The following is a 67,051-nucleotide window of genomic DNA, read 5'->3' as shown; positions in this document are numbered from 1 at the left end:
TTTCAACTGGGATACATATATATCACATGCAAGTAATAATTGTATATATGTATAAGCATAGTTGACTATAAATAAGATGAACTCATCACATTTATCAATGAGTATAATATAGTTTTCAGTTTGCCATCAACGAATTTCTATAGTAAAGCATCAAAACATGAAGCAGATGGACAAAAGGGGCGAACTTTTATCATATAAACACTGCCATGACAGGAACTGAATACTTTTTATCATTAAAATCTTACTGTGACAAGACCGACAAATTGTCATGCACATACAACCAATTGACAAGAGGGACGATTTTGTCGAGCAAACAATTACCATAGCAAGAGAGTTTGAACGTCTATCGTGCCAACTCTGCCGTGACAGGAAAGAGGCACTGAAATTCCCTTTGTGAAAAAAGCTACACATCTTTATCATGCGAGCACAACCATGCAAACATTACCTAACAATAGAGATGAACTTCTATAAAACAAATCCCAACTTTTATATGTATCATGCAAATCATACCCTGACGAGAGCTACGCACCTTTATAATGCTTATGACTTGGATGACAAAATTTACACACCTTGATTATATAAACTCTATGTACAATGAAAAAAGAGGGGCGAATTTTTATCATGCAAACACTACCTTGAAAAGAGCGAAGAAATTTACCATGTAAACCCAACTGTGTTTAAAGCATCACACTATTATCATACAAACCTTACCGGACAAAATGACGACCTTTAATTCTGCAATAACTGTTAAAAGAGGAAAGCTCCTTTATCATCATTTATCATGCAAATGCCACCATGGCAAAAGGTTTTTAACTTTATCCTGCAAACTTCACCGGACAAGAACGACGAACTTCTACCATGCAAACATTACCGTTACAACAGGACCGAACTTCTAATATACAAAAGTCTGTCTGATAAGAGTTATGTATCTTTATTACCCTACCGTGACAAGATTGACGCGTCTTTATCCTGCGAACTCAGAATCCAATTCGTCCTAAATGTATTAGAAAGCAAAAAGCGTACTCGAGCTCCATGGAAATGTTAAAGTAATTAATATATCGATGATATCATCATTTTCTTGAAAACATACTTAATTTAAGACACAAACCAATCTCAGTACTATTTAGTTTCCATCTGTCAGTGCATGTAGTAGTATATCACATGTACATACATCGATTCATAGCATGTTATTCTCCAATTATCATCACCGAAAAACCACGTGGTTTTATTCTGCCCCCAGTCAAAAGAGGGAGTACGTTTTAACCCGTGGCATGTGTCCATGTTAACTATTGTGAAAGTATGAGTGGGCTTTAGCGTGATTGTGACAAAAAATGTTCATTTTCTCTCTTTCACCCGAATAAACATGATAAATGCGTTATCTACAAAATTAACGAGAACAAAAATTGCTTACGTCATTAAAAACTGTCATTCATTTGATCCAACGGACCGGATGATGTTGCTAATATGTTTTCTCATACAACTATCTGAAAATGCCGGTTCTGATTTATCACCACTCACTGTTATTAATTCTTGATTTCAATGGTATCTTCTTACATTTGTGGTTTATATGAAAACTGTTAACATTGATTTCTACCATAATGATCAAACTGGCAGATGTACAACATAAAGTAGGGACGCTTTTATTGATAAATTGATACTTTGTGGACAATTTATACAGCTGTCATTCAACCTTTACATGACAATTCTTGATTACTCAACGTTCAATAACACACTGTGTACAATTTTGCATATTAACATTACCAAAGTTGTTAATCCATATGTTGATAATGAACGTACATTATACTTCAGTGTGTCGATATAAAGAAGCCTTGGTAAAAATACAAGCAGAAAGTTGACTGAATAGAAATTGTTAGAATAAAAAAAATTGCTATAGCTAAATACAAAATTTTCAATCCGTCAAGATAACTAATCTTGTGTATAATTTTGTTCTACGAAATAATGGTTTGGAAATCATAAATCTCAACACATGATGTATAACATAAATACTATTTTTGTTTCATACGATGATATAATATATGCATTGAACCGGTTAAATACTATTTTTACTTCATACGATGATGTAATATATGTATTGAACTGGTTATGGCAAGCCTAAATCCCTTTTTGGCCGTTTATAGAATAAAGTTTTTTCCATCTGTTTGGAATCGATAAAATTGAGGAATGACATTAAATATAATTTTACGGATTTCATTTATCTGTTCGGCGAAACTAAATATAAATAATATCCTTTGTGTCCACATCTCTTAAACTGATTTTTTGACAGAAATACGCGTTCACTCAGGCTTGAGAGGAAAGCAAGCACATGTTTGCCAACTGGCAGAACCTATTCAATCTAACCGAAAAATATATTCTTGCACTGTTTCGTTTCAAAGTTAAGGTAGAAAATAATTAAACATGTTTTAGGTTTTCTCAAGAATTTGAAAAACACATGTTAGTCATTTTAAGCTTCGATTTAAGGTTATCTTCATTGAAATTACTTTGATACTTTTTGATACTTTGATAGTTACATGATATTCGAATCTTTACGGATTTATGTCACGCTATCTCCGAAAGAAGTTTGAATATTTCATCAGTTTTATTGGACGTAATGGGGCATTCTTACATTTTTTCCCCCTTGTTATTGCATAGGAAATAATCATCATAAATTTATTATTGTTTACAGGCCCCGGGATCATGAAACATCTTAAGCTTAAGTCAAAATCTTTATGTTGTACCTGAATATTGTAGAAGTCAAGCAAACCAAAACTGAAATATTTTTCAATATTGTTTTACAAAAGTCTCGTTATCTCAAAATTTAGAAATTAATTCAATGATTAATAAAAATTTACAGGAGATTGCAAATTTGACTTAAGTCTAAGTCTGTTTCATGATCCTGGGGCCAGGTCGCGGAAAAAGGACTGCAATACGTGGACCATAGGCATGTGTTTCTAACAGAAATGTGTTGTAGAAAAAATCCTTTGTCTTAAAACATGTAAAAAAAATTTTATTATACCTTAACTTTATAGTCTATTTACTAAAATTGTTATGTCTAAAACTGGATATCAATTATATATGATCAAAGCATGTAATATATTCTTTATTTTAACGTTGAAAATGTTGCAATTAAATAGGGGTCATCCATGTTTCACGTAACACTATATGTAAATTATTTGCTCAAGTTCAGAGTTAAAAATATTGTCCACCTTTATGTGTTGATCTCGTTGACAGGGAATAAATCTGTGTTGAAGAAGACATCGCTGTTGAAAACAGCACATTATAAAAGCCCCAGAGAAACGGGGGGGGGGATAATTTTGCTAGTATATATACTTTACTACCGAGAAGAAAGCTAGAATTTACAGTTGTGCCCTCATAAAATTTATACAATAGAAATGTAAGCTAATTTACTGCCGTACCCCCCCCCCCAAAAAAAAAAAAAAAAAAACGTCGGATGACCTCATATTTGCTTGTCAAGAATTTCTGTCAATTTCTTCCCCCTCCCCCCTCTTTTTTTGACTGAGATTGCTTGGATGTACAAAACTGATAACGGACGTATGTCCTTTCTTTTTAAGCCTAATTCGAGTTGTAAAGCCACCTGATCTTCCTCCTTTTTAAAATGCTTGTACCATAGATATATACAATTGTACAGAATTTAAGTGAGTTTTTAATGATGGGCGAGTTCCTTTTCGAGGAGAAGTGTCCTAAGGGCAAGTTGTCCTAGGAACGAACTGTCTAGCATTCTGGAGCATGCGTGATCTTACTATTCCCCATAGCATCCGGTTTAACCTCACTTATCTATTTTCTGAGTAGACCCCAGGGTCCACGCAATTAGCATGTACATGTACTCTACCCGTATTGTGATAAAGACGATTAATTTTCATTTTCAGAACTACATGATCTAACGATTTTCCTTTAAATGTCACATCCTAGAATTTCATTTTAAATTTTAATTAAAATTTTAAAGATCTACAGTTGCATTTGTTTGCAATGAATTCATTCGGGTTGGATTATACTGCTTGCATTATCATGAAATTAGAAATGATATGACAAAGATATCCTATACTAGTATCGATATCTTCATGAAATATGACGATAACAAACAGTTATCAAGCTCGAGACTATTACCAGAATACAAATTGGGAGCGGAGCAAATACGGACCTCTAAAAACATCAGAGGTGGGATCAGGTGCCAGGAAGGAGTAAGCATCCCCTGTCTACCGGTCCAACCGGCTATGTGCTCCTTGTCATGATCGAGAAAACAGAAATCGGTGTGAAAATAATGGCCTTGGCAATATGTACGAAAAACGTCATTCGACTTGACAATCAATTGTATTTGATAACAATGTCATTGTATTGACCATATAATTCACCAAATGTTGACTTTAAACGAGACCGTTGATATCCTTATATTTTCAACTTATTCGTCAATAGCTTCCTTTAATTTTTTTTAAACTCTTGAGTATCGAATCAAATGGGAGACAAGAACTCTATACTCGATATGCAAGTGATAATGGTATGTTGTTACACAAATAAGGGAATTTGACGATAGAAAAGTTGACGTCATCACATTTATCATGAAGTTTTTATGTTAGTTTGCCTTTAATGTCTTTCTCTAGTAAAATATCCAAATATGAAAGAGATGTGTCAGACTCCCTGGTTTTCTTTTATTTTGAGTTCAAAGGGATATATATCGAATCAAGGTAGGAATGAAAATAGATATTATTCGTCGAATATAACTAAATGTGGGACTTGAGGCCAGAGCAAGAAACTTCTTCTTTTCAAGAGGAAGTTTTTGAATAAATTCTGCTTCATATTAATAGAAAAATTGGTCTGTTAAGAATGGGGCGCAACTTGTATCCATAGGAATTCCAAAATTTTTTTAGAACACAATCTCCAAATCCAACAAAGATATTGACAATCAGAATCTAAAGCATCTTTTAAATTAAACTTCGGAGTACTTGTCTGTACAATTAGAACGTTTTTTAACTAAATAATTTTGCAGATGACCAATAACAAGTTATGCCTTAAGAGTTCCATTGTTATTGAAAACGTAGTTGTTTATGAGGTAAAAAAGCTTAGACTTAAATTTTTCGTGGGGCATGTAGCCTTATAAATTTAATGTTTATTGTTAATAATACCGTTTTTAAAGGTTCTTGCAGATTGAATAAACTGATAACAGTATAAATCAATAATAACAAACAAACGTGACAAAAAAGAGAAAAGTCCGGGAGGCATCTGTTGATATGTATAGTGGGCGATTAGTGTACAGCTGTCATAAAGCTGTCCCTAAGCGCTCCGCTATTTACTTATACCATCTACAAATTTGTACATATAAATCCTTCAGTTGCCCGCGTGGATCAGTGGTAAGGCGTTTGCTCTAGAGCCGCGAAGTAAGAAGTTGATCCTTACGTCGCGGGTTCAAGTCCCATTACAGGACGTGGAGACCGGTACGTATAAATCAAGGTCCCGTGTCTAGTAGGTGCTAGCACGAAAAAAGATTCCCTAATTGTTAAAAGGCCGTGAGTATCGAGTACCGGTCTAAATTTGAAGCCCTTCACCCGGAAGTGTTGGAGTCTCAGTTTGAATGAAAAGTTCTCGAATGGACGTTAAACATACAAACAAACAGACAACGCTTATAGAAATCTCTATCATGATGGTATAAATTTTATAAATCTTTATACTTACACCATCATGATTAGTCAAGTATTACAAGTTTTATAAGTAATGTGTAATGCTATCAATATCTACAAGTCGGAAACAAAGAATTCTCTTACTCTACTAGAAATGAAAATGACTCGTCGAACATTTGAGTATGATATACATAGTATAATCATAAAGTTTATATAACAATCAAATGATTCAGTAGTAATTAAGCGTAAGCTCTGTAAATATATTATCTTTAAAAACACGTTGTTTTCAGATAAACGAAGGTCTTACTATTTTGATTGTCTGTATATATTTACTAGAATAATAAGAATAGATCTTCATTTCACTAACTATATGATCCATTGTCTTTCATCTAAATGATGACTTTAGGAAGTGAATTTTGAATTGGAATTTGAATTCTAAAATTGAAATTGTGCTTTAAGTTACATGCATTCACAATTCTTGAATGATATTTCATTTGACTTTGGTTCTGCTTCTTGCATAATCATCACCAGAAAATTATATGACAAAGGTTTTGCGTTATATATGTTATATAATTATCGATATTGAAATGTATTACTGATATTACCTTTACAAAGCTGCTAGCAGATTGATTATACTGCTAAGGTTTTAAATTAATTATATCCTAAACACCTGAGGTAAAAAATAAAGCATGCTTACATTGATTGATGTGTCATGGACAAACTGTGATGAAGATGTTAACTGAATGTCCTTGCTTGCTCCAATTCCCGCTTATATTTCATACGATGTTGTGGTTGTAAATATTTCAAGCTTTTATAAATGTATAATATGATCTTACACGCCCCATTTGAATGCAGAAAACGTATTATCTATATATAGAATAATACATGGCAAAATCTGTATCACACCCCATATCAACCCGAGACTCCAATATCAGCCCGAGGGCCGAAGGCCAGAGGGCTGGTATTGGTCGAGGGTTGATATGGGGTGTGATACAGATATTGTCATGTATTGTTGTTTTTATTATATATTTGAAAATAGTGTCTTAAAATCATTTATAAACTTGTAAATTAATTACTGAATTTTTAATCATTTGAATGGGTTCTGTTTTTGTTGAATTTCCATTTCTCATTTTTTTCCCCCAAAGGCATTACATTCAGTGATAAGAAATGAAATAATTACAAATTTAAAAAATAATTATTTTGAACAACATTAAATACCCGATGAAATAAGATTACAATTTAAATAAACTTCATTAACAATTAAATTAATAGAAAAAGATCCGAGGTACTCCGAATGAAAAATACAGAGATGTTCCGGATAGGTGTAATAAAGGGTGTGATAAAGGGTAAAATAAAGGGTGCCGATACAGGGTGTGTAATACAGGGCGCGTGCCTGTGTTCATATCAGGGATGCAAAAACCCTGTATTATATTACAAATATATAATAAAACTAGTTATTGCATTGAAGGTCTGACTCCGAGAAAACAACAGTTTCGTATGATGTATAAAGTGTACTAGTAATTAAGTCACTCAGAAGAAAAAAGTTAAAGACTTATAGATGTCATACATTTTATATCTTTATAACACGCTGTATTTAGATAAATGAAGGTTGATCTACTTTAAGTGTCTATTAACATTTTTACCATCTATGTTTAGAGATAAAAAAATCTTTGTGTACCTTTACCTATATAACTTACAACATTTGTCAACTTTATTTGAGTGTCCATATAGTAATATCCACTAAAATTCTAGCAACAGCTCACTAAAATGTCAAGCATTACTTGCCAACATTGTTTCGTTATGTTTGCATCGAATAAAAAAGTTTTTCCACATTGACATTGTTTTTGTTTCCTTTTCTAAAATATTTTTCGCAATTTTTATTATTCAAAATTAATTTTTTTTTTTAAATCCACACTGCGTGTAACTAGAAAGTTGGTGAATTTCTTTGTGCAATGCAGATGGCGTTTTAATTGTTAGCAATTATATAATTCTTTTGCTATACAATCATTCAATATCTGAAGATAATGTTATTATGTTATGGCGCAGTATAATTATCAAGTTTTCCGCGTTTCAAAAATTTGTAAGGTCGACTTGTTAAGTCTGGCACGAAAGGAAATGAAAGTATTTTCTTTATAAGAAGGTTACCAAACCGTGATTTCGTTCTTTTTCACATTTTATCTTACGTGTATCAGATATCTCTGTGTCTAGAAATAAATGATACATGTATACTGATAAGTTTTATATTATTTAACGACAGGAGCTTTTGACATATAAAGTATGCAATAGTATTTACTTCATACTGTAGTTTATAGCATGTTACACCTCAACAAACACAAAAAAATCCTTCATAAGGCTTAAATGATTTATTCATCTCCATATAAGAAAACTATTACCAAAAAACAAAAAATCCCCTTTTTTGGTGAGGTTCTTTGCAATTGATTGTAATAAATCAAATAACCTTATTTTCGTTCTTAATCCTTTCAAGCTAAATATCAGACTAATGCAATTATTTTGTAATAATACATTGTACTGCGAACTGTGAAGATGTCTGTTTTATATTGTTTCATACCTTTTCAATAATATTTACGTAAAGTGTTTTTAGGGTAAAGCTTATTATTCAGTTGAATTCTTGTTTGTTATTATCGGTTTATTTATCCTATAAAAGGTCATGGTAAGGCATTGGTCAAATTAACTCACAGTTCACATGAAAATGAAAGGATAGTCGTGTTTTCCATCAATTGTTATGCCATTATTATTGTTTAAGATTTGACTGTGTTTTACTCCTTTTTCCTAATCAATAGACATGATACAGAGTGCTCACGGCCAGTGTGACCTGTCGACAGGGGAAGGTTTCTCCTCCTTGGCACCTGACTCCACCTCTATAATTTTCAGGGGTCCGAGTTTTTGCCCTGTTCACAGATTTTTATTGTTTGAAGGATTACTGAAATTGATCACTATTCGTTATCTTCAACTTTGCCGTGTTTAATGATTAATAAAAGAAAAATATAGAGCACAAGAAATTCTACGATGAGATGTTTATTAGAAAGACATTTGTCAGATGGGAGAGTTAAAAAAACAACTTTGAAATAAAAATATTATTTTAAAATCGTGAAAGCAGAATTCCTCAACTTCAATTGACTTTCTTGTAAAATAATCACTTTAAATCATTCATAATTTCAAATTAAAGAAACGTGGATTGTAAGAGGTGACTGGATATGAAATAAAAATCCTCCAGAAATGGGACAAAAAGAGCTCGTAACGTATCACCCAAAAAATTACTTCATAATCGATGATAAAACCTTTTGCATCAAACGATATTTATAGATTATAGTTAGCAGGGAAAATGACAGATGATACAAAGAGATTATTTAGCGCTTGACATGGCATTTGATATCTTAAACATGTCATGTTGTATTATTCATTAAGGATACATTATTTAGCTTTAGTATTGATGTTACATTGATAAAAAGCTGTTGATTTCGATTTGCGAAATATTTGTCCGCGACAAATAAAAAGTAGTTTATATCACACCGCATCTAAGATGACACATCTGCAGAATTTCCTGACAAATTTTATCTTGGGTTTTAATAATCATTGAATAAATACATTCCATAAAATTAAATACATGTCTTTAAATGTAAACAATATGAACAGAGTGAATTTACAGTAATTTACTGATTCTCAAAATACTCTTTTTTCTTTTGCCTTTAACCGTGGAATAATCTGCAAACATATGAAAATGAGGACTTTAAAAGTCTGGATTGCTAAAAGAAAAATCGCGAAAATTCGGTTTCTGTATTAATTACAATTTACGGTTGAGTTTCATGGTTTTAGATGATTAATATATCTAGCTTTTATTTTTTTCTTATATATTACTCATCAATTGTTAGGCCATTAATTTTTTTGTATATTACTCATCAATTGTCAGGCCATTGTTTTCATACTAATTTGACCAAAAAATAATCCGTTTACCTGATCAATACAGAGGACCAACGGCAGGTGTGATCAGTCGACATGGGGGGGGGGGTATGATCAGTCGACATGGGGATGGGGGGTTACCTCCTGAAAGATGCTGTTCTCCTATTATTATAGGGTTCGTGAGGTTGATCAGGCTGTTAGTTATCTCCTAATACTGAATAATAAGGTGATATCATTGACATTCACTTATATCACTTAAGTAGTTTTGTATAGCATATCACATATTTATATAAAATAAAAAGTTGTTCGCATTATTTATACAGTACTTAAGACGCACAGGCTATATAATCTTGTAACATACACTGCACAACGCCTTTAAATTATTTAAATTCAATATAAACACACAATGTGACAATTTATGATTCAAAAGTAGCCACATAGGGTTAATAATGAATAAGAAAATGTATTATAATGCTACAATACCACAGACTATATACATTTGTACATACCTGAATATTTCTGCTGTTTATCCTCCCTCAGACTTCCGGCTAATGAGAGAGAACTGTTGACATATTATGCAATCCGTATCTAACGTCGGAATTCACAGTCTGTCAAGTCTAATTCCGCTTTGCGACGTCACAATACAAACACTCCCACGTGTTTCATTCATAAATCACGCCTGGATTATATACATACTAGACTGTTCAGGTAAAAAAGAGATAACTAACATAGATGTTATTGGACACCTATTAACATTCCGCCCAGTGTATAGTATCACCGTGAAACAGGTTATCACATATTCTTTAATTTATTTGTCAAGACATTGGATGATATTTAAAATTCATGAATTTAATTCTATCTGGCTTTTAAATATTTTGAAAAGCTTTCTTTTCATAAAGTTTAATTGTCTTCTCGGAAATTGGTTCTTAGTCTAATGCCAGGTGTGTGCATGTTTATCGATATTAAGAATATTTACTCTGAAATAGTGAATTTCTTTAGAATTTACAACTTATGATATCAGTGATGGGTTGAAGGGGGTGGGGCACACTCCCCCTTAAAATAATCAAATTCAAGGAAAATCATGGTTACATCTTTGAAAATAAATGAATTATCAGATAAAGGGGTATAAACATTTATTCCTATTTTCTTTCGTTGGGGGGAGGATGGGGGGCAAAGATGATCACAAGTAATAGTAAAAATATTTACTTAGTCTTTTTTTTACGCATGAACTCTCTAAAAGCCAAGAGTTTCCGGGAGATTCGCCCCTTGGACCCCCACCAAGACTTCACCCTGAAACCACTAGGGACCTCAAGGCGGCCCCAAACCCATTTCATAATCACCTTGCGCCCCTAACTTCAAATCCTACATCCGCCCTTGACTGCTGCGTGAAAATTTATCACCTACTGGTATTTATTGATGCATGTATAGACTGGTATACCATTTCAACTATTCCCCATAATGTAACTTAAGGTCGGATTTTTTTTTTTTTTTTTCAAATTTCAGATTTGTCACGTAAATCAAGATTTTCTTTTCCCCAGTGGCCATGAATGCATGACACATTCTCAAGGTGACAAAAAGTTATTGTTTTGGAAAATTTTTTAGTTTCACCTACAATGACATGGAGTCATGTTGTTGGTAAACATTGTGGTCAAAAGCAATATTTGAATGAATGTGGTCTTTGTAAAAATAACTTAGCTGACAGGCATGCTTAGAAAAAGTAAGCGATACAGACATTACATAATAAAGAATGAAATCTCTAAATGCTTCATTTATGGAGATTTGTAAATTCAAGCAATAGACCACCCCAATAAATTTTCCAAAATATGATACATGTATAACAGTGAAGAATTCAGAAAATCTCGAATATTTCAATCAAAAGTATGAAAAGGGCGATCTTTTTCAAAATATTTTTTTGAATTCTGAACATTATATTTCATTCCAAAAATGTTTTATTAAGAAAAAATTAAATTATTCTCAATGTAGATGCACATTATCTCTAAACTTCTGAAAACTTTTTGTGATTTATTTTCAGAATAAAAGGGAAAATTAGTGCACACACTCGCTATAATTGAAAGACGGCCGGGGTGTGATTTAAAATGTGCGCAAACAGACGTGATTATTTATACAATCGTTTAATTATCGAAGATATTTAATCATTTTTTTCTGCGAAAACAAACAGTGTATTAGTTATATCGTCATTTCTATATTTACATTACGATTAATCAGATATCTCTAGGCATGAAAATCCGTCAATTAAATTACTCAAAATGTAAATTTGATTTCTGACGCATTTTTAAACTCAAAATATAGAGTCGAACAAGTAACAAACAGTAAGAAATGATGTGTAAGTATGTAGTATTTGATCTTGGACGTCGGTTTATTCGGTCTCACCGACCTCCATGTCTCACAGTGGATTCGAACCAACAACTTAAAGATCGACTCCTTACTCGCGACACTAGCGCAAACGCTCTAATCATTGAGACACGCGGGAGACTGTATCCTTTGAAAGAAGACTATGAGTATAAATCGGATAATCATCTGTGGTTCAAGTTTGTTACACAAAATTTGATTAATAGTCTATGTTTAATATCATTTTAAAGCACCACAATCTGCTTTCTGACATCAACAGCACACGGTTGTGGAAACAAATTTAAATTTCACCTACGTGAAACTTTTAAAGAAGATTGTTTCGCACAAAATTTGTTCTATGGTCGACACCTTTTCTTCCTTTAAACGCATTTGCAAATTTCTCATACTCAGAAAGTAGCATTTGAAGTCGACTTATACTTTATATGCATATCTAAAAGAAATGATAAAAAATAGACTTAAGCAAAAACGCTCCATAACTTACTTGCACAAGGGATTTCCAAAAACCCGTAAAACAAACAAAAGTCATTCCAATATTCTTTAATTTTTGTTTTTTTTTTTTAATTATCTGCTTTGAAATTCAAATATTTCTCTACCGTTCCGAAAAAGAAGAGAATGTCATTGAAAAATATATAAATAAGATGGAATTTCAGCAAATTCTACATTTAGAGAAAATATCAACTGATGGTAACTTGACATACCATATCAACAGTTATAAAATAAAACATAAAATATCAACAGTTATAAAACATAACATATCAACAGTCATAAAATAAAACATAACATATCAACTGTTATAAAATAAAACATAATATATTAACGGTAATAAAATATAAAGATAACATATTAACAGTTATAACATAAAAAATAACATAATTATCAACAATTATAACAAAATGTAAAGATAACGGACAGTGATCGATCTTAAAAAAATCCATAAACAATACAAATATGTGAAGAGGGCATAAAACATGGACACCTGAATTCCGGACGTGGGATCATGTGCCTAGGAGGAGTGAGTATCCTCTGTTAACCGGTCACACCCGCCGTGAGCCCTATGGATTGATCAGGTAGACGGAACTATCCGTAGTCAATTCAGTACAAAAACGAAGGCCTCGTATGAAACAAGTGAGCCAAAATACGACCCATACCAGTCAACCAAGGTGGGTTCGATCTATCCTACCTGTACTGGATTTCTAAACTTCATAAACATCCTTACAAACAACGATACCTTTCTGGATCCAGTGCTCTACCAAGCCCATTTCCTTCTCCTTACAAATATATTGTCTGCAGTAAAGGATAAACTTCAGACGTAATGTGCTACAACTTATTCTAGAAGTGGTGTTAATCAGATGTGGATCCTCAAAGACTCGAAAGAATTTTTATAAACTTTAAAATCACCAAATTTTTCAAAAGTCTATAACATCAAAACGTACGACTTTTCTACACTTTATACAACAATTCCTCACGTCTAACGATGAATTAAAATCTAGACTTTTTGATATCATTAACAACTGTTTCTTAAATAAAAATGGAACTCGGAAATTTTCAAAAACCGCTCTGATTGTACACACAAGTACTCTGAAGTTTATATTAAAAGGATGCCGGAGTTCCTCATTGACAACATTTATAAAGTCTTCAGAGACCAAGTTTTCCAACAAACTGTTGGAATTTCGATGGGCACGAATTGTGCTCCTTTATCAGCTGACCTGTTTTTATATTCTCATGAAACAGGATTTATTCAAAAACTTCTACACGAGAAAAAGAAAACGCTAGCTGTGACCTTCAATTGGACATTCAGATATATCAACGATGTTTTATCAATTAACAACAGTTATTTTCATTCGTATGTAAACTTGAAATAAAAGACACTACAGAGTCTGCCACATCTGTTTCATATTTAGATTTTACTAACTATAGACGATAAAGGCCAATTGACAACTAATTTGTATGACAAACGAGATGACTTTTATAATTAGCTTTTCCACCGCCAACTTTCCTTATTAAAATAGTAATATTCCACTATCACCTGCTTATGGTGTTTATGTCTCCCAACATATTCGCAACTGAAGAGTTTGCTCTGGGTGCCATCAATTTTTAAAGCGAGGCAGGCTACTCACTGATAATTTGATGTTACAGGGATTTCAACAGCCTCGTTTAAAGTCAGCATTTCGTAAATTTTATTGTCGTTATGATGACCTTGTTAGCAAATATAACCTATCATTTTAAAAGTTTTAAACACTGAAATATGATTTTGAAGAATTTCTGCTTTGGAAAATGAACTGTGAGTATATGCTGGATTTTCAGACGTACAATTAAAAACAAGTTCTGTCAAAATAAAATTATAATAATGAACTTTAAAAACAAATTTAAAGCGATATTGTTACCAGCCTTGTCTGTGGGAACCATAACATTTTTTTTTGTAGTCGCTCTAACTCTAAAAAATAACAAATCAACAGTTATAAAATAAAATAATAGCATGTCAACAGTTATGAGAGAAAACATAAGTTAAAGGTTTAAACAAGAATAACTCCCTAGAATAAATTTAAATAGAAAGCATTTAATTCATTCTTAAAATGGTCTTAAGATGTTATGATAAGATTATGATATCTTATAAGCTATTTGTATTAAAGGTATTCACAAGTTAAATGGTTAATTGTCTTGGATTAAATTTAAAATGGAACCCTGTCAGACAAACAAAAAAGTCAGACCTATACTTCAATGTTTTTTTAAAATCATTTGCTCATCATGTATGTATACATTTTACGAAATCAACTTTTTTCTTGATGTCTTTAAAGCTAAGAAAAAAATGAGGATTTGTCAAAAATTTCGTGGACTTGAACGATAAAATTAATACTATGTAGACTGTGGTTACAAAGAACTTAAAAAAAACTTTAAGAAGTGATGAAAATTTTATCTTGATACTCTTTTCTTGACAAGATACCTTAGTATTATATGCTGACTAATAGCCATATACGAATTTAAAATTTCATGAATAGTCGATTTCAAACCACAATATTATAAATAGAGCTACACAAAAAATAAAGATTCTTACTTGACTTTGGCTGCTTTTCCTTTCATCTGAGTTCAATTATTACCGCATACCGCATAATTTCTACCTGGACCGCGAATCGGAATTAAATGTGTCTCTCCTCTCTGAATCATTTGCGCTATTCGAATATATATATATGTTTTTTTTTTAAATTAGATTGTAAATTGCGACAAAAAAAACAATCGCTCTCCCATTTTCCTGCGTCATTTTCCATAAAACTGACAAAATGAAGTAATAATTGTAATTTTGGGGTAGCAATTGTGTCACAAGACATGAGTGCCTCAACGTGAAAGACCAAAAAGAATAATAATGATAAAATAAAACAAATTGATTAAGAAGAAAAAACACATTGACTTTTTTTTTTTTAATTTTGATAAAAAGATAAATGAATGTTCTGTTAACATTTTCTTTACATGTTTGAAGAAGATATTCATCACATTGAGTTTTCTGCAATTTTCATAATAAAAAAAAGTAAAATAAAACATTTAACTAAATCAGAAAAAATATTTTAAAATCATCTAAAATACTTCATGTTTCGTTACTTGAAATCCAGATGATAAGTGGTTCTGTAAAGAAATTATGAAAAAAGACTCTGAGTGTAATGAACCACTTTAAGCGATTTTAGTTTGATTAGTCCACAAGAGATTTGATAACCGCTAGAACGTTTTAAAAAGCAATAGAAATTTAAGTACTGTTGTTGTAAAAAGAAAATTAATAGAAATTGAAAAAAGAGATGTATATTCAATATACAAATTGAGTTAAGACACAAAAGCAAGGCATTTGAATGCTGATTATTTTGTACTCTTAAGAAGAGAGAATACTTGCCACTTCAAAACCTAGATAAATACACTTTTCAAAATTCTATCAATGAAATTATCTCTCATGCAATAACATATCCGTGTATGGAAACATTTGAATTTCATTTTACCCCTTTGATAATAAATAGAACAAATGCTTAAAGCTTTATTCCATTTAACAAAATGCAATTTTCTCTGAATTACGAAAATCTACGTCATTACAATAAAAAAAAACACTCCTTGCAGTACTTTCCATTTATAAATTATCCATTATCAGTTACAATATGTGATGAAATATCAATATTTCTCATTGCGATTGCAATCCTTATATTCATTGGAGCTGAGATAATATAACATATCTCAGAATATTTAAGTATTCTGCACGATGCATTTTTTTCCCAGATCCAATTATATGATATTTCCTTAATTCTTCACGTAATTAAAATCCTCTACTCACTTTTAATTAGTAAATACTATGTTTGCAAACAGCGTGGTTTGTTGACACAATTTTACAAAAATGACAAGAACATTTTTCACTAACCAGACCATTAAAACAATTCAGATAAAAAAAAAAACGTAATTTGTTTTCAGCTGCAAACTAACTTAAGTACAATTAAGTTTTTTTTATGGTAACTGCGCTGTGTGAGATAATTAAGCTTTTTTCGTACACGCAAGCTAGTATATTTAAATACATAAGACTAAATTAATTTCATATTAATTTTTGGTAATTATAAAGTTATTAAGTCTTCTCCCCAGTTTTTCTAGAACATACTCTTTCCTTGTATCTGTCAAATGTCTCCATGTACATGTAGTTACATATATTCAACATTTAATAGTTGCTTCGAAAACTCCATAAAAGATCGATGATGTCTTTTCTCGACTTGTTGTACGCGGTTAGTTGTGTATAAATGACTTTATCGAGATGCATAATACGTGTTTCTCTATTATTATAGTGGGTAATGAGTGCTTACGTCAAACTTGAACTCATCCGACGGATTGCTCAACACAACAAATAACAAAGTCATAAAATACCAGTATTCATTCAAATTAGCTATCATAAATTGCTATCTTTGCAGTTGGGTGTCATGAAATTAAAAAAAAAAGATTATAATACACACACGATGTAAAATTTCTTGTAAAATTAAAAGAATTTTTTTCATTTTTTTTTTTCATTTGGTAGAAGAGGATTTTTGCGGATGTCATTTTGACAAGCTTGCTTAAAGGTCAAGGTTAAATGGAGGCTTTCAATGTCAAAATCGCTATTTACACGTTTGAATGAAATTAGAGAAAATTTGGAACTGTGATGTTTCTCTAACACAGTTTATCTGTAACCAATAGATAGACAATATTTCAATAATTATTAGCTGTAGTTTTTTAACCCTTTTTTGAGAAATCGCTAATTGATTTATGTTATATCAATATGCTATATATTTTTTAACTAAAAACTTTAAAATATATGCAACTTTCGATGACAAACGGCCTTTTTTAAATTCATATGCTATTAAACGTGAATCTATACATCAAGTTCTACTTTCTCGTGAACTTTTAAATTAACTACTTATTGATTTTATACTATGAATGCCTACCATAAAGAGTTGTGTTTTTAGATTCTCCATTCACATTAGTTTCCGTTTTTAAGGTTATTATTTCCGTTGTTCAAAATATAAGTGATTTAAATTGTCGAGTCACCTATCTAATCAGAACGTTAATAGACATTTGACCAACTGAAATTTAACCTTAAAATCTTAATTTATGGCATAAAAATACTTCTCTAGCTTGACTAGACTCTAAAATGTAAAAAGGACAATCTGTCAATGTATGGATACAAGATAGTTTTCTCTGTGGTTGCAATATGATAAACCATGAAATTTAAACGCAAAATTATTTTTCTATTCCTTTTCTTTTATAGTAGGTAATTTATCTTAAATATTTATTAGTTGGAGAATGTCACTATAAAATACATGTAAATGTATTGTGTCATTTAATACTATTTCTCTCAGAACTAAGTGACTATTAAAGATACTTAGTACTTCAAGAATACGATATTATTTAGATCATTAAAACCATGTCTTATCTACCTTACTTCGGTAGGGGTTTTAGATAAATGTTCGATGGGCATACAGATGGTCTGAGGAGTTGAAAGTAATCATAATCGTTTTCCAAATCATGTGGACAATAGCTTGGGATTCTTTGCCTTTGCTCTTCTGGTTCCGTTTTGTTCTTTGTCAACATGAAAGTGTCCATGTGCATTCAAATGCAGGAAATATAGTTGGATTCGCAAACACCACATCATTTGAATCTGTGAGGTATAATGTTAATACTTTTCTCGGAATTCCATTTGCTGAGCCACCATTAGGAGTCCTTCGATTTGCAAAACCTATCAAAAAAGCACGTTTTACACATGCATTCTCTGCAACAAAGTATGGTCCAGCTTGTCCACAAAAGGCTGAATTCTCCCAGCAATGGATTCCAGGCAAGCCCATGATATCAGAGGACTGCTTAACATTAAACGTTTTTGCTCCAGCCCATGCGCATAATTTAGCTGTTATGGTTTGGTTCCATGGAGGGGCATTTGTAATTGGACAATCTAGTATATACGATGCAAGTACTCTTTCCGGATTTGGGAACGTTGTGGTTGTTACAGCTAACTACAGACTTGGTCCAATAGGGTTTTTAGCCACCGATGATGACACGGCTAAGGGTAATTACGGACTATGGGATCAGCACATGGCTCTCCAGTGGGTCCATGATAATATTGCATCTTTTGGGGGTGATCCTAACCTTGTCACAGTATTTGGAGAATCTGCAGGTGGTGCCAGCTCTTTCTTCCAGGCCATTTATCCATCTAATAAAGGACTTATGAAAAGAATAATCTCTGAAAGTGGAACTGCAATTTGTCCTTGGGCTTATAGTGAAAGAGCAACGGTTGGCAGATATTCTAAATTACTAGGAATGAAATTAAACTGCTCAGTGGCTACAAACGTTAAGCTTGTGAACTGCCTAAGAACAAAACCGTTTGAAGACTTGATCGCAAATGCACAAGTTGGAACTAAAGAAGACGAAATATACCGTCCTGAGTGGACCCCTGTTGTAGATGGAGAATTCGTCAAACAACTTCCGCCAGATGCTTTTCTTTATCCAGAAACTATGTTCTCTGAGGGAAGAGATACTCTCGCTGATCTAGACCTTTTGATAGGAATAAATGATGGAGATGGTGGATTTATAACCATGGTCTCACTTCTTCCATTCGTACAAAGTAAAATTACTCCAAAAAGCCCCGGACTTGACATTGTTAACAACTATGTTACAAATTCTATTCTAACAGATCGTTTTGGTGCGACAGTTGCTTTGCTTGCAGACACAATGTCATTTGTATACACTAAATGGTCAAAGACCACTACAAACAATACCTACTTACAAAAGATGCTTGATATGTCATCCGATTATCAATTTTTCATGCCCGCCAAAATTTCTGCCCGTGCGCATACAAAAGTACAGACATCAGGACGGCATACATACATGTACCTTTTTACACATCGCTCTTCCTACGCACACACTATTCCGTGGGCACCTGGAGCAGGTCACGGAGATGAGCTACCTTACGTTTTTGGTTTTCCAACTAGTATGCAAAAGGGACTTAATTTTAAAGACACTCTTCAATCAGCTGAAGTTTTACTTTCTGAGAAAATCATGACTTACTGGACTAATTTTGCCAAAACAGGGTATGAAGCTTTTCTTGTACGACAATAGAAGAAAGTCTCTAGAGCAAATTTGTCTACTTTGAAAGTTCATGTACATTCCTATTCAAAGAATGCAAGATAAAAATGTGTCATTACCTTCCTCTGTCCACTATGTAAAACCAACAACAACAAAGTTTAAATACTGCTTATCTGTTTCAACAGTGCAAATGATGGTGAATAACGTAGAAATAATTTCGTTTGGTTAAAATTTTGCAATTCCTAAATAACGAAGGAAGAGTCATCTTTCTGTTAAATAGACGCCTCATGTAAAATATTAACCGTTTTATTGTTATTTTTGCGCTTTACTATTATTATTTTTATTATTATACAATTCACAATTCGAAAATAAACAAAATGAAAAAAAATAGTGAAGGTAACCACTTTTTAAGTGTATAATCATAGTGATGGAAAATCGTAGTCGTTGGGATAACCGCGGTTTTCTAAAGTTTATAAATGACATATCTTATGCATATGCATGTAATTATAAAATGAATCTTAAGCGAATACGTCGACATTTTGTAATCAAACTATATTTTTTTCAGGGATCCTAACAAACCTGTTGCTGTTCCATTGATATGGCCAGAATTCGATTTAAATTCAGAATTCTACATGGATCTTAATACCACACTATCAATAAAATCTAAAATGGATGCAACTCGCACAGCATTTTGGACACAGTTTGCACCAAAGGCTCTCAAAGGCATTCATAATTTTTATAGACCAGTCTCTAACTCTCAACAAAGTACAAATACGTTTGATCTCAGCTCTGTAATTGGTTAATTGTTGGATTTTTGTGTTAACTTTGTTTATTGTGCTTCCATGATGTACCACAATTGATTCAAATTTTATTTTAGAACTTGGATGCATTGACATGTTATATTACAAACGTTAAAATCGTATTAAACAAACCATTTGAATGTTGATCCGTATATTTTGTAATAAAAATAAGATACTAATATTTTTATTGATAAAGACTCAGAGAACTCTGTATTATACATTTCATGAATTTTAATGTTTTAATTGCAACGAACAAAGAATGTTACATAAACTACTAAATCTTCTTGTTACAGACTGAGATTATATTTGCAACAAGATATACAAAAAATTATTTCCAGCCTTCAAGGTCATGAAATCCATTGAAATAAAATTTACAAAAAATTCAAGCAAGTTATTTTAAACAACTATCTAATGAAAGGTTTGAAAAGCTATGTTGTGTAATTCTTGTCTCCTTACATATGCAGTATTTACAGGTGTACAAAAGTTGGTATGTACAACAATGTATTAAGAAATCAGAATAGAACAGAAAACTAATTTTACGCCATACCTTCGAGATACGTTTCAAACAAAGTAAGTGGTATACTGGGGTGTCATTTATTTTCGAGGGAATCAAATTTTGAAAAGGATGATGTGCCATGCGGCCCCCGGTAAATTGAGGAAAAATAAAATATCTAAATTTTACTCTAATTTTTGCATCCACTTAATCACTGATATGTGTACCGTCATGGAATACTACTTTACCGAAAATACAAACATAATTTGGAAGATATTTTTCTTTATTTTGAGTAGGGGTACTATCATCCAATTCCCATTGAATTTTGGCCCCGCCCCACTCTTTGAAGCCCTTAAAGTATACGAGCGCAAGTAGGTACATTTTTCTCCTGTGTATGGTCGCTGTATTTCATTGAAATCTACCTATATGTGAAAGGAGAGAATTGTACCTAATTGCGCTCGAATGTTGTGTTTAAAACATTGTAAAATCTGGCTGGTTTTCCCCATTACGAACAGATCTTTCTCTGACGTAAGAATAAATTCATATGCTAATCGAGGCACCGGCATGATTTTCTAACCGACCAATCAGCTAAATGAGTTGTATTACGAGTGAGTACTACAAAAATTCTAAGGAAATTTAAATCTTGGAAAAAAGGCATAAATTTTTTCTTGTTTTCCGATAAACATTTTTTTTTATTCATTTGAGACACAGATTAGACACTAATCTACAATTTCCCTGCTCATAATTACAAACAATATATATATATTTTTTTTTATAAATATACATTGTATAATTTCATAGGTTGTAAAGCGTCGTTGGGCAATTGGCTACACTTATTCCCGAGAATCAGTGAATACAAGTTTCATTGTGAATTTCTCGACCCAAAACGGTAAACACTGAGGTTCCATACGTATTATCATGTGTAAAAAGCCTTTGCTGACCATTAAAGTTTGAAATGTAGTCACTGTAGAGATAATGTGTAAATTGACCTAAACCACGTGTCTGTGATAAAATGTAAACATGTAGTAAACGACAGCATGTTTTGTCGTTCAGTCATCGGATTGGACAATTGTTCTCGGTAAGCAAATATGTGGGAAATAATAACAATAGCCATATAAGGTAGATTCCACGGACATGCATACCCCTCTATTGTACTAAGACCCGCCTATTCTCTTTTCGTAAAAGATCCTCACAAACCAGGCCGAATTTTGCTCTCATGGGGCCTAAAAAATCATAGATAATGAAGTAATCCTCATAATTAAAATATGTTTTAACTAATGAAAATATTCAAAAGGCGTCGTATTTATTCACTTTTGTTTGAAAACTATCAAAATCGTTGTGGAATAAATATAATTCGTCGTAGAAAAAGGGCTGCAGAAAGTAGTTTTGGCACATCATTCTTTGACAAAAACAAACGATTTCGTTGATATGTACATGTGCATCGGACAGCTATCTCGTCCTCTTCTAAGATAAATGTTTGGCACCGTATAAGATTTACATGTAATAATGAAATTGGTCGATCAAGTAATTTTGTGGTCTGGCCTAAGTAAAAGCAACGAACATGTACCGTGGTTTCACCACATCTCGTTGAACACCAATAAGCCAGACCACAAAAATAGGCGACGAACAAACAACAGTTTTAAATCTTGTTGATAAAATGTAGCCGCCCTCGTTACATAATCAACAAAGTTACTATTTTTGCTAAAACCACGAAATTTGGATTTGATCTCCGTGAAAATAAATAAAACCACAGATATTCCTTAGAAATTATATTTCTTAAATTCTTAAAGTTGCAGAATATCCTATCAAATTTATAGTATTAATAGAAAATGTATAAGGTTTTCTACTGAATATTTTTTTTCAATAATAAGTCGAAAATATTTTTGACATGATAATGTGTGAGTAAAAATAAGATTTTTTAATGTTCAACATTTTTTCATAATTTGATTCTAGAATTAGATATTTCTATAGAGTTCATTTAAACCTATGTAGTCCTTTGAGACCAGGGGGGTCGTACCATAAAGGGTATACTTAAGTCTAAGGCCATACTTAAGTAGGATTTAAGTACAGTCTTAAACTTAAGACCGTAACTAGAAACGAGCTAAGATTTGACAATCTTAGCAAAACTTAGGCGGTCGGTAGAGGTGACTTAAGTATGTCTTAACTTTCTTCAACATATATTTAGAGCTATTTAAGGTCGACTTTTTATGTTAAAACATACCTCTATTTATATTATGCATTAAAAAATAATTTTCTTTATTTAATATACTGGTGTAAGAATTTTAGTTTTTCGTCTAGGAAGGGGGGAAGGGGGGTATTCATCACTGATTCCAATATCACTCCCTAAATGACATACATGTAAATGCAAAATATTATTTTTGGGATACGTTTGAAATATAAGTGGGACTTACGTTATAAACACTGTTCATTATAAGTAAATTGTATACAGTAATCATGGATTTGTCTGTTCATTGTGAAAAAATGAGATCTAATAGATTTTAAAAATCGTCGGTGAATTAAAGAATGATGACTAGAAAACTAATAAAGAATGTCAGTAAATTAGATTGATTGAATGTAGAACGCAACAAGCGAGGATTCAAACAGGGTTAACTACCGTACGAGAGAGAGAGAGAGAGAGAGAGAGAGAGAGAGAGAGAGAGAGAGAGAGAGAGTTGTTGATAAATTGGAGATATACGAAAAAATGTTTTCTGAAAACAATTCTTTTCCATCCTTCATTGAATTGTAAATAAGTATACCATAAAACGTCTGCAGTCTCTGCTTGTGATTTTGGGAAGAAAAACTTCAAAATGCCCCTCTTGTTTTGTACTTTTTTAATTAGAGTTTCAATTTCAAGTACATAGACGTTCGGTTATCGTGCCATGTCTGTGAGAATGACAATTTGAAAGCAAGTGAACATTTGTCAAAACGAAAGAATAACAACAAACAGTAAACTGAAAACATCGCAGTCTCGAGAGATAAACAATATTAACGCATTTACAATGAACCACTAGTAACACGTTGTGACCGTGCAATATTTGTTCTCAAATATTCAGAATAATTTAAACAGAATGATACTTTAAATACGAAATCTAATCTAACCTAGATAAAACCTATAGGTGAGGACGTCAACTTTAATATATGTGTAATTAAAAACGTAACTAAATCATTTTTACATATATATAAGATAAGATAATTTTATTTTCCAAATTTGGGCCCAGAAGGTATACAAACTTTTTACAATGAAAAGATAGAAAGTTCTGAATGAAAGGATACATATGCACCTAAAACATACTTATGACCCTACTTAAGTCAAATTCTTAGCAAGCTTTATTTTACGACCCCCAGGTCTTCCAAAAATCCGTTCAGATTTCAATCAGCATAAATTGCGCTCCTTTATTAGTCTAATCTGTTTTTGAATTTGAATGATGCAGAATTTTTTTTAAAAACATATCAAGAAGAAAAAAAAACCCCTTTGTTGTGGCTTCCATTCGGCATTTTGGTATATATCGACAGACGACGTTTAATCAATAAACAATTTCATTTCTCTTCAAATGTCGACTCGATATATCCTACAAAATTTTAAATACGGAATCTGCCACATCCTTTTTCATACTAATCCTTGAGCATTGTTCTGAATATAGAGTTCATACAAACTATGTGATAAACTGGATAACTTCAGCCTTTTCATCTGTCAGCTTTTCATTTTTATTAATATTCCATTATCATAAGCGTTTGTCTCTCAAACGATTCGGTACGCAAGAGCAAATTCTGTACGCGATTAAATATATCTAATTAAAACGTAACTGGATTATTTTTTTTCCCAGTATATGTAAATAAAGTAATAAAAAAAACCTAGGGTTATTCATCATAAATATGGTGAACATAAGTTTGACTTAGTTAAGACCTCGCTTGGTTCATTTTATGTTACATTTTAAGACATACGTAAGTTGTGCTTAGACAGATCCTAAGAGTGCACCTAAAACATACTTATGACCCTACTTAGGTCAAAAACTTAACAAGCTTTATGTTATGAGCCCCTGTTCTCTATTGTTTTGTTTTCTCCTGGTTCCGATTTGTATTGTTTATATGGTTTATGAACATTGTTTGCAATCTTTACATTTTCCTTTCGTGTAATCTCATTAATGAAATAAGGTACGAGCTGATAAGTATTTTTGTAATCTTTCTATAATGAATTTGATATAAGTCTTCACGAGAGCATCTATATTTACATCATTCATTGAAGCAAACAATATCAATGCTAACAAGTCCAAAGCTTTGCATGATCTTCCTACGCAAGCGTCTGAGCGCCATGTAGTGTTTTTTGCCAACTTTAAAGTTGGTCTTCCAAACATTAAAGTGGGCTTTTTCAACTTTAATCTTGGCTTTTCCAACTTTGATTTGAGCTTTTCTAACCTTTTCCTTAACCTTTTTTCTTTATTTTATATTACTATCAACTTCATTAAGGGAAAATCAGTACAGGGAAACAAATTAGTAAGCAATTAAACTGTTCAATTATTTTTTTTACTTTGGCCCTATGACCTTACATACAACTTTAAAAACCTTTATATTTCTCTTGGTTTATCTTATATAGTTTTATTGAGGATAACTTAATACAACTCCGTAAATATGTGATTCATATTCGTAAACTTGTGATTCATATTTGTAATCTTGTGAATTATATGCGAAATCTGGTTTATATGTGAAACGTTGATATTTATAATTTAAAAAATGTTATTTTTCTGCACAAAGTGGTGGTACACATTTGATAATCTTCTGATTTATATACGATTTATGGCAAAAAATTGTTATTCATATTCGAAAACTTAATATTTATGTGTATCAAAAAGTGATTTACATCCGATAACTTCCGATTTATATACGAAAAGTTGATATTCATATCCAAAAATTCATTATGGATATGCAAAATCTTGTGATTCATTTTGTATTAGCATTATGATTTATATGCGATGATCTTTTGATTTACCGGTATATACGACATCTTGTCATTTATATTCGAAATTATTTGAAACTTGTTCATTTAAGTACGAACATAATGATTCATATTTGGTAATTTAGTAATATATATGCAATAATCTTATGGTTTCTATGTGATACCTTTTTTTTATGCGATATAACATCATTAGGTTATCGAATATTAATCACAAGTTTTGCATAGAAATAACATTCTTTCGAAATACGAATATCAACTCTTTGCATATAAATCACAATATTATCGTATATAATTCACAGGAATATGAAATGTGAATTAAAAAATCACTGAATATGAATCACAAGCTTGTGTGCATACTTACGAAATATAAATTTTTCGTATATTAATCGCAAGTATTCGCATATAAATTGCAAGTTTACGAAAATGAATAGCAATTATCAAATATAGATCAATATTTAGAATATGAATCACAAGTTTACGATTATGAATAACAAGTTTTCCAAAATGAATAACAAGAGTTTACATATAAAAGAAAGTAATCTAAAACAGAGGCGGGTGTTCGGCAGGGGATGCTCACTCCTCCATGGCACCTGATCCAACCTCTGATGTTTTAGAGGTCCGTGTTTGCTCTGCTCGTAAATTTGTATTATTTAATGGACTTTTAAGCTTGAATACTGTCCTTACATTTCATTATTTGGGTATCATAAAATACATAAAATAGTATAGAGGAAGTGCCTGTGTAAGATATCTCATTATATTCCATACATTGACATGTACTTTAAGTATATATTATAACAGATAGAAATATTATCTATATCATCAATTTAAGATGAAGGGTTTGAAAACTTGCATTAATTATTATATAAAATGTTATATAAATTGTAAAGGTATGGTTTAAATGAATATTTTATGTGTTTAAATTGTGATTACTTAGAGTTATAAATGAATGGATTTGCCCATATATTATTTGTATTTTAGGATTTGAAATTAAAAATATCTCATATATAAATTTGAAATGGAAATTTTGTTACAAATCAATTTCATCTCTATGGAAATGAAAAGAGCCTAACCCTATACTACCTTGAATAATACTGCAAGGGTTGGTCACAAGGGTTGGAGGATTGTGCTTAATGAAATCTTTATATAAGTCGTTCTGCTGAAACAATTTCATTGTCAATTAAAATAAAAAGAAATCATTTAGATTATTTCAAATGTGTGTGTGTGTGTGTGTGTGTGTGTGTGTGTGTGTGTGTTTATTGGGGGGGGGGGTCATCTGCCATGGAGTGGACCCAATATTCCGACAAAAGAGTCAAATATACATTGTACATTTGAAAACAAAGTTGTAAGCTAAAATTAAAGATGGAATTGCCACGCTGTAAATTTTAAAATTACCACATTGCTGTAAACTTCGTATTTACTGCCACCAGGTAAATTCAAAATTTACATGACAAAATGTTGTCCATTAAATATACCAAGATAAATGTGGGAGAGTGTCAGAATTGATTAACCACGTCCATATTAGACCTTCCTTCATTCTATGTAATCTTAAGTTTGTCGAAGTGGGACATACATACCTAGATTAAAGATGGTACAAAATATCGTCAATATACGGTGATTCTTATCATTGTTAGGAGCTTTTGATATTTGATTTGTCACGCTGTGTCCTCGGATACAAACTTAGACTCTCGCTATCTTCTACTGGACTACAAGAAAGATGGCAGGTTTTTTGATAGTTCTTTTGGCCCTTGTGACTGGATCTCTTGCTTCGCACCCCTTTTCGTACAGGGACTGTAGTAAGTTACTGTATACATATATTCTTTTTATTTAGTGCATATTTCCTTGTTGCATTGAGAGCATTCCACAAACTTGTGAACTGAACAGTCAAAGTAATGTTTATTTCTGACCGCCTTTATTTCTAAATTTTGTCTGACAAATGAGAACAATAAGGTCGCGCCCATTCCCTAACAGAGATAAAAATACAAACAATGCCATTTTCCCAAAATTCATAAATAACACTTTAATCTAGACTGTTCACGTTGTTCGTGGTATATTTTGTATTTCTTCAAATTGTAAGAGTTCCTTGCTTGTAAAGCATATATTTTTTAAGGAAATGAGCAGATTTAATTTACGGAAAGAAAAACAAGATTCTGTTGAAGTTAATACAGTTGATGTCCTAAATAAGCTAACTTTTCAAAAGAGATGTAAGTTTAAAATCCGTAATCTAGAGAATTCTAGATGTGATTCTACATAATAAATTACGCAGATTCCTTTCTTTACTAGATAAAAGGCATATTATCCTTGATTTAATATTTCCATTATTTGTTTTTATCTCAGGTCACTGTTATTAAAAGTAGTGTTGTTTTGTTTTTATTAGAAATAAGACAAACATGACAAAGACCAGATGATTAAGAATTTTCATTTAAAGTTCCATATTAACATTTGGAATTTTGTATATGCAGAGTAAATCTGAAACTCGGGAAAGAATTCCCGATAAGAAGTCTTTGAAAATAAACTTTCCCCATGCATTGAATTAAAATCTCATTTAATATGAATAAACGAAGTGAAAAAATCTTCATATCGTATAGAAATATTGTATTCATGGCGAGATTGAGTAAATCTTAGCTAGAACGTCCTATACTAAATAATATTGAACACTTTTTCAATACCGTTTATTTCATCCTTCGTAAGCCTCCCATCATATATATACAGGGTTCTCCATCAACTGAAATTTAACTGTGTTGCAGACTTTTCGTGAACCACTAATATTCGCGGCATTTTCGCGATCAAATTCGCAACTGAACCACTGATCATTATAATTACAAAAACATATATGCAATTTTTTAATCACTTATTCGTTACACAAATGATATGGTCATGCATATTAATCAAAACAATAAATTAATGGATATCTAAAACTATTAGAATGTTTCCATATAATAATGTACATTCAGTGTACTACAGGTATAAGACAAACCAACTGTAACCCCCCCCCCCCTCCCCAACACACATACCACAACTTAAAAAATATACGTACGATTTTTTGAAATAAACAAGCATTCTGAGATTATTGCATTAGCAATACTAGTTCCCTTACCGGCAAGTGTAATCTGGTTCCCGTTAAGAATTGAAAATGCCATAATTCCGTCAAAAATCAATGAAGCGGAACGAAATGCAAACTTGATCTATAAATCATCAAGCAAAAAACACATACCAAAAATCAGCTCAATATCTTCAAGCGTCTAGAAAAAAATCGGAAAACCCTAAAAAATTGAAAAGGTCTTAATTCCGTCAAAAATCATTGAAGCGGAACAAAATGCAAACTTGATCTGTAACTCATCAAGATACACTCACATACCAAAAATCAGCTCAATATCTGCAAGCGTTTAGAAGAAGAGTGTTGAAAACCAAGTGGGACAGACTGACAGACAGACAAGGTGACAGACGGACAGACTCAGAGGAAACCTAGGGTCCCCTCCGGTTTCACCGGTAGGGGACTAAAAAAAACTTGCATAATATACTTGTATCACTATCTACAAGTTGTACGAATATATTAAACCTTGATATTTTTGTGTATATAACTTCATGTTTTACACATGCTCTGGAGAGCAGAAAAAATTCTGGTCGATACAATCGATCTACAGTAAATCTGCCGTGATTTTTTTCAGTTGATCGAATTACAGAGTTAAAAAAAAACTTATATTATAGTAAAATACTTCTAGGGGGTGCCTTTTAATTCTTCAACAATACATTTACATCAATGAAATGATTACGGTATGATGTGTGACTCACAGTGCCAACATGATTCTAGAGACGTGGTTCTGAAGCTTAAAGACATATATTTATAATATTTTTTTAAATTTTGAAATCATATTTAAAAATGCAACTAGCAATTATACGGTTTGGAAGTGTGAAAACAAATTATTTGTCTTTGTTCCTTCATGCGTAAAGTCCAGCGAGGGTTCAGGCCTACGAGATAATTGATTATGCAAGTTGAAGCAAGACAAAGTGCCATAAAAAGGAGATAATTAAGTGCTCTGTCTTAAAAAATGATAGACGGTAGATTTGCTTGATCAAAGTTTAAGTCAGAGAGAATTTATGTTCTGATTTTCTTATTTTCACACGAAAATTTGAATCGTTACTGTGTCGGGGAAAATTTTTACTGAACTGCACTGAATTTATTTTAATCTCTTCACAGTTTTACAATTGTATACAGAGATAAAAATGTAAACAATGATGACAAATAAAAACAAATTTTATGCGTGAATATGAGGATAGACAAATGGTGCAATTAAAGATATAAGATCTTTACTAATTCGGGGAGCACGTTTTAGTAATTAGTCCCCTACCGGTGAAACCGGTGGGGACTATAGGTTTCCTCCGAGTCTGTCTTTCTGGCTGTCTGTCCGTCCGTCTAGCTGTCCCTCTGTCTGTCTGTCAATCTGTCTCACTTGGTTTTCCGCACTTTTTTCCTAAAAGCTTGCAGATATTGAGCTGATTTTTGGTATGTGAGTGTAGTTACAGCTCAAGTTTGCATTTCGTTCCGCTTCAATGATATTTGACGGAATTACGACCTTTTCAATTTTTCAGGGTTTTCTGCATTGTTTTTCTAAACGCTTGCAGATTTTGTGGTGATTTTTGAGTATGTGACTTTACCTTGATTAGTTATATATCAAGTTTGCATTTCGTTTCGGTTCAATGATTTTTGACGGAATTATGGCATATTCAATTTTTAAGGGGAAGCATGCTTGTTTTTGTAATAAATGTACAAGGTTTTCTTAATAAAGGATTGTTTTTCTGAATTCAGTATTTCTCTGAATGTATATGTATTTTTAAATCGTAATTGTTTTTGCGATAAACATTTATTTCTCTCGTGTATCACTGACGTACAGTTTAAAATGTAATGGAATTCATCGCCTATTTCATTTAAATGACAATTTTTTAGTCCCCTACCGGTGAAACCGGAGGGGGCTATAGGTTTCCTCTGAGTCTGTCCGTCCGTCCGTCCGTCCGTCCGTCTAGCTGTCTGTCTGTCCGTCTGTCTAGTTGTCCCTCTGTCTGTCTGTCTGTCAGTCTGTCCCACTTGATTTTCCGCACTTTTTTCCTAAACGCTTGCAGATATTTAGCTGATTTTTGGTATGTGAGTGTAGTTACAGCTCAAGTTTGCATTTCGTTCCGCTTCAATGATTTTTGACGGAATTACGACCTTTTCAGTTTTTCAGGGATTTCTACATTGTTTTTCTAAACGCTTGCAGATTTTTGTGGTGATTTTTGAGTATGTGACTTTACCTTGATTAGTTATATATCAAGTTTGTATTTCGTTTCGCTTCAATGATTTTTGACGGAATTATGGCATTTTCAATTTTTAACGGGAAGCATGCTTGTTTTTGTAATAAATGTACAAAGTTTTCTTAAAAAGGATTGTTTTTCTGAATTCAGTATTTCTCTGAATGTATATGTATTTTTAAATCGTAATTGTTTTTGCGATAAACATTTATTTCTCTCGTGTATCACTGACGTACAGTTTAATATGAAATGGAATTCATCGCCTATTTCATTTAAATGACAATTTTTTAGTCCCCTACCGGTGAAACCGGGGGGGACTATAGGTTTCCTCTGAGTCTGTCCGTCCGTCCGTCCATCCGTCTAGCTGTCTGTCTGTCCGTCTGTCTAGTTGTCCCTCTGTCTGTCTGTCTGTCAGTCTGTCCCACTTGATTTTCCGCAATTTTTTTTCTAAACGCTTGCAGATATTTGAGCTGATTTTTGAGTATGTGACTTTACCTTCATGAGTTACAGATCAAGTTTGCATTTTGTTCTGCTTCATTGATTTTTGGCGGAATAATGGCATTTTCAATTTTTTACGGGAACCAGATTACACTTGCCGGTAGGGGACTAGTATTGCTAATGCAATACTCTCAGAATGCTTGTTTTACATAGTCTCTTTTCTCTTGGTTCTTTTGGCCAGCGTCCACTTTCAATCGGTAAATAATGATTACAAGTAAGAAATTTGCAGAAATTAATTGTATCTTTTCGGGATAGAATATCCAAGTATTTTCAAATTTTAGTTCGATCGTCTTTGTTCGTCTTTTCGGGGCCGACACAGTAAAACAGCTCATGGGGAACCCTGACATAATTTTTAATCATAAAGAAATTACTCAATAACGTTAACTGTATGCTTTAAAAATAACATAAATATTATAGATAAAACAAGTCCCCCTCCATTGTAAGCTCATTGGACACTTCTTTAAAAGAATGCTGAATTATTATACACAATGTCTGCCGAAAAAAATCTGATCTATTACCAACAGTACTACCAATATTAATATATATTCATCAGTAGTTTTTGACTGGAAATTTTAGAATGTACATATTCTAGATCTTCTCTCTATATTTTTTTAGACCATAGTCCAAATAAGATCATTCATGTGACCTCTGCCCATTTGAATCCATTCCCTGTTGTCGTTCCCGGGGACTTAACCGGAGACATCGTTATCCAGGCTCCTCGGCTGGTGCAGGGTAACCATTACAAGCTTGACGTCCATATACAGAAACACGCCCTGTTCTGGATTACTGTTCCATGTCTCTCAGGCGTCGGAAGCTGGTACGTAGTTGAAGTGTTGTATATTGTCACTGAATTGTAGAAATATATTTATTTGAGAAGTACGATGCCATAATCATTATCAATGACGAATTTGATATCTGACCTAAACGTAAGCATTGGTCTTAATTTGAGATAAAACTCTGACATTGACCCTCACATTTGTCAAAAATAATATCGCCCCCTTGTGCAAGTTCAAAATGTTAGGCGTATAATAAATGTATGAAATAATATCATTTTTGCGTTTAATTCATTGTAGCTCGTATGATCTCTGTAATCTGTTGTCAACGTTTAATGCTACACAATGTCCTCCACAACTAAGAGCACAGAATCTTCCTTGTCATTGTCCATTTCAACCTGGAACCTACACTATGACTCCAGCTGTCTTCAAAATACCAGAAATGAGTGGATTGTGGTCATGGTTAGCTTCTGTAAGTTCTGATAGATAGAAACATTTACATACATATTTGTATAATAAGAAGTTGCGCATATCATATAGCCACATGCTTAATCATGACGTTAAGTATGAATATATATATAACCCCTGTACAAAAATTTAAAAAATCAATATGTCATTAATCAAAGTAACAGATACCTTAGAGATTAATTTGCAAAGTTTAGGCTGTCAGTTGAAATTTAGGTATAAAATACATGAATCAAATGTAATCATTTGATGTAAAGTTTGTTATAAATATGATATTTTAAAATGATTTTGTTAGTTATATAGACCTCAGTCTTATGCATGTGTTTTACATATTGTTAATAATACATTCTAAACTTTATGAAAGATAAGGCCCCAAGACCATAAACTGAGAACAGACTTAAGTCAAAATTTCAAATCAATATAACTTCTGAAATAATTTTGATGATGAAACAAAAGTTTCATCATATGTTTGAATTTGAATATATTACAAACCAGCAAATGTTTAAGCTCATATGTTAAATAAAACTCAAGATATTCAAAATCAAAATTTTGATTTAAGTCTGTTCTCAGTTTATTTTACACGGAGAAAATGGGTATTTAAAGTATTTAAAGTATTCAACCTTTCATACTGAAAATAAAATGAGAACTCTTTATTCGGATATGTTTGTTCCAGGGAGACTATAGAGTGGACGCTAAGATTACAGACACACAGACAGGGGAGGAGGTAGCCTGTTATCACGTGGAGGTCTCGGCCACCCAGCCTCCTTGCAGTGGATTTCTCTGCAGCATCTTTGGTTAGGGCAATGGAAATTTAAAAAAAAAAATAGATAAAATACTGATTGATTGTTTTTGTTGTTGTTCGTGTGAGGGTGTGTATTATAAAAATATGACTTATTCTTTCACTTGTTATTTCTTAATCTTTTGGAACCCATTCTAAGAAGCACTGAAAGTCCGTTTAACAGAGTGACATACAAAGAACATTATTCGTTAATAACGAAATAAAAAAACTGGATCTTTATTTACACCTGCTTTCATTAGTTAAACAATTTTGAGACTTCAGGCTCGTTAACTTTGAAGATTTTCACAAATGCAGTAAACGTGGAAATGTTTGCTTGGGGAAAATTACTGCAAATTTTGCGAAGAGTAAATTTTCACAAAAATTATCACTACGCGAACGGTTTCAAGGCATCATACTAAACAAAGTTTGAAAATTCTTTAATTTCCCCGAAAATAACCCTTGCGCGAACACTTTACCCCGTAAAAATATCAACGTTTACAGTATTTATTTTTAAAAACTTATAAATGCACATGCCAATTCTATTTGCAATGATGCTGTAATTTATGGTAGTGCGTGGTTCATCTGTTAAAAAGAATAAGATGCGAAAATTTCCACTAAACCGTTGTCTACTGTTTCCATTCGACGAACTATGAACTTTATAACAATTGTTTTCATGATTGAATTAACAGATTTTGTTCAAGTATCATGACTCTGTTCATTTAATATCAGGTCAAATATTTATGTGGTATTCTGGAGTGTACCAAAGGAAATATGACACCTTGCTATGAATAATTACCTAGATAAAATATGACGATAAAAACAGTGATCATTCTCAAAGTCCATTAAAACAATACATTTTATAGGTAGAGACAACACGGCGACCTCTGAAAACAGAGGTGATATCAGGTACTATGGAGGAGTAAGCATCCCCTGTCTGCTGGTCACATCCCTCAGACTCTGTGGTGTCCTTGATTTTGAGTTCAATGACATATACTGAATCAACGTAGGAATGAAAATGAATATTGTAAATTGATAGAATGTCGTCGATATATCCGATTGTCGAATTGAAAGCCACATCAAGAATCTTCTTCTTTTCATGTAGAAGTTTTTAAATAAATATACTTCATATGAATACAAAAACAGGTGCGCTAATAACGGGGCAGAGTAATAAATCCATGAAATTCCAATACAATGTTGGAAGACCTGGTCTCTGAAAACTACATGGTATTGTGAATGAGAAAGTCAAGCATCTTTTTAATATCAACATTGGAGTATTTGTGAGTAGAATCCGAATATTGTTATAGCAAATTAAGTTTACAGATGATCAATGACAAGGTATGCAAGTTTATGATTTCCATTATTAATTCCATGTCTATGATGTCAAAATGTCTAGGCTTTAATTCAACTACTTCTCGAATATGTCGTTGTACTGTAATCATGATGTTTCTCCTTCACTGTTGATAATATTTTCTTGGAGAATAAGGAAACAGGCTTGGAAGAACATTTACTAGAACCCGCTATAACTTCAAAAATGTTTTTCTTATCAAAACTTATGTATATGCAGCATTTATACACTGGATAAAAAAAGAAAAGACTTTTGTTTTTGAAAAAAAAGGTTACTTCATACGAAGATTATCCATGTACAGTATTACCAAATAACGCTGCGTTAATACAATATTTACAATTAATAAAACGGTGGCAAAAAAATCTTAATTTATTTCTGATGTTGTGATTTGATAGACAACTTTTTTATCATACAAATCTTGTATTGCATTGCCGTAAGTACATGCTTCATCTGATGGCGTCATGATGATGTTAGTTCCTGAGGAGTTTAGATGAACGTTACCAATTATTGTCTTCAAATGAATTCATCTCGTGAATTTCATCCACTAACACTGCATATGAATATAGTTACACTTCACTGCACATGACACCAGTGATAGTGTATAATATATTAGAGTACTTGATTTGTCAGTTCACTTACTTATGTAACAGCTAAGTTTATAGCTTTCACAAAATAAAAATAATTTTATGGCCATTAATTACGCGTGTATTTGGATATATAGCTTGGATAAATAAACACTTTATTTACTGCATAATATACCGGTAAGCTAGCGTAAAAGTTTTTATTGTTGTTTGGATGGAAGGACACTACAACACTACTTAACTGGGACTCAACATAATTAATCTGGGATGCATCAAATTTATCTGCGATTCAACCATCTCAAAAACCTTGTGTCCTAGGACTCAAGTAAACAAGTTAGTGAAAACCCTGCTTCATGAACGATATACGTATCTAAAATTTTGAACTTGTGTATATTAAAACATTTATCAGCATAATTTGTTCAACGTATATGCTGTTGCAGTGTAAATTCTCAGTTTTCAGTGTGACTTATATTTGGGAAGGGGTATTACGGTTCTTTTTATGTAAGTTTTCAGTAAAGTCATATACCATACATTATATGATTTCTAACATTTCAGAATATTGAATATATATATTATAATTTCATGTAAATTAGTTGAATCTGATTCGTCGAGGAACATTTCTTTAAAAAACACTATAACCCGCTGAATGATGAAGCCACGCCCTCCAGCGTAGCAACAGTCAACATTGCTTGACGACGGGTGATATTCCAAAAAATAGTGACTGCGCAGAATTTATGCGCGCACGGTTCACTGTTATATTTATTTGTATAAAACATTCAGTATAATATAATAAATATTGCATGTATTTGAGTGTAACATTGAAAATTTTCACCCCTCGAAAACCAATGTCAACGTTCCTACTTTACATTGCTATCACTAGAAAATATATAGATTGTGAATATAATTCTTAACAATGTTTATCTTTTTACACTTACAATTTTCAGTAACTCTAAAAGCATGTTCTTAACTGAAATAATTTTTTATATATATATAAAGTTTATATATATATATATATATATATATATATATATATATATATATATATATATATATATATATATATATATATATATATATATATATATATATATATATATATATATATATATATATATAATATTATATTATATTATATTATATTATATTATATTATATTATATTATATTATATTATCTGCTAAAATGTACATGAACGCTAATCACAATGCACAGGCTTAGTTTTGGAATTACCTCCCGTTTTTATGAAACGTCGCTTGGTGCTATTTTAGAATGGGACATGTGGAGAAGTAAACAATTGAAGGAAATCTGCGAAAAATGGAGTGTAGAAAGAACAGAATAGAGAAAGCAAAATTACAGTTGTGTCATATTTATGCCCGTAGTTATATTAACTTATATATATAAAAGCTTAGACAATGTTAAGATGTCGGTTTTCGTTCGTCTGTACGTTTGTGTGTCTGTAAACTTTGTTTAAATACAACTTCTTCACCAGTTTTGGTCCTATTTAAATAAAACAAGTCATACAACATGTAACATCAATTCTGTACATCAGTTTTTGAATAAAATTCGACGAGCATTGTTGCCATGGTTACTTATCTAAAATTAAAAAAAATCTATGAAATTCTTTTAAAATGCTCATACAGTTTTGGTTCGTTTTAATAAAATTTGGAATATTTACAAAGTAAGATACATAATCCTTATTATTGTTTATTTATTCTATTTTTGTTTTCTTTCTACCTTTGCTTAGATAGTCTAACACGGCCTCCTGCTTTCGATCACATTTCGCTTTCGTGCAAATTCCTTCATGGTTAAATTTTCAAATGTGGAAAACCCTGTGCCTTCTCATCTTTCAATCATGTATGTAGAAATGTACCATACTGGTACCTTTATCGGATTCCTAAACTTCATAAAAATTCTTGCAAAGATCCATAGCGGGTTCCAGTAAATCCTCTACCAAGCCTCTTTCATTAATCCTCACTAAAAAATTTACTGTAATGGAGGAGAAACTTCAGGAGTACTGTACAACAGTATATTTGAGAAGTGGTGTAAATCAGATGTGGATACTTAAAAACTCCAAGGAACTTTAAGAAAATTTGAAATCACAAATTTTTATTAAAATCAATAAAATCAAAACGTACGACTTTTCAACACTTTATACAACTATTCCCCATGATAAATTAAAGTCCAGACTTTTTGACATCATAAACAGCTGCTTTTTCAATAAAAATGGAACTCATAAATATACTTACCTTTTCACTGGTCATTTGTAAAATCATTTTTTTAAGCATTATTATACACACAAGTACTCTGATATTGATATCAGAAAGATGCTTGAGTTTCTGATTGACAATATCTAGGTAGTTTTTGCAGATCAGGTTTTCCAACAATCTGTTGGAATTCCCATGGGTACCAATTGCTCCCCGTTATTAGCAGTCCTATTTTTTGTATTAATTTGAAGCAGCATTTATTCAAAATCTTCTACATGAAAAGAAGAAATACTTGTTATGGGCCATCTTCGCTAGCCAAGGGTTTCTGATACGCTACTCTCCTCATAAGCCCTTGGCATACGGTGTTAAAAAAGTTGGGATTTTTTTCTCAAGTTGTGAGAAATGCGAAGATGGTTGTGGGCTTCAACTCGACATTTCGATATATCGACGAAGTATTATCAATTAACAGTAGTTACTTCCATTCATATGTCGACTCGATATATCCCAGGAGCTTGAGATAAAAGATACCACAGAGTCTGACACATTTGTTTCATATTTAAATATATTACTAGAAAAAGACGTTAATGGTAGCCTAACAACAAAGCACTATGATAAACATGATGACTTCAACTTTTCAATCGACAACTTCCCTTACTCAAGTAGCAATATACCCTTATCACCTGCATAAGGAGTTTATGTCTCTCAGTTGATTGGGTACGCAAATGCTCTACGTATGAACAATTTCTAAAACGATACAAGTTATTGACAAACAAGTTGATGAAACAAGGATTTCAACCGTCTCGTTTGAAGTCATAATTTCGCAATTTTTATGGTCGATACAATACCTTGTCAGCACCAACAACCTATCATTGATACTTGTTGCTAGGCCATTATTTATACACTGAACTGTCTACAATCTAATTAAAATTAGATGTTCCGAATCCGCAACCGCTTCTCAAACATCGAACAACATCCCATTCGGGGTCACGTAAGAGCGACCTTTCGATTATGAATAAACATTAAAAATTTGGCCAATCAAATTCAACCTTCTGTATTCAATTCTAAAATTAGTTCCACGGCTACATCTCTATATTATTGATGCTCAGTAGACTGTCTTCCGTTGAATTAAAGTAATTTGGTATAAATTGAACGTATAGTCCGCCAATCTGGCATTCTTACCTGAATAACGCAAACTAAAATGCACAAACTACTATATATCCCGCACGTCACATTCATATATAACACATGCATATTTTGTTTACTACGAAACCCCTCGGGCGTTTAGGTTTGGCTGTAAAAAAAAGAAACGCATCCGAACTATAAGCCAAGATTTCGACGACGGCGATTTCATTGGGTAATCGAAAGGTCGCTCTGACGTGACCCCAAATGGAATGTTGTTAGATGTTTGAGAAGCGGTAGCAGATTCGGAACATTTAATTTTAATTAGATTGAACTGTCTATGGATTTTTCCGATCATGACAAGGAGCATACGGCAGGTGTGACCGGTCGGCAGGGGATGCTCACTCCACCATGGCACCTGACCCCACCTCTAAATTTTGAGGTCCGTGTTTGCTCTGCTCCAAATTTGTATTGTTTCATTGGACTTTCGAGATTGAATACTGTTCGTTATCTTCATATTCCATGTGTTTTTGAATCAAAAATATTTTTATAACACAAAGTATGCATAATTATATGAACGAACTTTGACTTAAATAAATTTTAAAAATAAGCATCAAGCTAAGAAGGGTTTACCGGATTAATAGCCATAAAGCTTTCAATTTACAACTGGAAAATACATGTACTTAAACAAAACAACTTTTTTATAATAATGTGGAAAAACAGGAAATGTACAACAAGAATCTGTACCTGAAAGCCGTATAAACTAATCGTATTTCAAAATTTTTGTAACAAAAATACAAAAAATAATAATAATGTCTTAAAGATGAATAATCAATACCTAGAAAATATTTTAACAAAAACCACTTAAAATGTGGAAAATGATAAAAAAAAAATCAATTAAAAAAGCAGTAACTGAAAGTCATATACGCGTATCGTTTTAAATTTTTCAAACTTTTTTGTACCAAAAGGCAATAAAGTAATTATCATGTCTAAAGATGAGCAAATGAATGCTACAACTACAAAAACAATAACATTCTTAGAAAACACTTTTAACACTTAAAATTAAATACAGCTTACCTCGTTCAAATTTAGGGTAATTCACATCCACACGGGGTTAAGTTTACACACATCCATATTGGATTGAATATTGTGGATTACGATGATGTGTATTACCGGTATTATAAAGAATATAGACTGGTTCTTATTCAATTGTGATACACAGTAACTGACCAAAAGTATTCCTCTTTAACGTCAAAGTGGCGGCGATTTCTTAACGGTACATTCACTAATCGTTAAAAAATGTTAATTTTCCACTATCAATTTAAATCGTATCAATCAAATATTTAAAAAAAAAAATTAAGATTGTGTTTTGCAACCAACTGTATGAGGGCAGTATTTGTTTTTAAATTAAACGATACCACCTCCTGAAATATTCATATACTAGTACTTTGAAAATAATAACCATTTTTTAAAGGCTATGTTGAATCATTATAGTTCTTTAACTTAAGTTTATTATATATTTATTTTTTAAATACCACTGTAAAATAACTATATTGTGAAATATGAAGATAATGAACTTTAATCATTCTCAATGGTATACTTAAACAATATAAGTTATGAGTAGAGCCAACAAAGACCGCTGAATACAGAGGTAGGATCAGGTACCATGAAGAAATAAGCATCCCCTTTCGACAAGTTACACCCATCGTGTGCCTCTTGGCTTGGCCGGGTAAATGGAAAAAATCGTAGACAAGCCAGTGTGAAAATATGGCCATATAAATTGTATGAAAGACTTCAGTCAACACTCGACTTAACCGTAAGAGGATATTTACTTTCGGGACATACTGTCGAATTACTACGGGCAAATCTGTCAAAAATGTGCTTACGGTACTCATAGTTTATACCATTCTGTATGAAATATACAAAAGAACAAAACAATTGTGCCTTGTGTATCATTAAATACTATTTGTTTTAACTTAGTACTTTGTGAGATAATCCTTCATCCCTTTTACGAGAGATGTTCGATATGTAATGTGTATTGTACCACAGTGCAATATTGATACGCTTGAATAGCTCTATTCAATACCTTTCCAAAAGTACAAACACGATCCTTCAGCCTCACGTAGTTTTAAACTTATAGTCATTTCAATAGAGCCAGTCGCTGACCACTGTTGTAAAAATGGTTTGGAAACGGGTTGAAAATATTGAAAAAATTAGAGCTTACTAGATAAAATCCCGCGCAAGCGCGGGGAATTGATTTTATACCACTACCGACAGAAAATATATTGTAGTTTCTACTGACAGCCTACAGGCTTATATCAGGAAGAAATACATACAGAAATAAAATCTCGCATGAAGTAGATGTACGTCTCCACCCCCACCCCAGCCCCCTTTTTGTAAAAATTTGAAAAAAATAGCAATTTCATTAATTGACGTTTATTGTGAAACCTGTTATACTATGTTTTGGATATTGTACTTCAGATGTTCCTTTTTCATTTCCATCAAGGATAACCATTATGCACATTCTACTCATAAATTGAATTTTTTTGGTTGGGGGTAAAATTTCACATATACTTGGGTCTTGGGTTATGAATATGTGTGTACCTTATTATGTAAAAGATATACTTTACTTTTTTTTTTTTACATATCAATAAGGTACATACATATTTATAAACCAAGACCCAAGTACCTGTGTAAAAATTAGCTTTTAACGCCATATGAATAGGCCGAGTATTTGATATAAAAGACTGTATTCAGAAAAAAAAACTGAAATGTATTGATTAAAGCACAAAACTTTACAAATTTAAATGTATTTGAACAATACCTTTTTCATTAATAATCTCTTTTCATGTAAGCAAGTTTATTACGAAGTACAAATTGTACTACGATGCTCTCAGTAAGGAATATATACAAATTTTACCGATAAATTTATTAGGAAAACCTACTACATGTAATAGTCTTTCGATATATAAAAAATATAATACAACTTTTAGTGTTATCAATGATTTACCATTATTTCCATTTACACATTTAGCTGTTTCTTTTGTTCATGCAGCTACAATTTTTTTCATTTTAACATCGAGCTCGATGCTATATGATGTTCTAGAAGCTTCTGTCAATATTAAGATCGATGAATGACGAAAATAATTTGCAAATTTCATTTTTAATCGGTTATCACAACTTATTTATTTTATATCAATCAAATCAAGTTTTGATTGAATAATTCAGTGATGACGTTTTAGGAAATAAATAAACAATGCCTTGTTGTCAGTTTCATTAAAAATTGCCAGTAACTTAGATCCACCAACCGGAAACGCCACCTTACTCACGATTTTGCTATTTCATGGTTGTTTATAGAAAATGAAAGTAGACTTTTAATTTAATGTACGATACTTACTATGCGAGTGAAATCTATGTATAGTTTACGGACATCATCTTGTATATAGTGTATTGTTAAAGGACTAATTAAGAACTCTGGTGCACCCGCTTCGGAGTTTATTGACAAAATTTATTAATTTATAAGTATAGATATAAAGTAAGCACAAAACTCGGTCATTCGGTAATGCAGATTTTTACTGAATTAGGTGAAGTTTATGGGTCTGATAAGGTACTGTTTGATACTGTTCGTAGGTTGAAAAAGAGCTTTTGACTGGCACAGAGTCCGTCAAAGATGCAGCAAAATCTGGCCGACGTATGAATGTTACAGGCAAGGCAAATGTCTCAAAAGTCGAGGAAATAATTGAAAGTGATGATAGACATACGATTTGTGATATTGCCAACGCTGCTAGCATATCGCTATCGTAAGTGCAATTCTTTTCGAAGCGTATTTTGAATGTACGGAAGATTTCTGCCAGATGTATACTGCATATATTGATAGATGACTAAAAACAGATAGGATAACAAACCGCTAAGCAGTCGCTCAAAATGTTTCCTAATTCAATCAAAGACAATTTGCAAACGTTTTTACTGTTGAGGAAATATGGGTTCACTATTTCGAACAATTAAGAAAAATTAGAAACAAAATATGTCTAACTAAACACGGTAAAAGGCCTGTAGTTGCCACAAGAACCATAAGCACATAGAAGTTTCTTTATTCATATTCTTCTCATGTGATGGTATAGCCGAAGGGTATATGTGTTACAGGTTGGTATTACCGAGATCTTACACTAAAGAGCTCAAGAAATATTATCATAAACGATGTCCTGTGTCAGGATTTGCGCATGCTCGTCTACTTTATGATAATGTTTCATCGCATACATCTGAGCTTGTGAAGCAGTTTTTGAAGTCGGAGAAGGTTACCGTCTTACCACACCCACCATACTCTCCAGATCTAGCCCCATGCGACTTTTTTTCAAAACTTAAAAAATTCTTATCTGGTCGTTGTTACACGTCCCCGGCAAGTCCTTATCTCAGCCATCAGTCAGTGCCTCACAGGTCTACCTAAATCAGCGTACCGCGACGCATTTAAGAAATGGATTCAGATATTGTAATTACGTATTTCAAACTGTGGAAAATACTTTGAAGGGATATAATGTTCATTTTACTATTTGAGTTGAATGCTCTTCGAAGACCAGAAGAGTTTTTGCGTTAGTAAGGTGTCCTTCCTCCGTCCGTCAGTCTGTCTATCTGTTTGTCTGTCCGTCTGAAATTTTTCAAAATGCTATTCTTCCTTCAGTTTTGGTCTGATTTAAATGTAACATGGCACAGAGGAAGACTACACTAAGATATATAATTTCCTTTACTGTTTTTGATTTTTATGAACGTTGTTGCCATGGTTACTAAAAAGAAATTTCTGTGAAATACTTTCAAAATGCTACTCTCTCTTCATTGATTTCAACATAACTTGGCAAATATGTAGACTACACTACCATACATAATTCTATATATCGCTTTTTGATTTCCATGAACGGTGTTACAATGGTTAATAAAAATAGAAATTTCTGTGAAATACTTTCAGAATGCTACTGATCCTACAGTTTTGGTCAGATTTCAATATAACTTGGCACACAAGTAGACTACACTAAGATACATAATTCTGTATATCGGTTTTTAATTTAGATGAGCGATGTTGTCTTGATTATTAAAAATAGAAACTTCTGTGTAATACTTGAAAATTGCTACTCCTGCTACAGCTTCAGTCTGATTGCAATAAATCTTGCCACAAAAAAACTTAACCATGAATCATTATACTATTTATTGATTGCATAGTTTCGTGTCCAAGTGCTACATTTTTCTCTTCCTTTGTTTTAAATACAAAGCAGTACAACTACTGTCTCATCAGAGACTTCTGGTTTCTGAAAGTAATCGTGAAGTTGAACTAATAACTTTATATCAAGGTCATGACACGTTCTCATGTTATAAGAAATCTATCTAAGAAGTATGAATTCCCAGTCACGTTTTCTGTAAGCCATGGACGAGTTATATATTTTTTTCTAAAAGTGTCCTTGAACTAGCCTAAAAGGCATTGGGTCAAGATTATGACACATCTTTTGGTTATTAGCAATCTTATGTCAAGTATCGTCCTCCAATATTTCTCCATTACAGGGTAAATAGACCGGACATGAATAATATACTGAAACATAAAAGAAATGCAACATCCCATTTTAGGGGGAAATATCATATAAAGCATATATAACCTTGCACTTAAAAAGTAAGGACATCCTCATCTTTGTAAATATCGGTAATTTAACGGTTGAGTGATTTTCATACCATTAGCAGAAGTTAAGTTAAGTTTGAGCCCACTTAACAGAAATAAAAAATTGCATGCTTAACAAAACATCTGGCAATAATTTGGGGTTTTAATGGTTTGTATCTGTTCATTATATGTAATGCAGCAATATTCGGAAAAATAAATTCTCCTTTCTTTTCCAGAAGTTATGCCAAGTGTTCCTGAAAGTGACTTAAGAGGTTCGTTGCTGAGCTTTCGAGCAGATTTTTGTCTAGACCGCTATTTAAAACATTATGCATTATGTTTTAGTTCTTACAATAAATTTGGATTCTACAATGCCAATTTAACTATATTCAGTAAAAATCCCATGATTAAATTCCATACTAAAAGCATTAAGTGAGGAACAAATTTTGTGGCGGAAGGGTTATTTTTAGAAGAAAATGCTCAATTTTTCTCTTTCGAAGTATTTACAGTATTGTTAAGTTTAGATTACTATTTTCCCATGCAGCCTGCACATAGAGTTATTTTGTGCAGTAAACTGTTTTATGCTGGTCCTAAAATATATTTTAAATATCTGTCATGAATTCTATTATCATAATTGAAAAATAATCAAAGAAAATGTGAAAGTCAAAATAATAATAATGATAATAAAAAATAGCCCAAATTTAAGCTTGATATTAACACTATTATAGTAATATATAACAATTAACATCACTGACCCCCCCCCCCCTTTTAATTTTCTTTCCTAGATATATAAGGTAATTTTAACCATTCTCCCTAAATTCAGTAAAATGTCATTACTTTCAAATAATTTTATTGCTTGTTAAATTTTTAATGCCAGAAAAATGACATTTTTGAATGCAGAAAAGTCAAATAATTGTTCATGCGAATTAATTTGAAACTTTTTTTGTTGTCACAAATTTAAATGTGTCTATTAAATATGGATTAAGACTGTGTTTGTTCCCATAATTTATTTCAATATAAAATATTAGTTATCATATTAGTAATAAATATTAGTTATATTGTGTGAAGATTCTAAAAATGTACTTAATAAAAAGCCCCCTTAAGTACTCATTTCCATTGCACTTGCTGAAAATTCTCAAAATAAAGGTAATGTAGAGTTGCAGATGCTATTTAATATGCACTACATCACTCCTCAACAGGCTCATAAAAGACAGTCTGTGGACCGGAAATCCAAGGGTTACTAAATTGAAGAAAATTCGACCTCATTATCTAAAAAAAGGCACTTAAAAATACAAAAGAATATTTCTTTCGCTCAGATATCGAGATTGATAAACCTAATGCATCGTAGAAATCAAGCTGCAAATATTGTGCATGGCGGTCTTGCACACTGTAATTGAACGGCGGGGGAAAGGGGTGTTTTTACAATTATTTGTTACTTTTAAAAGTTAAGAGATAATCATTCAACGTTTCTTTTGCGTGTCAGTATACATTTTTTCTACCAGTGACATAGAACTTGCCAAAAATGACCTTGGTGAACATAGTGGCACACTCTCATACCTTCGTATAAGTACAAACTTTCAATGTTTCTCTGTGACAAGACATGGCCAGAATAATTTTACATTTTAAAAAATGGACCTTAAATTTGACAAAAATGACTTCAAGTCAGAGTTTGAACATACTTTTAGGTAACAAGCTCTGTGTAAAGTGTGAACTTTCAGTGTTTCTTCATTAGACTGGACACGAATTCTTCATTGGGCCGGACACGAATTGTGCACTTTTTCTGCCACTGACCTTAAACTTGTCCACACACACACACACACGTTTGCTTATTCACTACTTGATTTAAATTGATATAATTTTAAAATGTTTAATAGAATAGATAATTCTTAGCTCACCCGAACCAAAAGTCTAAGCGAGCTTTTTGATCAGAATTTGTCCTTTGTCTGTCGTCGTCGTCATTGCTTTTCACACTTTATTCTCTGGCACAAAGCATTCATTCCTATTTGAAGGGGACTCAAGTTTGTTCAAATAATGTCCCATGATCTCTTAAAAGGGGAGGCCATTAAGAAAAATCAGAAATATTAAAATATTGTAGGCATCTTAAACAATATTCTTCTTAATAACCACCTAGCCAAAAAAGACGAAACTTACGTGACAACTTTTTGACATATAGTATGGATTCAAACTTGTTCAAATCATGGTCCCCGGATGTAAGGTGGGACCATAATAGGGATCATATTATAGTATTGGAAATTATAGGGAAAATGTTTTAAAAATTCTCTCAAAAGAAGAAGGGTAATGAAAAGTGATATAGACATGCAAGCATTCTCGGATACTGTAGATTCAATTTTCTTTAAATCATGGCACCCACAGATAGAATTGAACCACAATAAGGAATCAGAATTTTACATGGAAATATATTGGAAAGATGTTTTAAAATATTTTTCTCAAGTACAGCAGGGCCATCATTAGTGAAATGATTTTTTTTAAATTATTTTTTAACCGTAGCTTCCTCTTCTTCTTTTAAGGTTCAAATAAATGTGTTAAATGCTTAGATTAGAGTAATTTTATATTTAATTTAAACAATATTTTCCCCTGCTTGACATTGAATTTGAATATAATGCCAAATTGAAGAATAAAATGAAAAATGAAAAATGAGTTTTGAAAATTCTCCCGAATAGCAGTGCCATTTTATCATACTAATATTGAAGCATCCACATGTGTGTGTGGATTCAAAAGTCAGGCATGTAATATCGTTTTTGAAAGGGGGCAGCAAGAAAAATAATATGATAACTTAGTCCAACTTTAAAATAATGCTTGCTTGCCCTCTCTCGACTCAGGATGAGAAAATTGAGTCTGTAGGTAGGTGGGATTTTTTTTCAAAGAAAATTTCAAAATCAATGCTGAATTTTCAAAATGTATTTTCCGGAATATAAAAAAAAAATAATAATAGCTTCCTAGAGGTTTTAAAAAAGCTTTGAGTCGGGCCATTTTTAGCCAGTCGGTCAGGAGAGGGCAACCAAACAATCTTTTAAAGATGACCTTACCTGAAAAAAAAATCACAAGCAAAAAAGAAAGTAATTTGTCCAAGTGTCCAAACTCTAAAATCCTATTGGGGGAGTAGGGGTGTTGGTAGGCTCCAACTTTTTTCAAAACCGAATTTCATTAGCATATATTTGTTAAGTACATGTACATTACTTAAGAAATAAAATATTATTTTTAGAGTTTCCTTGGGGTGTGACATGAAGTTGGTAACGTGATCAAATCCTTTAACGCCCGAAGAGGCTTCATGGTAGATCTGAGTACGTACCAACTTCATTTCCTATCCAAATGAAACTCTATCAAATGATATTTTATTTCTTATATTTATATTAATATTTTTTATTCGTGTTACAAGAAAATATGCACTATTTAGACTTTGTTATGGAAAAACAACATAACATGTATACATGTACGACGTCATGTGACGTCACAGTATAGACTTCCAAATGTCTCGTGTGGTTTCCTTTCCATATGCAAGAAAGTCTGATTATGTGAGCAACTTCATGTCATTGAAAATTTAAGGTCATTTTTAATTTGTATTGTCATGTAAGGAAAACATTGACAAATATAAATTTATATCCTGATTTGACTGTACTGCAAAAAAGTGGGGGAACACGCCTTTCAATGAACATTTTCAACAGTAGAAGGTTATGTTTAGAAAAAAGTGGGGGAAGCAGGCCCTCCCTGCCCTCTCCCGTACTTTCATGGAAAGAAAAAAAGATTTTTTTAACGTTGAGAATAGCAGGGCCATTTTAAGTGACTGAGGTGAGCGTTGTGCTTCATGTGACTCTTATATGGAATTTATTTAAGTCCAGTCTAAGAGTCTATAAAGAATGAAATCGGTCAATTGATCGTTACACTAGAACTGGAAATCAACATACTATTTCCGACATAAAAATCAACTTCAATATAACTATAGTTATCAATTGATAGGGTTACAATTTTATACCTGCAATTTAATAACCGCTGCATAAAGTCTTATCCCTTTCCGTGCTTCATTTCATCATAGTTTCTTCGGATATTTTTGACATACTTACCGATGGATAGCTAATTTTGGATATGTCTCTTTACAATGACGACTTACAAATCAAATATAAGTATCATTGTGATTGAATCATTTTCACAAACGTTATTGCCCTTCAACTTACGAAATTCTTTGGAATGTGCCTTTACACTGTACCTGTATTGTTGACTTACGTGGCAAGTAAAAATTTTGTGTCGATTCACCCATTTTCATAAAAGTTTTTGCCCCTAGAAGGATTTTTGTTTTAAGTATTTACTATTTTTCTGACATCGATAATGAGTTGATGTTTGGTATGCCTCTATATTGATGACTAACGGGTCTAAACTTGAGTCTCATAATGAAATGAGTGACGATAACTAAAAGTGATGCATCTCAAAAAACATACAATTTTCTTTTACATGGATGTCCGAAGATATCGTATCAAACGAACATCAACATTACAAATTATGTACAAGAATATATTAGGTCAACAAAACGTTTTTAAATACATTTCCTTATGATATGTATATTTTTTACTATATTCTATTAATTCTATTGTTATGCTTAATTCATCTGGATATGTGCGTGTCTGTGTGTGCTTGCGTGTGTGTGTCTGTGTGTGTTTCTGTATGTGTGTAGTGTGTATGTGTGTGTTTACCCGCATTGTTATATATATATATATATATATATATATATATATATATATATATATATATATATATATATATATATATATATATATTCACTCAGTCCATTGTATTTTGTAACTTTGATTCTTGTATAGAGAGGGTATTTATAGGCATTGCCTGTTACCCAATCTATTCATTATTTTGAATAAATATTGTTTAAAACAAAAAACATACAAACAATACAAATCTGTGAAAAGGGGAAAAAAACTCAAAAAAAAAAAACAAAACAAAACAAAAACAAGTACCCCTGGAAATTCCAGATGTGGGATCAGGTATCTAGCAGGAATAAGCATCCCTGTCGATGGGTTACAAGTGAACCCTATGTATTGATCAGGTAGACGGATTAACCCGCAGTCAAATTATAAGTATGAAAACAAAGGCCTTGCAATTGGTACGGAATATATCATTCAAAATACGACCCAATGATAGGTTGTATTTGCTAATCAGGTCATTATAACAACCATAGAATTTATGAAATGACTTTAAGAAGGTTGTTGAAATTTCTGTAACATCAACTCATTTGTTAGTAGCCTGCCTCGGGTTTAAGAATTGTTCGTACTCAGGGCATACTCTTGAGTATCGAATAAGTTTGGAGACATATGCGGGTGAAAGTGGAATATTACTACATAAATAAGAAAAGTTGACGATGGACTAGCTGAAGTCACATCGTTTGTCATGCAGTTTAATTGTTAGATGACCCTTGTCATCTATAGCCTCTCATATAATTCGAACTCTCTCCAAATCTCACTGTAATGCCTAATGTTAACCCGATTTATACAGTACGATGTGCAGTCTTCTTATCATTGGAGTGTGTCAGTGTAGTTTAAATAAACGAGTTTGCTCAAGCAAATCATATTTATCAGAAATGTTCGATTTTTAATACAGAATGGGTTCAGACTTATTTATTGAAACATAAAATATATTTCACATTCATTTTTACATTTTTATATAAGATGGATACTCGATCAATTCTTATTTTGAAAATCTTTTTATGGCTCCAATGGATCCACTTTCCACTAAATATAAGTATGCTTAACTGTCGAATTAGAAATCAATTATAATTAACAAATTATCAATCAATAAGTTTTTCAATTAAATAAATGAATCAAATTTGTTATGGATGACATTAGTGAAAACATAATCTTAAAAAATAACTTTCCCATGAACTTCGAAAATTAAGAAATATATTGCTTCACAGTGAGGGATTGTCCCCGCCTTGTTTGCCCTCATTCTTACTAATTATGTACTTATTGACTTATTTCGGACGTTTTGGCTTTTGTAGAAAATGAGCTGATGTTGGAATTTCTGTCGATGACTTAAGATCAAGTTTGAGTTTCATCATATTTACTGCTTTAATTCTGAACTTTTTGTTTTACTAGTAGGTGGTCAACTGATTTGTAATGTATGTACACTTACATTAATGAGTTCGAATTTCATGTTGATGAACCCACTTTTATCAGAGCTCTAACACTTCGTCTTTGAAACTTTGTTAATTATTAACTGATTTTCCCCATTTTTCCCCTGATGATCTTGTAAATGATGAGCTGTGCTTTTGTCAACTGATTGAGTATATAAAAAAAGCAGCAAGATGATATTTCCTTTTAGTATTACTAGTAAATGTATTTCTTAATATCTTTGGACTTTCGTGTGTTTAAAACGTGAATGTTGGCGTGGTATTTGTGTTATATTAACATATTTAGTTTATTCATTATCAGGATAGCCAGGATCTATATTTTTACTTATATTTCATTTTAATGACAGTAAATGTGTTTTAGATGTTATAAATACTGTCTAGATAAAAACATTGTATTTCATCCTCAAGTGAAACGAATAGAAAGGCAATGTATTTGTAAGTATTGTGATTACACCTGCTTTTTGATTTATCCTAAATGATTACTTAATTTGGGCATCTTATCTTATAAAAGAAAATTCATACCATATCTAACAATATGTATAATGCATTTAATATCACTTGATGAATGTAACTGTTAGCAATTAACACAGGTACAATTCAGTTTTCAGTTCATATTTTTGTACAAATATAAAGACAAATATTTTTGTTTTCTCTTGTACTATAATTACATTTATGTTTTTAGTGTTATTGTATTACCAGAATTAACAATTGAGGGAGAACGACTTGATAAAATAGGGTGTAATGATGCCAGACGATGGAAATAAAAACTAGGAATTAAGATAATGTAGAGTACCAAACATGACAACATTTGAGACAAGTCATTATAGAAAACTATATCAAGAAAAATGGTGTTTTATCATTGTTAGGGTTAATAAATTAAGAATCAAAGTTACATTGTTAAATATAAAGGTTCCAGAATCTGAAGGTGGTTGTTGCAATCTTCCTGCTAACAGCCGTGAATGCAGATGGCATTACAAAAGACTTCATCAAGAAGTTCAATACGTATAATGAAGTATGTAGAGGAATGGGATTTAAGGATGGGACATGCAAAGGAAGTGAAAAAGGTAGCAATTGTTTCAAATAATATCCATTTTGTAGATTGAATAGTTAATGGAATATGTTTTCCTCAATGTTTTGCTAATGTGTTCTTTTGTGCGTTCAGTTCCTGTTATTGTTCATTGTTTTTTTTACATGGCATTGATGTAAATGTTTTAGATGTAATGAGAAGAAATCTTTAAACATGCGTTCCAAAATTATGCACTGTATTCGGCATACTTGTAGATATAGATACTAGTTTAGTAAAATAAACGGTCGTGTTACACACAGGAATGATTGCTTTCCATGCGCGCACGTCAACGCATCAAAAGAATCTGAGATCAAATGCTGTCGTTGTATTTGGAAAAGTAACGCTCAATATTGGATCAGCATATGATAGGACTACAGGAAAATTCACAGCGCCTCGGAACGGCATCTACTCATTTACGTGGACCAGTGTGACTGCAGCTGGGAGCTGGTTCAACACAGTTATCGTCCACGACAATAATGTCATTGGCTACAACATTGCTGACGGAAATGCTGGCAGTCGCACTATGTCAGCGGGATCCGCCACAGCAATCATAAAGATGAAAAAGAATGACAAAGTTTGGATACGACCCCTAGGAGGTCAAGCACGTGATGGTTATGCTAACTGGTGTTCGTTTTCCGGTTTTCAGTTGTTTTAATCTATGAAGAAATAAAAATACGAGTCTTTCTTCCTAACTATATTAATTGATGCAGTGTTAAATTAATCGTTTCATTTTTGTTACTTTTTCGCATAGTGAGAACAGTATGGACAGCCGAAGAGTTTAATGATGCTTACTACAATGTTCATTGATATATATATATATATATTTATCCCATGTTTACCCCTTTATCCCGTGGATATGACTCATTGGATAAATTTTTCATAATCCACAGTTGTGACGTCACAATGGTTTTTGCGTTAGCCCGATGAAGTAAAATAAAGTGGAGTCCTATATAAAACAGTGTAAAACGTTGGTTGTGAAGTATTAAACATGGGATAAAAAGAATCTCCCATGATTTGTAGTTGGATATGACTTTTATCCAACTCGTTGTGTGTTTTTATCCCCTCGCCAAGGCTCGGGGATAAAAAACACACAACTCGTTGGATAAAAATCATATCCAACTACAAATCATGGGAGATCCTATATATATATATATATATATATATATATATATATATATATATATATATATATATATATATAAAGCACTAAAAATGACCAACAACACGAATAGTAGAAATAATTGTCAAATTTTCGGGACGCCCTTTCCCTTCCTCAGGACAAAGAAAAAAGTTAGGAAGTCATAAAAACATCCCAAGAAATCCCTTCCGATTTGAGGTGAACTCAATACAAGTGCTAAACGCTAATCACCGATATTCCCCTAAGAGTGATTCGAGACAATTAATGGCAGAATGTTAGAGAGGTGGATTTTTTGAATGCTTGCTTTAAAATAATTCTGAATCTAAGGAGAATCCATAGTATGCAAGTTCCTCTCAGACACCGCGAGTTACCCCATACCCTGCATATTTCAGGTTTCACACCGGTAAATGACCAATCAAAATGAACTCAATTGTAGTTCCATGCATATAAAATTAATTTTTCTTTCTTTTGAGTTTTTTTTAAATTTCTACCATCCTATTTTTACAACTTTAGTACCTGTGCCTAGTAAATTTTATGTACTTCGTAAATTAATAAAGGTTTTTGACAGGAACTATTTTTTTTTCAGGGATAAGAGGCTACTTGCTGGGGTGCACTCGAGATTTTATAAACACATTAAAAACACGTGGATCAGCTAGCCCATTCCACCCATATACTTCCTTAGACATATATTTATGAAAAAAACCCTTTGTTTTTAATTGGCACTACATGCGTGGAAAATAAAATGGGGTAAAATTAGTAAGCTGTGTACTTATACTTTCTAACATCAAATTAATGGTTACAAATTACAACATTTATTTTAATTTCCTTTTTTATTTTAGTTGTTTATTGTTAAGTCGGTTATTTTCTCTAATTTTTGTTTCATTTTAAATTTATAATTAATTTTTAGCACATATAGGATATTGAAATCATGCCCCCCCCCCCCTAAAAAAATGAAAGTCTCTGAAAATAAAGTTTTGAAACTTTTATTTTAAATCTGTGAAAGTTTTGGATCCTTCCCTCAACACTGCTGACATCATTTGTCTCGCATCACACTCATGGGTAATATAAAGATTAGCGTTAATTGCGCTTTGATTGAAGAAACCGGAGAAAATCCACAGAATTTCTTCCCATGCAAAGGAAACAGAAAAACAAAAAAAACTAGCACTACTACTAAGCTACCAAACACTATGTATTTACAATGTTACACGTTTAAATCGAAGTTTATAACCAGTTGTGAAGAAAGAAATCCGGACCGATATGAAATACGACCGGTCTCTCGGGTGTACTATGGTGAAGTGTTTAGTCAGCCCATGGGCTGACTATTTACAGTGGGATGAAACTGCAAGTGCGCTTGCGTAATTTGGAATTCTGGGGAAAAGATGTACACGACTTGTTCTAAAGAAACTCGTACTATTTGCTCCAACTAGAGGGCGTGATTCTCTGAACAAAGACAACGAGCTCGATCAATTTATAGACTGCATTGTTCTTCATCGTTCTCGACAAAAAATTAAAGCCATAAATTGTTCTAAGTGGGAAATATGATGAAATATTTCAGTGCTTCTTAGTTTATATGTAGAACACATTTAACACTTGATATGTATACCCTCAATCGCCTTTGCAAGTTCACGGATTTGTGTGTATTCTTCTGGATACCTGATGCAAGACTCCCTCGATCAATACCTTGCATAAGACATGTACGGATCGGAATTCACACAATTATCCACTTGCCACATAAGTCCCAAAACAGTGGGAAAAAAAGAATTTCTTTTCACTTTAATGATGAAAGTTATGAAAACATCAGAAGACCACTGTAAGACAGTAAATTTTTATAATTTACATGATGATAGACGTGTGTAAGTGCCTCTTGTGCACGTGAACAGCGCCCACAGGTGAGAAACTGACCACAGTAGAACCTGAGAACTGCGATAGTTGATCGGAGAGAAACTGATCCTGCACGATCGAAAACTTTTATCTTATAATAAATAAAACAATCTAACCCAAAGGTTACCTTCCCTTTTAGCATCATAATCTATATCATTTATAGAATTTAACAGTAAAAAACGAAAATGTATACACTCGTCAACGTTTCATGATTGGGATCTGATGTCAGCGCCAAAGAGAAATTAACTGGAGGTCATCATGCATAATGATCACGGTGTAATCTGACTAATATTTATTCTATGCTTTATTATTTATTATGTACAGCATTATGTTACTGTAACGTGTCGGACCTGAGCGGTCAGTAGGTCCGTGCTCGGATTACCGAGTTTCACGGGGGGTATGGTTAATGCAAAATATATAGATAGTATGACACCTGTCTGGTGTCTTTAAATCAAGTGACCTATACATGCTTTATATAATATATATCTTCAGTTAATACTGACACCTGCCTGGTGCCTTATGACAATTGCCTGACTCTACAACTGACTATACGCAAGTCAATCGACACCTGCGTGGCGTCTCTTGACAGAAGCCTTATAGGTTGACACCTGCCTGGTGTCTTACCTCCTACCAGTTGCCTAACTTACATCTATACCCTAGTCAAGTTGCTTTAATACACTTAGACAGTACAACTTCACTATATTAGTAACAGGGTACACTATTACGCTGCAAATTACGTCAGAGACTAAACCCAGTTGCACACACCAAATGATAATCAGCAAGTTACACACGGCAATTGTCGCACGGCAATATGCACACACCAAATGTTACACACTGGCCAGCTAGCTGTACTGCCCTTTGTACCACGGCTTAATGAATATCATTAAGTTTTCCAATATTGTATAAACAAAATACAACAAACAGCCTTCCTTTTAAAAATACGATTCTTATTGTTTGACTTGACATCATCAATCAATTTTACTTGTATGATTCTTTTGTCAATTGACCGATTAATTTCAATATATACATTAATTAATAATTATTATACATGCATTAACAAGTAACGGGAGGTAACTCCTCCAACCGTTTCACTTCCCTCCCCTTAAGAACAAGCGTCCCGCATGATCTTTAACAAAATGACAAAATAAGTAAGAAAATAGCAAAATGTTAACAATTGTTCATTAGCAGTTCACTCAATCCTGTTGCACCGTCAAGTTGTCATGTTAAAGTTTATAACATCTCTCTCTTAACCGTGATTATTTTACGACCATTTTCCCTCATAGTCGTTGTGGTCTTAATGGATTTAGTGTACCGGTTCAGTCTGAACGGCAGCATCCATCATTTTTCGTGGGACATCGTTAAAAAGTTCATCAAGCCGTGGCGCTTTACTCTTGCTCGGGTGTACACTGGAAGTGGCTGCGTTCTATTCCTGACAGTAGGGTCTGCTACAGTTGAACCCTCTGGTAGATCAATCTTAGATTGTGCAATGGTATAGACGGACCTTCAATATTCTCATCTGGTACTTCTTCTCCTAAAGATATGTCTGGATCTTGTCCGAGCCAATCTTCGTCACCGAAGAGACTTGCTCAGGCACTTCTTTCGACGAATACTCCTCAGAGTCATCTTTACATCCAGACTCGTCCCTACTTTGTTTTTCCTCAGCTTGTTCACGATGGTTTCTCGAAAGATGTCTCAGGTAGTTAACCTTCTTGAGAGTAGAGTAGTCGCATTTCTTGCAAAAATATCTTGTTTCATAGCACTCTGCCATGTGTTCTTTCCAGGCAGTATGGAATGTTGTCTTGAGAGAGAAAATGGACACTTTTTGGTTTGTTCCCCACTAGTCATCTTTGTCTTTGCCATTTGCCTATAATGACAAAAAAATAAAATAAACTTGAGTTACTAAGCATATTTTGTTTGACAATACAATTAATCTAACACATAGTCTTGCAACCAGGTAGGCGGTCTTCTGAATCTAGCCCCACCCCCATCAACATCAAAGTTGTCCTCACTTGGAGGTGCTTCTATGTCATTTCTTTCATTGTCAGTGACACTTTTCTCTGTGTCTTGACTAATTCCTTCCTGAGAAGTACTGTCCTCTACAACCTCATCTCTTAACGTCTGGCTACGTTTCAGGCGCAATCTGTCCACATGCACGATTTGTGGCTTGCCCCGTGGTCCACAGTTTACCTTGTAGGTATTGTCTGTCATTCTGTCTATTACCACATATGGACCACGCCAGTAACTTGTAAACTTCGGAGATAACCCTGCCCTCCGCACAGGAAAAAAGACATACACTTCATCGCCCTTTTTAAATTGTTGCCATGACATCTTCTGGTCATGATCTCTCTTTTGTCTCATCATGACCGCTTTGATATTTTCCCTAACATGTCTATGGGCATCTTCCATAGTCTCTTTGAGATGCCAAACCCACTGATTATTAGGGATATATTTGACTGCATTGGGCATATCGTACATAATGTCAAGTGCGGTTGATACCTCCCGACCAAGCATCATGTAGTTTGGAGTGAATCCAGTCGTCTCATGTACAGATGCTCTGTACGCCATCATGACGTAAGACAAATATCTATCCCAGTCTGAGTGGTGGTCATTGACAAAAGCGCTCAGCATCGTGACAAGGGTGTTATTGAAGCGCTCAATCCTTGCCATCGCTCTGAGGATGATAGGGCGAGGTGCGAGTCTTCTTTATGTGCAGGGCGTGGCAAACCTCCGAAAAGAGCTCGCTCTCACACTGGCGTCCTTGGTCTGAATGTATACTGTAAGGAACGCCAAACCGTGATACAACCTCCTCGACTAAGATTTTGGCAACTGTTGCAGCTTCCATGTTTGGCATTGGGAAGCTTTCCGTCAATTTGGTGAAATAGTCGGATATAACAAGGATGTACTTGTTGCCATTGTCAGTCATGGGCAGTTCACCAAGGATATCGGTTGCGATTCTGTTCATAGGCATTCCACTCTCTTTTTCTTCTGTGGACTCTTTCTTTTCGAGCATTTCTTGCAACCCGCAATGTAAGCTCTTGTGTCTGCCTGAAGACATGGCCAATAGTATTTTTGTCGAATGCGTGCTAGTGTCTTAGTCACACCTAAGTGAGCAGCCGTTTCAATATCACGACAGTATTGTAACACTGTCCTTCGCTCACTGCTCGGTACTATTGCCTGTAGGCAAAATGACTTGCCACTGTCCTCTTGGTATTTCCTATACAAAATGTCATTTTCAATAAGAAGGTTTTCCCATTGAGACCATAGGGACCTAATAACATACCCAAGTCCACATATTTCATGATACAATGGTCGACTTTTTGTTTGCAGCCAGCCTCTCGCTAGTTTCAGGTCGCTGTCTTTGTCTTGCAGTTCTCTCATCCTGTGACAAGGCTCTCTGCTTGGATTGACTGGAAGAGCTGCACTGACATGTTTCACTGTATTTGCATCTTGGACACTCATTTCATCTGATGCTGATGTCTCCCATTCAGGGTCGTAACCACATTGTCGACAAGGCACTCTGTTCAAGGCATCAGCATTTCTATGTTGTATGCCAGGTCGATGTTGGATCTGAAACTTGTAAGTACTCAGGGTTTCTAACCATCTGGCCAGATGACCCTCGGGATTTTTGAACTTGAAAAGCCACCTTAATGAACCATGGTCACTGCGAATCAAAAAAACTTTTCCGTAAAGATAATGTTTGAAATGCTTAGCGAAATGCACGACTGCCAAAAGTTCTTTTCTTTTCATAACGCAGTATCTACGTTCACATTTTGTTAGTGTTCTACTGGCATAGGCTATGACATGCTCTTTGCCATCTACATTCTGTGATAATACTGCCCTAATTGCTTGGTCACTTGCATCAGTGTCTAATATGAATTGAACAGTAAAATCTGGATGAGCTAGCACTGGGGATTGAACCAAATAGTTTTTAAGACAAACAAATGCTTCTTGGCACTCAGATGTCCATGCAAATGGTTTCCCCTTCTCTGTTAATGTATGCAGACACTTAGCAATGGCAGAGAAGTTTTGAATAAATCTTCGATAGCATCCACACAAACCCAAAAATGACCTAAGATCAGTGACATTAGCAGGTATTGGCCATTCTTTGACAACTGCTATCTTGTTCGGATCTGTGGATACCCCTTGTATAGAAACAACATATCCGAGATATGTTACTTTTCTAGGTATATCATACAAATGTCCCATTGCAATCCAGCAAGCACGCTCTCCGTGAGGCGATCGAAAGTTGCCGGGGCACAACTCAAGCCAATCGGCATAACGTTGAATTCGAACAACCCTCGTCTTGATGTAAAAGCGGTTTTTGGCTTGTCTGCAGGAGCCATTTCAACTTGCCAGTAGCCTGAGCAAAGGTCGAGTGTCGAAAACCAGGTTGACCCAGACAACTGGTCAAGTGACTCGTCAATCCTCGGGAGAGGGTATGCGTCTTGTATAGTGCAACTGTTAAGGCGACGACAGACAACACAGAACCTATATGTTCCATCTTTCTTCCTAACCAACACTATTGGCGAGGACCATGGACTGTTGAAGGGCTGTATGACACCTCTTGCAAGCATGTCATCTATATTCTTGTCTACCTCATCTGTCAGGTGAGCTGGCACCCTTCGTGGTCTTTGTTTAATAGGCCTACTGTCACCTGTATCGATGCGATGCTTTACTATTCCAGTCCTGCCAAAGTCCAAACTATCTTCTGCAAACAAACATGTCTATTTTAACAGAAAGTCTTCTGCCTGTTTAAACTGTGTAGGAGTCATGTTGTCCTTACTCTTATTAAGTAGATCAGCTAAATCCTTGCGTAACACTCTGGTAGTTGATGATTTCTCATTTACTAGTGAGTCTTTCACTGTGTCTATCTCAGCAAGTTGTCCAATTACTGTCCCAGAGTGCACCACCTTTGACTCTTGTTCAACATTTCGTTAGTCTAACTGGCACAGTTTCTTGGGGGTTTACCTCTGTTCTTGCAGTTAGTGTGCTCTGCTGTTTGATGTACTTATCAACTGGTTCAATAATACTCTCGCAGTATCGCAGACTTGAACCCTCTGGAACACACACTTTACCAGGTACGATTATCTCACTCCTTGGCGGAATGCTCACTGTCTTAGTTGCTGTAATTCTATAGCATCCAAGTGAACCTTCAATTGTCATTCTTTTATCATGACCATTGACATCCAGAACTTAATTACTAACATCGACTTTGCAATAATTTCTTTTCATAAAGTCAAGGCCCAATATACCATCTGCCTTTAAGTTAGACACCACTGCCTCATTGTGGTATGTCAACTGGTCAATGCCAATATTGAATTCTGCCTTCCCATAAACAGACAAAGCAGTACCATTGGCTGACATGATGGTCTGATTTACCTCATGTAGCTTCGGTCTCACTGATGCAGGCAACTTCTTGTACAATGTCTCAGAAACAAGGGTAACAGTAGCCCCAGTGTGTACTAGAAACTCAGCTTTTACTCCTTGCACATTTACATCTATGTACAACCCACACTCCTCTATAGATGAACCAAGGCCTATTGATACCTGTGGCCCTGATGCTCTTTTGTCATACTGTTTCTCTGCAACATGCTGGTCATCGGCAAATCGGACTTTTGGTCTTGCTCCGTCGTATGGGCGTCTGGATGGCGTGTCCTTTATCATTTCTGTTCTTTCATCCCAATGGCTCATTGTACTTTTCCTTCCTTGCAATCTCTGTTCTGAGACATCTCTCAGTGTTCTGTCTTAGTCAAATGAGTCATCCGACTGACGAGTTTGCCCACTGTCACGGCTTGACACTTGGTCATGTTTCCTACTTATATGTGTAGACTGGTCAAGGCGATACCTCTTCAGCTTCTCTTCTATCTTATCTAAGGTTTCTCTAAGGCTATCCTCAATCTGCTTATTACGTTCACCCATACCTCCAGTAAAATCCCACTGCTGCCGCCAACTTTTGTAACGTGTCGGATCGATCTTTGTACAGCGACCATCAGAATTTCGGAGCGTAACAAAGATCCGATTTTAATCAGATTGGATGTTGAATATATTCTTTTGCTTAAATGCAACTTTAGATGTTAGCTTATTTGTAACACGTTTATTTTTTTTAATAAAACATTTCTCAATTTTGTAAAATTGTTCACGAATTGATGTTTAGATTTTTATGAGTTGTAACTTTTTCTTTCAAAAGCACTGGTTATATCTTTGTATCCATGAACAGGCCCATTGGAAGAAATTTCAGAAATTTTAAGTTTAAGGTGGACACTATCAAGGAAAAATTCCTTAAAGAGCATAAAAAAAAATATCAGAACTTAATATTTACATGATTTAGGGGACACAAGCATAAAAACTAAAAAGCTATGTATAAATCGCCAAATTATTGGGGGGCACGCCCCCCTTCACAGCGCCCCCCCCCCCCTCCGGGGGTTGCTACATCCCTGAAATAAAAAAAAAAATTACAAGTAATAGTATATAGAATAAACTCATGTCCAAGTTTTATTTTATGTTGATGCCACTGAATTGAACTTTTCTTGTTTCTTAGCAAAAGAATTCATTTCATGACTCAGAGTCATGTTGATTACACTGGATTTAACTTTTCTTGATTCTTCGGGTAAAATTAAATTTTCTCAAGTCAGACAAGCTTTTTAAGAAAGCTAATATTTGTAGATCCTGTTGTGGATGGTCTTCAGGCTGACTCAGTCTAAGCGACCACAACTTCAATGCATCGTTCATAAATGCTGAAATAGCAAACCAATCCCTACTCTCTAAGAGTCAAAACTTGCATTCGAGGGTATATAATCTTTGCCGTAAATATATACATACTGTTTTATTATCAACAGTAAAAACAGCATAATACCATTTACTAAAGACTCCTCGTCTGAACTATATTTTGCAAGACGAATAAAACGCGTCACTACTACAATGACATAGCTTTGAATTGTATAGATGAATAGTGCCATCTTGATGTTTTCCATCATCAACATCAGCCATTAAAGCCTCTGAAAAATTTTGTACATTATAATTGTAATAAAATTGATCTTCAAGTTGGTATCTGAGAAAATTAAACTCTCATCAAACGGTAGATTGAAAACACTACCCAGTAAAACTAAATGCTCTAAAAAAATATATGGTTAGGCGAAAAAGCTGCTCTTTGGTTTGAAAAATTTGAGATGGACGAACATTTCGAATTTTTCAGACCAGAGGGCTCCAAACAGAGATCTATGGATAGATGAAGTAAATGGGACAGAAAAAAATGGAACCATATTTAAGTCATACAACATGCATTGTCGAATCTTGTCCTGAGTATCCGACGATGTACTAAATGACAGATACACCTTGAAGATGACTTTTTCCTCTATGTTGAAAGGAAATTGCAGGGGTGGATCCACGAATTTCAGTTAGGGGGCATGAAAAATATTTCAGAGACATGGGTCTGGGGGCTACCTTTAGGGTCCCAGTAGGTCCAGAGCAGAGTCCTGGAGAGGGTCCAGGGGCCGAAGCCCCCGGAAGAGTAAAAATAATTTAAAAATAGCCTCCCTAGAGTCACTATTTTATAATAACGCGGGTATGATTTTTTTTTAAATAAAACTTTAATTCTGCGGGGTTTTTTTTTTGGGTTTTTTTTAAAATTTTTCATATGGAATACATTATAAATGTTCACTAGAAGATTAATTTATGAAAGAAGATAAATAAAAATATTCTTTGACCCGGGATGTGTATTCCAGGGGGGGGGGGAGGGGGAGGTCCTGTCCACAAGCACATGTGGTTTGTACTTCGGAAACTTGTGACATACATGTACGCACATGTATCTGAATTCTTGCTGATCAATGATCTTCGTTTTTTCATAAAAGAAACAAACCATTCTTCTTTACCGTCTAAAGTTAGCTAAGGCATTTTGTAAAAAAAATCAGGTAAAGTGAAATGTATTACGATTTTTTTTTAAATCAAATAGCTGACGATAGGTCGGTATACATATATGTAGTACGTGGAAGTCGCCGATGAAGATAACCATTTCTACCGTAATTTATAGATTGCTTGAAATCAAGACTAATGCACGTAATGCTGATTATGCAGGGGTTTTAAATCTCATATCCCTTCAATACATTTAATCAAATGCATATATATAATATTGGTAACTCTGATAAATTAAGGGTACATACTACAAACAAAAATTGGATGCATGGATTGATATATATTTTTTGACTGATTTTGAATGGAAATGACATAAATAATCAATCCCTAAAATATGAAGAAATCGTAAGTTTTCTTTGGTGCTCAGATAAGCAACTTTGTATCGTTTTCTATCTAATTCTTTACAAAATTTTGCACATATTTTTGACATTGTGACAAAATCTTACAAAATTCTCCCACTTTACCCAGAAAATATCATTCAGGTTACCTATTTGAATATTAATCTATGAGAAATATTGCTGATTTCTGAAAAAAAAAGTTTGTGTTATTTTTCCTTAAGATAAAAATGTCCCTCGCGTACCATAACGTATGGTTTGAACTTAGCATATTAAATAAATTTGTCAATTTTTCAATGTATTTTGTTATGCACATTTTAATATCACGACAGTTTTTCCCTAAATTATCTTTTTTCCCCTTTTTATTAGTAAATTAGTAGTTCTAAATATACCTGTAACCTAATCTTTGGAAATTTTAAGAGGGGGGGGGGGGGGGATGAATTGAATGCATGATAACAATCATTTTATTTTGAATATTGTCCCTCCCCTTTTTTCCCCTTTTAGTCCACGAAGAGTCTTTTTGATGTTAAGTAATTTAATACGGAAATTTTCACTGAAAAGCCTTTTGGTATCTCTAATTTTTGTTGCATTATATACTTAAACCCTCACGTTATTTTATCAAAAAGAAAAAGGGAATAAACATTTATATAATTAATAGAGAGACTGTGTTTTATTTTTCTATTTTTGCATTTTTTTTGGTCTAGTTTTCTTTCTAAGTAGTTTTTTCAGATACTTTATATTTTTGCTGGTCAATTATTTTCTGGGTGCCCCCCTCCATGCCTCAACACCTCAATAAATAAATAAATAAATAAATAAATAAAATAAATTAGATAAATAGATAATTTAGAAAATAAGTTCAGAGGAAAGAGCAAATTTAACAGCATGCACCGTTTTATCATAACCTCTACATGTATAGTTAATGTTACTGGGCTTGGGCTCAGTGCACTATAGTTACATGTATCATGTTTACTTGGTGAAGGTAAATGTGAAATTTTTGTAAATTTTGTATTAACCTCCACCTGGTAAAATCAAAAATTACAATATGATAGCAACATTCTAAATCCACCACTGACATGAGTTCAATTGGATCCGTCCCAGTAATCTTTTTTTTTTTTTATTTATTCAATTTGACAAAAACCACATGTGGCGCAAGTCATACATACAGTAAACAAATATTTAGTCACACAGATTTTCTTATATTAAATGCATCACGTATGAAGTTACAAATATTTCTTGTTGATTTAACATCTGCTGGATTAAGAATTTCATAAGATATACATGTATTGTTAAAAAGTGTACAAAATTCACTTCTTATAGTTGTTCATAAAGTGGACATACAAATAAAAAATGATGTTCATCTTCAACAACAGTTTGACAATTAATACAATATCTTTCATCTCTTGGTATAATTGGTTTACAATATCTGCCAACCTCTATCTGTAATTTGTGGGCATTTATTCTTAATCGAGTCAAAAAAGAGCGAAGATTTTTGGAAATGGAAAAATTTAAATATGGTTGAATTTCAAGCTTGTTTAGATTTTCTTGACTTATTAACTGGCTGTAGAATGATAATTTGCCATTACCTTTTTCTTTGATATGTCTCATATCCCTAAAAACTATATTCTCAAAATACTTTTTCAAATTATTTTCAAAATCATTTATTGATAATGTATTAGCATTTGAACCAATAACTTCATCAAGTATAGTTTGTATACAGTTTTTCCAACATGTTTTTCCATTTCCTGCAAGTTTTTCATCCTCTAAATATGCATGTTGCAAAAGCAAGTTTGAGTTCTACTGATCTGAAACAATTTTCTGTAATCTGTAATAATATCTAAATAATAATTTATATATCCTGAAAATAATGGGAAGTGCACCAAACTCTACTCTAACTGCTAAATTAGAAGCTTTATTATGGACACCTAAAATGTCTTTCAAGATGAAATTTTGATTTTTTTCGAATGGAGTTTTATCAAAGTCTTTTATCATTTTTTTAAAATCACTTATCCAGATTTCAGAAGCATAAGTCAAAATTGGCATAATGCATGATTCATATATCTTAAACTGAGCCTTTCCTGAGGGACTAAGATTGCTTGGTAATTTTGATTTGATTGTAAAATATGCTTTCCTTGCTCTACCTGCTAAATTCTCGCATGCATATTTCAATTTACCATTATTTTTTAGGACAACACCCAAATATTTATATTCATCAACAAAAGCAATAACATCTTCTTTAAACTTACAACTCAATTTTTAAAGGTTTTTACTAGAAAATACAATAGCATTAGTTTTTTGTGTATTTACTTCTAACTTCCAGTCACTACAATATCTTTCCAATGAATTAAGACATTGTTGTAGCCCATCTACTGATTCAGATACAAGTAATAAATCGTCTGCAAAAAATTAACTGTTGTTCAATATGAACAGGGCATGTTTTTGAGAATTTTACAAATACAAATACAAATATTTTATTGGCACAAACACAATTACAGTAATTGGTAAAGGCCCATACAGAACACATTAATAAGTATAATAATACAGTAGAACACAACTAGAATACAAACAATTGGTGTAGCAAATAATGTAGTGTACTCATCAGATACTAGGTGATTCATAACAAAGTAGTTACTCATTTATAGCTAGAACATTTTTTCTAATATCAGATATTTGACATAAAAAATGAAGATAATATTTCAAGAACCCTCCCAGATAGCAAGCTTACGTTGGGCCAACGCAAGCCCAACGGTGAAAATTACGTTGGCCCTATGTCAGTTTTATGCGTTGGCCCAACATCATCTTGCTCATCGGCCCTACGTTCAACCAACAAGTTGGCGCGACGTTGGGCCAACATTTGATGGTTGGCTATCTGGCATTAGGGCTGGGACGATATATCGAGATATCGATAATATCGATTCAATGTGAGGATGATACGCATATCGATACGTATGAAGAAATATCGACATATTGCCCAAAAAATTCTTACTAATGTTTTTCTTTGTTAACTTAACATTTTGGGTTTAATATGTAAAATAAATATGCTTAGTATAAATATGAATATGAAATACATAATAATTAAGACCAAAATAATTAAGTTTTACAACAGATATACAACTTCTTTGAATAAATTATTCTTATTTGTGAAGAAATGTCTTGTTCATTTCAATATAAACAAAGAATTTATAACCAATTAAACATATCGTGATACATATCGTCTCGTGGCTCAAATATCGGGATACGTATCGATATAGAAAAAGTTGTATCGTCCCAGCCCTATCTGGCATTGGCCCAACAATGGCCCGATGTTTAACTTCCTGTTGGCCCAGTGTTGGTTCAATGTTTTTTTAAAGTTAAGAATGAATGTTGGACCAACGTTGGCCCTACGTTCTATAAACATGTTGGCAAATGATCGGCGATTGAATTATTTTAGTTCAACAATATGAATTCCTGTAACCTTTTTATTTCCATAATTACGAGTAAAACACAATTGATTGAATAAATCCTGCATGGAAAATGAGCTTGTTCCTCAAACAAAAGTTTTATTTTTTTTTGTCACTCTTATGGAATGAAATCAACAGACGGAAATAAAGGTAGTTCAATGTTTTCTTAAGTCTATCCCATATCACTTCAGTCACTATATAATATTCCTCTATAATAAGAGTCCCAGTGTTCAAATTTGTGAAACTTTGGAATGTTCTCCTGCCCATATTACTTCTGAACCATTAATTCACTCCTTTTTTCCTGTTCATGTTATTGTTTCTTTGTCCGTAAAATCCATGACTCTCACACTGATAATTGAGATAAATCACTCACTGTCCATTAAATTCCAAACATCAGTGGTCTTGTAATACAGAGGGTTTTCTCCCCACCAGATGCTATAAGAGATACAAAAAAATATATCAGTTTAATCCGTTCAAAAATGATGTCACTTACTACTTATAAGTCATAACTGAACCACATTACTAGTAAATATACATGCATATTTTTGAAAATTGCAGTTCTTGAATAACTGGTTCAATTTTACAAACTATGCTCAAGTTAAAACTTTCACAGAGATAAAATTCTATCAATCACACCTAAAACGACTATACTTACATTTCAAGGGCTAAAACAATCCATTTTCTCTTTCTTGCGATTCAAAACGGACACGCACATGTATATGCTTTGTTCAAGTGTTGC

The 67,051-nt window shown here is 33.1% G+C and overlaps 4 protein-coding genes across 4 annotated transcripts; 3 read left to right on the top strand and 1 right to left on the bottom strand.

The window, feature by feature from the left end:
- The first annotated feature begins 17,927 nt into the window (after positions 1-17,927).
- Positions 17,928-20,281, top strand: LOC133185048 (acetylcholinesterase-like). The gene is made up of 2 exons (XM_061320112.1): positions 17,928-19,483; positions 20,044-20,281. The coding sequence occupies exons 1-2, from the start codon at positions 17,928-17,930 to the stop codon at positions 20,279-20,281; spliced, it is 1,794 nt and encodes a 597-aa protein (XP_061176096.1).
- Positions 20,282-27,356: 7,075 nt separating this feature from the next.
- LOC133185995 (ganglioside GM2 activator-like) lies at positions 27,357-33,551 on the top strand. The gene is made up of 4 exons (XM_061321277.1): positions 27,357-27,515; positions 32,119-32,320; positions 32,577-32,748; positions 33,415-33,551. The coding sequence occupies exons 1-4, from the start codon at positions 27,437-27,439 to the stop codon at positions 33,538-33,540; spliced, it is 579 nt and encodes a 192-aa protein (XP_061177261.1). The 5' UTR covers positions 27,357-27,436; the 3' UTR covers positions 33,541-33,551.
- Positions 33,552-40,500: 6,949 nt separating this feature from the next.
- LOC133185047 (cerebellin-1-like) lies at positions 40,501-52,268 on the top strand. Its single transcript, XM_061320111.1, has 4 exons — positions 40,501-40,524; positions 42,398-42,567; positions 51,457-51,611; positions 51,874-52,268. Exons 1-4 carry the CDS (start codon positions 40,501-40,503, stop codon positions 52,266-52,268), a joined length of 744 nt encoding a protein of 247 aa, XP_061176095.1.
- Positions 52,269-56,558: 4,290 nt separating this feature from the next.
- On the bottom strand, positions 56,559-57,260 carry LOC133185046 (uncharacterized). The gene has a single exon (XM_061320110.1). It carries the CDS (start codon positions 57,258-57,260, stop codon positions 56,559-56,561), a length of 702 nt encoding a protein of 233 aa, XP_061176094.1.
- Positions 57,261-67,051: the final 9,791 nt, after the last annotated feature.

Source organism: Saccostrea echinata, unplaced genomic scaffold (assembly GCF_033153115.1).
Source record: "Saccostrea echinata isolate AGI-Se365-2 ecotype Australia unplaced genomic scaffold, CSIRO_AGI_Sech_v1 ptg000012l, whole genome shotgun sequence".
Lineage (NCBI taxonomy): Eukaryota > Metazoa > Mollusca > Bivalvia > Ostreida > Ostreidae > Saccostrea > Saccostrea echinata.
The sequence above is the reverse complement of the archived record's forward strand: the minus strand, read 5'-3'. Positions and strand labels throughout refer to the sequence as shown.

Coding starts and splice junctions, on each gene's coding strand:
- LOC133185048 (XM_061320112.1), top strand. CDS start 17,928: ATGTGGACAATAGCTTGGGATTCTTTGCCTTTGCTCTTCTGGTTCCGT. Junction 19,484..20,043: donor ACTAATTTTGCCAAAACAGG/GTATGAAGCTTT, acceptor TATTTTTTTCAG/GGATCCTAACAAACCTGTTG.
- LOC133185995 (XM_061321277.1), top strand. CDS start 27,437: ATGGCAGGTTTTTTGATAGTTCTTTTGGCCCTTGTGACTGGATCTCTT. Junction 27,516..32,118: donor CTTTTCGTACAGGGACTGTA/GTAAGTTACTGT, acceptor ATATTTTTTTAG/ACCATAGTCCAAATAAGATC. Junction 32,321..32,576: donor CTCTCAGGCGTCGGAAGCTG/GTACGTAGTTGA, acceptor AATTCATTGTAG/CTCGTATGATCTCTGTAATC.
- LOC133185047 (XM_061320111.1), top strand. CDS start 40,501: ATGGAAAAAATCGTAGACAAGCCA. Junction 40,525..42,397: donor AAAAAATCGTAGACAAGCCA/GTGTGAAAATAT, acceptor TACTGTTCGTAG/GTTGAAAAAGAGCTTTTGAC. Junction 42,568..51,456: donor GCTGCTAGCATATCGCTATC/GTAAGTGCAATT, acceptor TTAAATATAAAG/GTTCCAGAATCTGAAGGTGG.
- LOC133185046 (XM_061320110.1), bottom strand. CDS start 57,260: ATGCTGAGCGCTTTTGTCAATGACCACCACTCAGACTGGGATAGATAT.